The sequence below is a fragment of the Cajanus cajan genome, chromosome 4 (assembly GCF_000230855.2).
Source record: "Cajanus cajan strain Asha chromosome 4, NIPB_CcT2T_4, whole genome shotgun sequence".
NCBI classification, from domain to species: Eukaryota; Viridiplantae; Streptophyta; class Magnoliopsida; order Fabales; family Fabaceae; genus Cajanus; species Cajanus cajan.
Genome location: NC_138520.1, coordinates 13,180,147 through 13,252,235, shown reverse-complemented (window position 1 = coordinate 13,252,235; position 72,089 = coordinate 13,180,147). Strand labels below are relative to the sequence as shown.

General features: G+C 32.4%; 5 protein-coding genes, 2 long non-coding RNA genes, 1 other non-coding gene and 1 pseudogene across 11 annotated transcripts; 3 read left to right on the top strand and 6 right to left on the bottom strand.

The window, feature by feature from the left end:
• Positions 1–28,699: 28,699 nt before the first annotated feature.
• On the bottom strand, positions 28,700–36,195 carry LOC145956715 (uncharacterized). The gene is made up of 3 exons (XR_014432947.1): positions 35,401–36,195; positions 29,949–34,426; positions 28,700–28,967 (listed from the first exon to the last, which is right to left on the bottom strand). It is a non-coding gene; the product is annotated as an uncharacterized LOC145956715 (long non-coding RNA).
• Positions 36,196–41,380: 5,185 nt separating this feature from the next.
• Positions 41,381–41,970, top strand: LOC145957175 (protein DETOXIFICATION 18 pseudogene; annotated as a pseudogene).
• On the bottom strand, positions 41,462–44,030 carry LOC145956714 (uncharacterized). Of its 2 annotated transcripts, none has more exons than XM_083072272.1 (7): positions 43,897–44,030; positions 43,723–43,818; positions 43,532–43,631; positions 43,171–43,254; positions 42,985–43,076; positions 42,137–42,861; positions 41,462–41,966 (listed from the first exon to the last, which is right to left on the bottom strand). In XM_083072272.1, exons 2-6 carry the CDS (start codon positions 43,777–43,779, stop codon positions 42,730–42,732), a joined length of 465 nt encoding a protein of 154 aa, XP_082928398.1. In that variant the 5' UTR covers positions 43,780–43,818; positions 43,897–44,030; the 3' UTR covers positions 41,462–41,966; positions 42,137–42,729. The 2 variants fall into 2 exon arrangements, with proteins under 2 accessions (XP_082928398.1, XP_082928399.1); XM_083072273.1 differs by having other exon boundaries at positions 43,532–43,627; positions 43,897–43,942.
• A 1,006-nt stretch (positions 44,031–45,036) lies between these two features.
• Positions 45,037–47,935, bottom strand: LOC109818686 (putative pentatricopeptide repeat-containing protein At2g01510). Its single transcript, XM_083072271.1, has one exon. The coding sequence runs from the start codon at positions 47,573–47,575 to the stop codon at positions 45,140–45,142; it is 2,436 nt and encodes an 811-aa protein (XP_082928397.1). The 5' UTR covers positions 47,576–47,935; the 3' UTR covers positions 45,037–45,139.
• Positions 47,936–50,608: 2,673 nt separating this feature from the next.
• LOC145956713 (uncharacterized) lies at positions 50,609–52,782 on the top strand. Of its 3 annotated transcripts, none has more exons than XR_014432946.1 (2): positions 50,609–51,806; positions 52,394–52,782. It is a non-coding gene; the product is annotated as an uncharacterized LOC145956713 (long non-coding RNA). The 3 variants fall into 3 exon arrangements; XR_014432945.1 differs by having other exon boundaries at positions 50,609–51,834; XR_014432944.1 differs by having other exon boundaries at positions 50,609–51,888.
• LOC114916152 (U6 spliceosomal RNA) lies at positions 51,540–51,642 on the top strand. The gene has a single exon (XR_003804491.1). It is a non-coding gene; the product is annotated as a U6 spliceosomal RNA (small nuclear RNA).
• A 780-nt stretch (positions 52,783–53,562) lies between the features above and the next one.
• On the bottom strand, positions 53,563–54,491 carry CCL (CCR-like protein). Its single transcript, XM_020364290.3, has 3 exons — positions 54,274–54,491; positions 54,028–54,186; positions 53,563–53,844 (listed from the first exon to the last, which is right to left on the bottom strand). Exons 1-3 carry the CDS (start codon positions 54,447–54,449, stop codon positions 53,769–53,771), a joined length of 411 nt encoding a protein of 136 aa, XP_020219879.1. The 5' UTR covers positions 54,450–54,491; the 3' UTR covers positions 53,563–53,768.
• Positions 54,492–57,367: 2,876 nt separating this feature from the next.
• LOC109802595 (sialyltransferase-like protein 1) lies at positions 57,368–62,313 on the bottom strand. Its single transcript, XM_083072270.1, has 11 exons — positions 62,020–62,313; positions 61,869–61,945; positions 61,653–61,739; positions 61,112–61,189; positions 60,940–61,031; positions 60,621–60,822; positions 60,247–60,337; positions 58,824–58,881; positions 58,545–58,694; positions 58,289–58,370; positions 57,368–58,197 (listed from the first exon to the last, which is right to left on the bottom strand). The coding sequence occupies exons 1-11, from the start codon at positions 62,135–62,137 to the stop codon at positions 57,805–57,807; spliced, it is 1,428 nt and encodes a 475-aa protein (XP_082928396.1). The 5' UTR covers positions 62,138–62,313; the 3' UTR covers positions 57,368–57,804.
• A 699-nt stretch (positions 62,314–63,012) lies between these two features.
• Positions 63,013–65,298, bottom strand: LOC109802889 (uncharacterized). The gene is made up of 3 exons (XM_020364298.3): positions 65,134–65,298; positions 64,978–65,030; positions 63,013–64,071 (listed from the first exon to the last, which is right to left on the bottom strand). Exons 1-3 carry the CDS (start codon positions 65,210–65,212, stop codon positions 63,142–63,144), a joined length of 1,062 nt encoding a protein of 353 aa, XP_020219887.2. The 5' UTR covers positions 65,213–65,298; the 3' UTR covers positions 63,013–63,141.
• Between the last annotated feature and the right edge of the window lie 6,791 nt (positions 65,299–72,089).

Here is a 72,089-nt window from a genome sequence, read left to right as displayed (position 1 = left end):
TGGTAATCCCTCCTCTCAAACATTGATTGAAAATGTTTTGCTTGTTGATGGGTTGAAACATAATTTGCTGAGTATTAGTCAATTGAGTGATAAAGGCTTTAAAATTGAATTTGATGATACATGTTGCTTGATATGTGATAAAAAGAGTAAAGAAATCAGATTCATTGGTAAAAGAATTGACAATATATACATGCTTGACTTAGAACACTCTATAACAATGTCAAACACTAAGTGTCTAATAACTCAAGAAGAAAACATATGGCTTTGGCATAGGAGAGTTGCACATATTCATATGGATCATTTGAATAAGTTGTGTAGGAAAGAATTAGTGGTTGGTCTACCTAAACTCAAGTTTGGTAAGGACAAACTATGTGATGCTTGTCAAAAGGGCAAGCAAGTGAAGGCTAGCTTTAAAAGCAAAAATCAGATTTCCACATCTAGACCTTTGCAATTAATTCACATTAATTTGTTTGGTCCTTCAAGAACCATGAGCTTAGGCAGAAACTACTATGGCTTAGTAATTGTTGATGACTATTCTAGATACACATGGGTTATGTTTCTTGCAAATAAAAATGATGCTTTTAATGCCTTTAGAAAATTTGCCAAACTTGTTCAAAATGAGAAGTGCTCAAACATCACCTCTATAAGAAGTGACCATGGAGGTGAGTTTCAAAACTTGATGTTTCAAAAATTCTGTGAGGAACATGGTATAAACCATAATTTCTCAGCACCTAGGACACCTCAACAAAATGGGGTTGTTGAGAGAAATAATAGGTCCTTAGAAGAACTTGCTAGAACAATGTTGAATGAAACAAACTTGCCAAAATATTTTTGGGCTGATGCTATTAACACTGCTTGTCATGTGTTAAATAAAGTTCTGATTCGGCCTATATTAAAGAAAACACCCTATGAAATTTACAAAGGTAAGAAGCCTAACATTTCATATTTTAGAGTGTTTGGGTGTAAGTGCTATGTGTTGAACAATGGGAAAGAGCAACTTGGGAAGTTTGATGCAAAGGCTGATGAAGCAATATTTCTAGGATACTCTACAAATAGTAAGGCTTATAGAATTTATAATAAGAGAACTCTAGTTGTAGAAGAATCTGTCCATGTGGTATTTGATGAGTCAAATAAGCAAGAGACTAGGCAAACTGAAATTGAAGATTTAAATGAGTTGCTTGATCAATCCCTATTGGAGAATGAACCTAATGAAGTGCCTAAGGAGAGTGAATCACATGAGAAAGCAAAGGAAACAAGTGAACAACTGCCTAAGGAATGGAAAACCACTAGAGACTTATCAATGGACAACATAATTGGAAGCATTGATAAGGGTGTCTCAACTAGGAGTGCTATTAAAAATATTTGTAACACTATGGCATTTGTGTCACAAGTTGAACCTAAGAACATTGATGAAGCACTTAAAGATGAGCATTGGTTAATGGCCATGCAAGAGGAACTAAATCAGTTTGAAAGAAATGAAGTGTGGGATTTAGTGCCATTACCAAAAGATCATCGAATTATTGGAACCAAGTGGGTTTTCAGAAATAAGCTTGATGAATCTGGAATAATTCTAAGAAATAAGGCAAGACTAGTGGCCAAGGGGTATAATCAAGAAGAGGGAATTGACTATGATGAGACTTTTGCCCCTGTAGCAAGGATAGAAGCCATTAGATTACTTCTTGCTTATTCCTCTATAAAGAATTTCAAGCTTTATCAAATGGATGTGAAAAGTGATTTCCTCAATGGGTTTATACAAGAGAAAGTGTATGTGGAACAGCCACCTGGCTTTGTGGACTACAAGAATCCTAATCATGTGTACAAGCTTAAAAAGGCACTCTATGGCTTGAAACAAGCTCCTAGATCATGGTATGATAGGCTGAGCAAATTTCTAATTGAGAATGATTATGAAAAAGGAAAGGTGGATAATACATTGTTTTTCAAGAAGTTTGAAAATTATACAATGTATGTACAAATATATGTGGATGACATTGTGTTTGGATCTACAAATACCTCTCTATGTAAAGAATTTGCTAAAACCATGCAAGGAGAATTTGAAATGTCAATGATGGGAGAGCTTACATTCTTTTTAGGATTGCAAATTAAACAAATGCATGATGGAATATTCATAAGTCAAAGCAAGTATTGCAATGAACTTCTGAAAAAGTTTGGTATGGAAGGGTGTAAGGAGGCTGCCACACCAATATCAAACAATTGCAATCTTGACTTAGATGAGAAAGAATTGTTGTTGATAGTTCAAAGTATAGAGGCATTATAGGATCACTCTTCTACTTGACAGCAAGTAGGCCTGACATAATGTTTGTTGTGTGCCTATGTGCAAGATTCCAAGCTAATCCTAAAGAATCTCATATGAAGAGTGTGAAGAGAATTCTTAAGTATTTGAAAGGTACAACAAATGTGGGGTTGTGGTATCCAAAGGGAATCTCACTAAGTCTGATAGGCTACTCAGATTCAGACTATGCTAGGTGTAGACTAGATAGAAAGAGCACAAGTGGAACTTGTCACTTACTAGGGAGTGCACTTGTTTCATGGCATAGCAAAAAGCAAGCTTTTGTTGGTTTGAGTACAACTGAGGCTGAGTATATAGCTGCTGGAAGTTGTTGTGCTCAAATTCTTTGGATGAAACAACAATTAAGAGATTATGGAGTTGAGTTGAATAAAATTCCTTTGAGGTGTGACAATACTAGTGCAATAAATTTGACCAAGAATCCAGTGTTGCACTCTAGAACAAAACATATTGAAATAAGACACCACTTTTTGAGAGATCATGTTCAAAGGAATGATTGTGTTGTAGAGTTTGTGGAAACAAGCAAGCAATTAGCTGATATTTTTACAAAACCTCTACCAAGAGAAAGATTCAACCATTTGAGAATTGAATTGGGAATAATCAATGAATCATGTTTGAATTGATTATACTTTGAGAGTGGAAATTAGAGATGGTTGGAAGAAAGTATCAGTGACAAATAAGACTTGGTAAAATTTGACAAATGTTAAAATTTCTGAGAAGCAAAACTTCTCTGGAATAATCGATTATCTAAAGATATAATCGATTATCTTAAGTAATTCATGGAAATAATCGATTATCTTGGGTAATAATCGATTATCTAGAACATGAAGAATTCCAAAAGTCTCTGAAATATTGATTATTTGGGCAATAATCGATTATTTGGTAAGAAGGAACTCAAGAGTCACTGTAATAATCGATTATCTTGGGTAATAATCGATTATCTGGAAGCTGGAATCTGAGAAGTCACTGGAATAATCGATTATTCTGTAAATAATCGATTATCTAGGTTGTGTTAGGAGAAACTACCCTCTGTAATAATCGATTATCCTTAAAATAATCGATTATCCATATCAGATTGTAGTTTTAAGTGTTTTTACTGATGCAAATAATCGATTATTTGCATAAATAATCGATTATCTGGGCGGTGTGTTTTAAAATTTCCTGAAACGGTTATCTCCGCGCCAACTTTTAAAACCATCCATTACCCTTATACCCAGAATGTGCTAGGGCATAAAACACTTCTCCCAACTTCTCTTCTCTCATTCTCTCATTTTCTCTCAACCCTCAAAACCCTAACCCTCTCAAATCCTCTCAAAATCTCTCTTCTTCTTCATTTTCTTCAAGACCCATCCATGGCATCTTCATCCAAAAGGCCAAAGAAGCTTGAAGTGAGGGGGAGCAAACATCCTCTACCCTCTAGGCAACTTATTTCTAAATGGTTCCCTGATGAGAAGACTCAAGAGTACTATTTTGAGTGGTATGCTGGCCGGAGAATCATTCCTCCGAAGACCCTAAAGCTTGATTGGTTCAAGAACGAAGGTTTTAGTTTTCCAACCCTTTTGGAGCATCAAGGGCTGAAGAAATTTTTAGAGCTGGATGGTCCCTATTATCCTGAGTTGATTAGGCTTTTCCTCTGTTTTGCCACTAGCAACGATGGCATTATGCAATCGGTGGAAAAGGGAAAATGATTCGATTGGACGGACCGACATTGGCGGCTGTTGCAAGGCTGAGCGGCACTGGAGTAGAGAAACCCCAACCCTTTAACTTTGGGGATTTTGAAGAGCTGACCACATTCCGGGATTGTCAAAGGAACCCGGTGAACACCAATTATGAGAAATTCTTGGCGGGAGGTATGAAAAAGAACTCTCGTTTAATTTCTTTTATTATTGCTTGGATGTTAAAACCCATGTTACACAATCATGCTCAAATGTCAAGGGATGACATTTTGCTGATGCATGTCATTAAGAAGAAAATTAAAATCGATTGGGTATCGGTTGTGAATGATTGTATATGGAAAGTAAGGAGAAAGGAAGATGGTCTGATTCCATATGCTCTTTTGCTATCTAAAATTTTTGAGAATGCTAGAGTAGATTTGACAGGTGAAAGAAAAATTGTGTTGCATGCTTCGAATAAAATAGAGAAGTCTTCTTTGCATCACATGGGGATGCTCAAGCAAGAAGACAAGTGGGTGTTTAAAGGCGATGTACCCCCTACACCGGAGCCGACAACAGATGAAGACAGTGTTCCGTCCCATGATGAGGATCAGCCACCACAGGTGGAAGCTGAGCCTGGAAGGGAGTCTGAACCGGAACTGAAGTCATTCTCACCGTTTGAGCAAATAATGATCAACAAGATGGATGCAGTGATGGAAATGTCGAGAAGACATGAGTCCTTATTTTCTGGTATTCTTGACAGATTTGATGATTTGGATCGTGAAGTGAGGCTGATCAAGACCCAACTTGGGATACCGGAGGATGAGGATTGATCCGTGTTCTGTTTCTTTGATTAGTTTTAATTAGGATTTTAAATTCAGTTCTTGAACAATTAATTTCAATTTGGTTGTAAGTTTTTTTTAATTCTGGTTCTGAACAATTTACATTCTGATGAAATTTGGACTTTATTTTGCTGATTTGATGGTCTGAATGTGGTATCATGTTATGGTTTGCTTGACTGATGCAAAAGTGCTCTGTTTTGTGAGCATATGAGTTGCTATTTTGGTTTTGATTGGAATACTCTGTTTTTAATATTGTGGACATGTTTTTCTTGACTTGATTTGGTCTGAACTGTGGCTAAATGGTGCACATATGATTGATTTGGTTTGCTGAATCAAAGTTTTATTTTGGTTATTGCTGGACATACTCTAGACATGGCTTATATTTTAAAAACTTGGCTAACTTTGATTTTGATAATGCCAAAGGGGGAGAAATGGTATGGTGTGTGGTATGGTGTGTGTATAGTTGTTTTTGCAGGTATTGTGCTTCTGTGTGTGTATTGTGCAGGTTGGAATGAATTGAAGGCACAATGGCTGAAAATTTTTTAAGCACAATAGCATTGGGTTGATACAATATGAATCATGGGTTGTTATCATCAAGAAGGGGGAGATTGTTGAGCTTAGGAGAGCTTGAAGCCTAAAGAAGTTTTGAAGATCACAACACAAGTGTACAACAACAACTTACAACTTGGAAGCTCAAAAACAAAGTCAAAGAAAAGTCAAGAACATGCTATGTAATGGAGCAATGTAATAGAGTTTAGAAATTAAGTTGTTTTAAATGAGATTTTATATTGTGTGTGCTTAGTATGCTTTGTGCATAATCAAATATATATCTAAACTAAGTAGAGAGTATATGATGATGAGTTAAAACTTTGAAAAATTATTTTGAGACTTAAAATGAAGTTTTAAGTACTAACTCAAAATAATCGATTATTGTTAAATATAATCGATTATTCCAACAATAGGCAAAATGGGATGCCTTGCTGCAATAATCGATTATTTGCCAAAATAATCAATTATTCCAAGAACAACTTTCTGGAATAATCGATTATCCAGCAAAATAATCGATTATATTGTTCTTGGTTGGTTTCCAGAAAACCTGAAGAACAAAATAATTGATTATTCTTTAAAATAATCGATTATCTGCGTCTGAAACTTTTATAAATAGTTTGAACTTTGAGAAACTTCAGACAAGGAGTTAGAACTGATAATCAATTTGTGAAAAATGTTTTTGTGAGTCTTTGTGACATCTTGGAGAGTTTTCTTTGTGAAATCCAAGAGTGAAAACGTTTGTGAAAAGCTTTGTTAGAAGATCATCATCATCATATTCTTGAAAGGGGAAGATAAATATTTGTTCAAGAATTCCAGGTGAATTCGTTCCTTTTATTCTTTGTGAATCTTTGTGGAAAATCTTGAGAAGGGTTTCTTAAGTGGTAAGGTTTCTTGTAGTGGGTTTTACAAGGGGTGCTTTCTTGGGGTCAAGAAAGTGGTTATCTTTAGTGTTGAAGTATATGCATGTGTGTGTGCTTGTAAACCTTCTTGCTTAAAGATAGTGGAACAAATCTTAATCAGGTGTTGATTAAGGACTGGATGTAGGTCACATGTGGAGTGGCTGAACCAGTATAAAAGACTTGTGCAAATCTTCTTCTACCTTATCTTTTACATTGTGTAATTTCTTGGTTGAACTTTAAAGAAGATAAAACTTCATTAACAAGTGTATGTGAATCTTGATAGTTTAAATCTGTAATTGAACATTATTTTTGAACCTCATTATGTTGTAATCAAGTGAGCATATTGCATTCATATTTTCTTAACAAGTCTTTAGAAGAACTTCATTTGGAAATTCTGTCATAGAAAAGTTTTGATTGAAATTAAGATCCAAAATACTCTGATAAATTTTAAAGGTCATTGAATCCAATTCACCCCCCCCTCTCGGATTGTACCATTCTTTTCTATCACTAGTCACTTTCAACATAATCAATTCAATGCTCCTAAGGATAATCTCACACACAAAGCATAAGTCTCTAAATTCTTCAATCAAATCCAACCCTTAAATCATCATAAATGATATACCAGAGGTCATCATAATCAAGGCATCTGCCACAATATTGGTTTTACTTCTATGATCCTCTTTAAAGATTAAGCACCTAAGTGTAAGTTCACTAAGTATACATATCAGATCTCTAATTTCACCACTCCATCTACACCCAAGTCGAACTCTTATCCATCACCTTATCCTATAGCGTCATATCTTGTCACCAAAATTATGCCTCTCCAATTTCCTTCAACAATCCATTCATTACTCAAGTCATACTTAGTCTCACACTACTAAGGGTAACCTTATAAGCCAAACTTAAATCTCTAATTTGAGCCAAAAGGATTCATTTCTCTAATCATAAGGAAAGATAAATATAAAGGTTTCCTACACAAAACATCGGTCACCACAATGACTTTACTCAAATAACAACTAAGTTTGAAATATTAGTCCTCCAGAAAGTTAAACTATCTCTTTTGTCTAATAATTAACTCCTTCAGTCAACCAATAATTAAGGCTCTAATTATCAATAAATACCTCAAGCTTAGAATCATATAGACAGTATCTCTAAATATTACAACTGCTAACTTAAAAAATCATAGGTAAGGTAATTCCTCTAATGAGTTTTCAATTGCCTAGAATCACAAGCTACTACCTTTCCTTCTTGCATCAACACTCCACCCAAACCTATCTTAGAAACATCAACCCATACCACAAAAGGCTTACTAAGATTGGCCAATGCTCACACTCGCTAATTGATCCATAAGGTCATCTATCCTCATATCAATATACATGCATATCAAATCTTATTAGAATACCTATTTAAACCTTCATATATATCCTTCCCAATCATATATATGAATCTATCACTATTTTACACCATATAACATGTGCATGAACTTAACTTTACCACATAGCATCATACAACCTTTAACAACCTTACAATCCACATGACAACACCTAAGAACATCATAACAAAATCATTTTTATCCTTGCATTGCCTAGTAACTCAAAACCATCATGATAACATATACCTCCCTTCAACAATGACAAAGCAAATGACACATAAAGAGTTATACTCATCAAAATGATCTCAAACCTATTTCAAAAGAAATCTAAGGGAATAAGTTATAACTCTTATGAAGTCATAAGACTAAAAAAAATCATCTTCTTAGCTAAAAATTCAAAAATCATAACAAATATATTCAGCGCTTACAACTAGACTTTTGATCACCAAAGCAGTTATAACTGAAGTTCTAGACCTCTGTTTTATCTTTTTCTAGTTCCATTGGAAAGATAATATCCAAAGTCATATTCTTCATGAAGACCACAAAAATCTAATTCTGTCAATACGATACTTATACTGTCACAACAAAACTACAGCGAAAATATCTTCTACACCAAAAAGCAATAGTGTATCAATATATATAATACCACAAAAATACCTCAACTCTTCCAAACTCACACCTCAATTTCCATTCAAGCCTCTCATTACAATCCTAACCAAAACAACTCACATGCTACCTAAACCATAAATGGTTAACATGCCAGTACTAACACTCAAGGGAATTACCGTCATTTCAATCTCTCACCAAGGAGACAACCACCTTAGATTCAACCGCTACAACTATAGATGTCAGGAACTCCACCAATCGCAAACTCTTAGTACACTCGACAAATCAATGTATCACTCACATCTAAGGTTCTAATAGTTCTAGTTGGCTTGCAAAAGGCTTCGTCCACTATTACTGGCACATGTGCTCACAACACGAGCGATACTATTCAACCACTACTTCTTACATAAGTAAGAAATCAAAACCAATGAGTAATCATCAACTAAGCTATATCATGTCTTTCAGTCAAATTCTAAGAAAACAATACATAGGTACGACACTAACAACATAAGAGAACATTATCATCATATCATTATCCTCATCCTAAAGCAAAACATTTAGAGTACACAACAACAACAAACATAATCAATCATTATACTAACATATCAATAAGTTTCACAATTCATTTCATCATTCATCTACCAAACAAACATAGTAGACTCATAATTCACGGTCGATTGGATCGACCTGCTCTGATACCACTAAATGTGACACCCTTACTACCCCAACACATATATAATATAATTTAATTAAGAAGAATAAACTTTCAAAGGGTTCGTAAAAGGGTTCACATAAAACTTCAAAATTGTTCTTTCTTCAATATAAGAAAATGACTGAAAAATAAAACTTGAAAGGTAAAATTTAAGAGTTTACAATTTTAAAATCATTTATTACAATACCAAATCCATATAAATATTCTGTCCTAGAAATCCTCTGCCCCGATGTCACACTATCAGAGCATTCCCATAATTTAACTGTTGGCATTCTAGATGCCACTCGTAGGCGGATCTTTTTCACCTAAAATATCCACAGTTTATACGATGAGAAAAGAAAATATCTATATGCAAAGTACATACAAACACATCACAATATAATCTCATCATAATTCATTATTTAATAATATATATATATATATATATATATATATATATATATATATATATATCAATCATTCATCATCTTCACATCTCAATTCACATTTAACATATCTCATTTCACATACATATCTCAATCCATCATAATCCACACCAATTATACAATTTACAACATCATTTCCATATTCATAATTCATGTTAATCTTACAATTAACAATATCATTTCCACATCCATAATTCACACCAATCTTACAATTAACACTATGCCAAGACCTCGCCACATCTGACACAAGTGATACAGGTTAATTGCCTCCCACTCCAAACCAAGGTCACGCCCTCCTTGTAGCATCACTTACCCAGAGACCGTGCCATCCCTAGTCATTAAGGAGTACGCTCGTCCCTGAAGCATCACCTACCTAGGGTTCGTATCATCCCTGATCATCCGGGAGTACGCTCGTCCCTGAAACATCAACTACCAGGGTTCGTATCTTGATCCTTTAGTGTGAGGAACCACAATCAAATTACAATCCATACAGTCTCTTGCAATTAACCCTATGCCAGGGCTGCCATAATCGACATAAGTGGTGTGTGTTAACTGTCTTATTCATCCCACACCATGCTAAGGTCACGCCCTCCCTGTAGCACCACTTACCCAGGGGTCGTGCCATCCCTAGTCACTGATGTGAGGCACCACAATCACAATCATAATCACATCCATACAACATCTCATCTCATAATTCAAATTCACATCACGTACACAATTCCACCTCACATACACAACAGATAAGCCCAACAAAATAAGGGTTTACACACCCCTCAAGTAATTCACATCAAGATCATTCATTCTTATCAATCAATACAATAATAACATTCATAAATTAATATTATAAACAATGGAATTATCAATTTCATATAACTTTAACATAAACAATAAAACCCCCAATTCTTTCAAAACCTAACTCACAAGCACTTTTCTACAGTTTCGTTCTCTCAGATCATCATTCTTACAAATTAAATATATATTTCTAATCCTCAACACATACAAAATCTAATGGTATCATTAATTCCTCAAACAGAAATATTTCAATTTTCCAAAACCTAGCCTACAGGTACTTTTCTATAATTTCGTTCTCTCTCCCAGAGCATCATTTTTACAAATAAATCATATATTCATAACCCTAAATTCATACAGAATCAAATAATGCTAATAATTTTTCAAACAGAAATAATTATAAAATTACTCATAATCCTAAGGGATCTTCTTCTACCCAATTCCCTCATGTAACTCCACATATAAATAATCCTTTTTTCCCCCGTACCTGGATAAACAGAAGTTGAAACTACAACAAGGATCTCTTGGTCTCCTCATCTAAGTGCCCCATGGTCTTCAGAGAGAAGAAGAGGGGAAGAAAAAAGAACATAAGAGAATAGGAAGAGAGAATGAGAGATGTGAGAAAATGAGAGGTAAGGCCTCCTATTTATAGGAATCTGCCTCAGCTAATCCGGAACGTGTAACACCCAACTTTTATTTTATTATTTTATTATTATTATTATTATATTATTAAAGGTATTTTCGTAAATTTATTAAGTTATAGGGGTAATTTGGTAACTTGGAACGGGTTGTTCCAAAAATGGAACGGGCCGTTCCAAGCATTAAAAATGTGTTGTTTTTGTTGTTGCAGAACGGCCTTGGAACGGGCCGTTCTGGTATGGAGAACGGGTCGTTCTGCTTTTTGGGAACGGGCCGTTCCAGCTGAAAAATTTGCCCATGTTTGAAGGATCCGGAACGGGCCGTTCCAAAATCAGTACGGGTCGTTCCAGGTGCGTCAGATTGCCTATAAATAGGGGCAGGGGGTGAAAATTTTATACAGAGTAAGAAAGTGAAATCCTAGAGAGAGAAAGAGAAGAGAGAGAGAGAGAGAAAGAGAGAGAGAGAGAGAGAAATAAAGAAAGAGAGAGAGAGGGAATCCAGAGGAGGAAGCCCTGCACAAGTTTCAACTCCTGCTTATCCATGTAAGGGGGGGAGTGAGAAACCTCGCTCGGGGGTGTGTGGATAATTGTTGGATAGTTTGTTTGTCGGATTGGCCCTCAATCCCTTGCCGTTGTTCTGTCTTATTTTCTGTTTTCTCTACTTTATTTCTTGTTGGAAATAATAAATAATTATGTAATCTCAATCCCTTGCTGTTGTTCTGTCTGATTTTCTATTTACTCTACTTTGTTCTTTGTTGAAGGTGTCGTTATTCTGTTTGATTTTCTATTTGCTCTACTTTGCTCTTTGTTGAAGGTGTCGTTGTTCTGTTTGATTTTCTATTTACTCTACTTTGTTCTTTGTTGAAAGTAATAAATGAATATGAAGTTAATGTTAATAGTAAATAAGTTTTAATATGAACAAGAATTCTCTCTGGATCTCTGTGAATTCCTGTGCGGACCTTATGAGGAGTATTTATGACATGACCATGTGAAATATGGACAAATGACATGAGACCTAAGAATGGACTATTGAGACAAACTATGATTATGAGACTATGACAAATGAGGACATGATGTACTAAATGAAATTCTGTAATAAGTTAAATGTTGAGTTAATGAAATAATGAATGTGTGACATGCATCATATGCATATATTACTCCAGGTGTGCCGCTGAGGCCGCATACCAGTGATGTAACTTGCTAACGAGGTGTACCTTAGGGTCACCAGCGATGTAACTTGCTAACAAGGTGTACCTTGGGGTCACCAGCGATGTAACTTGTTAACAAGGTGTACCTTAGGGTCACCAGTGATGTAACCAGGTGTACCTTTGGGTCACCAGTGATGATATGTGAAACTTCCTTATGGCGCTACATGCATGCATTTATGAGTCGAGTTCATGACATTATTACATGATAAATGAATGTATATGTGATATTGATGATGTATTTGTATTGTTTACATGTGACTTATATTTGTTGTGTGTGTGGGTGCTATCTAACCTTTATTTCTGCACCTGAAACTAAGTGAGATGTTTCTCACTCCCTTGTTTTCGTATGTGTTTAAATTATGTTGCAGGTGAACAACATCATGAGGATGTTGGTGATGAGGCTTAAGGCTTCAGTTGGGCATGCTCTGATAGGATGTGACATTGGGCATAGCTAAGCTTATTTTAGATGTTGTTATTTTAAAGGTTTTGATTTTCTCTTCTTTTTAATTTTGAACATTCTTGATAAAAGACCAAAATTTACATCTTTATCATATTATTTTTATTATATGATTTGAAACTTATAAATTAATTCCTAACTAGGAGGCACTGCCACCTTTGCTGGAATTAATCTATATGTTTCTTTTCTATGATTTCTTGAATATTGATGCTTACAAGATGATTTTCCATGATTTATGAGTTACGAATGTGAATCGTCTACCTTATGATATTTGAAGCAATTATTTTATCAAACTATGAAAGATGTTATTTACTCAAAAAGAAAGAAGAAAAAAATTAATTGTTTACATTTATTGTGTATTAATGTTGGGGTAGAGGGTGTCACAGAACGGCCCGTTTCAAAAATGGAACGGCCGTTCTGGACCCTCCAGAACCAAGCAAAAATCTCAACTGGAACGGCCCGTTCCAACACCTAGTAGAACGGTCCGTTCTACTTTCAGAACGGCCTGTTCTCCAAACCAGAACGGCCCGTTCTCCAACCGGAACGACCCGTTCTCAACTACATTTTTTAGGCAAATTCTTTATTCCGGAACTGCCCGTTTCACTTTCGAAACGGCCCGTTCCAGGCAACGAATTGGGCCCACGGCCCAGTAAAAATTTGGGCTGTTACAGAATACATAATTGAATGATGAATAAAGACCTAATAAATAACTATATATAAACCAACAACTTCATAATTATCCTGAATTACTGATAATTTAGATAATAAACAAAATTATATTTGATAAGAAGATAAAACACTTTCTAATATATTTTTTTATTAAATTTGTTTTAAAAATATTATATTTTAGTTTAAAGATATATGTGATAAATAAAAAATTAATCATATTTTGAATTTATTTATTTTACAGCATGTGTAAAAATTTGGATTAATTAATTATTTTTTAAGTAACATTTGTTTTTTAATTTTAACCTTTTTTTATTTAACAAATTATGTGTAAATTTTTAAAATTTCAGCTTTCACCAAATTCATTACGATATTTTTAAATAAAAAATTTGTTATATGTCAGTTAAAAGAAATTACTAGAATATTAACGAATTTTTCAATTCCTTTTTTTATAGAACATAATTCTAATATAAAAAAACTCCAATAAACCCTAAAATTTAAATTTATAAACCGTAATTTTTTTAATTTATCAAATTATAAAAAAATTCATATTTAAAATAATATAATTAAAAAATTACCATAATAATTATAATATTCATCAAACCTGTTTTTAGTTATCAAATCATTTATAATTTTTAAATTAAATCTTTTACATTTTCTTGTTACCAAAAAATTTTATAAATCTGTTTTATCAGAACATAGTTTTAATATAAAATTTTTTTTACTAAAACTTAACTCTATAAACATTTTTCTTAATTTATTAAATTATCTTAAATATTAAAATTTGGAATGTTTCGGTTACAATTTTTTTTTACCAAAATAATTACGATATTTTAAAATAAAAAATTTGTTATATGTCAATTACAAAAACAAAATCAACAACTTTACAATTATTTTTGAATTATTGATAATTTAGATAATAAACAAAATTATATTTGATAAGAAGATAAAACAATTTCTAAATTATTTTTTGTTAAATTTGTTTTAAAAATATTAAATTTTAATTTAAAGATATATGTGATAAATAAAAAATAACCGTATTTTGAATTTCTTTATTTTACAACATGTATAAAAATTTGGATTAATTAATTATTTTTTAAGTAACATTTGTTTTTTTATTTATTTAACAAATTATTTGTAAATTTTAAATATTTCAGCTTTCACCAAATTTATTATGATATTTTTAAAAAAAAATTGTTATATGTCAGTTAAAAAAAAATTACTAGAATATCAACGAATTTTTTAATCCATTTTTTATAGAACATAATTTTAATATAAAAAACTGCAATAAACCCTAAAACTTAAATTTCTAAACCGTAAATTTTAAATGTTTTTTTTTAATTTATCAAATTATATAAAAAAAATTTAGATCTGAAATAATATAATTGAAAAAATTTCTAAACTGTAAATTTGAAATGTTTTTTTAAATTAAATCTTTTACATTTTCTTGTTACCAAAAAATATCACTAGATAAATAAAAACTTTATAAATTATTTTTATCAGAAGATAGTTCTAATATAAAAAATATATATATACTAAACTATAACTCTATAAAAATTTATTTAAAATTTATTAAATATTCTTAAAATTTAAATTTGAATTGTTTCAGTTACAAAATTTTTTTTTACCAAAATAATTATGATATTTTAAAATAAAAAATTGTTATATGTCAGTTCCAAAAACAAAATCAACAACTATACCATTATTTTGAATTATTGATAATTTAGATAATAAATAAAATTATATTGATAAGAGGATAAAAACAATTTCTAAAATATTTTTTGTTAAATTTGTTTTAAAAATATTATATTTTAATTTAAAGATATATGTGATAAATCAAAAATCAACCGTATTTTGAATTTCTTTATTTTATAGCATGTGTAAAAGTTTGGATTAATTAATTATTTTTTAAGTAACATTTGTTTTTTTTATTTAACAAATTATCTGTAAATTTTAAATATTTCAGCTTTCACCAAATTTATTACGATATTTTTAAATAAAAAATTTGTTATATGTAAGTTAAAAAAGTTACTAGAATATCAAAGAATTTTTTAATCCTTTTTTATAGAACATGATTTTAATATAAAAAAAACTGCAATAAACCCTAAAACTTAAATTTCTAAACCGTAAATTTTAAATGTTTTTTTTAATTTATCAAATTATATAAAAAATTTAGATTTGAAATAATATAGTTAAAAAAATACGATACTAATTATAATATTCATCAAACCTGTTTTTAGTAATCAAATTGTGACACCCTTCTACCCCATAATAGATAAGTAACAACAATAAGAATAATTCAATAAATATAACATCAAGAAGGGTCCACATATTTTAATAAAAACTCATAGGTTCACAAGTCTTGAAATAAATAGAAATAATAATAATAATAATAAGGTGAATATAAAACTCCTAAAAATAAGTCTCCTCAAACGACAAATAACAATTCATAACTAAAGCATCCTAAATTCATGCCCCAATGTCACATCCTATCAGAGCAGAACCCTTTCCCTTTAGAACTCAACACTATGAGTGCCTTCATCTTCACCTAAAAGAAAACCACATAAAAACAGGACGGTGAGAGATAGATAACATCATATATGAACATAGAGTTACCCAATTCCCACCCCACACCGTGCACCAAAATATCATCATTAACTATAAACAACAAATACATCTCATATAATTACCAAACATCATTTTTTTTCAATCATACAAGCTTTCATACACATGCTCACTATATGCTCATACACATCTCCTCTCCTAAGAGTCTCAACTTGGCACTCCGCACAATGGGCGTACCTCGTCAATTCCCTTAGTTGTTGCCAATGCGGGCATACCGTTCTCACACCCTCCCAGGGCCGGTATGTTGCACGGTTAAACACCCAGCGGCCCGTGCAAAGGCAATCCACCCACCGTTAAACCCTCTGTGGCCAGTGAGCTGCGCAGTTAAACACCCAACGGCCCACGCATGGAATGCCTCCCGTCATGGTCCCCCCTGTCTCAAACCCTCTCTGGGCCCAGGGTCCAATGCAATATAGCCACGTTTGGCTTCTCAAGCACCACATGCAACTCATAAGTCTCATGCAACTCATGCATCCCACGTAACTCATAATTAATGCATCTCCATTATATAACATCATCACATGTCAATAACAATCCATGCAATATCATCCTCACATGCTAGGTACCGATCATTAAGTTATCAACATCATAGACCACAAATTTCACATAATTCTTCACACACATCACAATATCTATGACATTCAGTTAATAATTTAACCATAACTCGAGATATACATATCCTTTCTAAGTGATACCAACTCCATTAGAATCCTAACATCAATATCTACAACTTTCATGAAGAACACAAATCCTAATAAAGTCGTTTAGGTTACCATTCAGGGCTCACAAAAATTGATGTTGTGGTTCGCACACAGATTGGAAGGCTCAAATTTCAACTCACATAAATTGATCAAATATTAATATTTTTACACGATTCTTGTGTCTAAATGGTAGCCCCAGATGTCTAGTTTCTAACAAAACAAACGGCACTCGATTTGGATAACTACACAGAAAGATATCGCAAAATTATAAACATATGTCGGGGTCCCGACGCCCGACGCCCAAAACTGGCGCTGAGCGTCCAAATCTCTGCTCAGACTCCCCTCTGTGAAATTAAACCTGCGTTTTACGAGTTTCAACAAGGTTTTTACCAATTTTCACTACTTGTACACCCCGTTGGTTCAGTTTAACTCCATTTATATTCTTCATACGTTCCAAATCAATCCATACACATCTCAAGCCTCAAAAATTGGTTTCCATTGGTTTTACAAAAAAAAATCTAAACTCTTCTTAACACATAAAATTCAAGTCATCAAATTTAAGAATAAAGAATTAACAAGAAAGCCCCAATGGAATTCAAATACAATTCAAGAAATAAGTTCTTCCAAATGAATTAAGAATTTAGAACATCGATTGCACAGATAATCGTTCAGAATTTTAAATAGAGTTCCTAGAGGGACTTAGGGATTGCCCTCACTACCCGAACACCCCTATATTCACATATGAAGAAACCCATCTCCCCCGTACCTGGATGAGCAGAAGATGAATGGTCTTGGTGTGATCTAAGATCGTTCCTGAGTACTCTTCCTTAGAGCTCTTTGTTTCTCCTCTTTTTTTTTCCTAACCCTTCAGAACGCAAATGAGGCAGATAGGGTTAACATCACCTGACTCCTTTCTTAAAATTAATCCATTGGACTAGGTCAACCCAACCCATTTTCCTTCTCTTCTAACCCACTTCTAATTTTCCTCAAAATAATTAAATAAAATAAATACATGTATATTATAAAATATTTTTTCTCTATAATAATAATATATTTCTGACCCTAAATATAATAATATAATTTCAATAACAAAATATCATATAAAATCAACCTTCTCTTAAAACATATAAATATTTATTTAAAAATGCTAATAAAAATACTTATTTAATACGTACAAAATAATTGTCCAAAATAATAATTATTTAAAACGTACAAAATAATATTCCTCTATAATTATTAAAATAATTATGACCAAATACCATCTAATAATAATAATAATAATAATAATAACCTTTTTAAAAATTGGGGTGTTACAATACTCCCCTCCTTTAAGAAATTTCGTCCCCGAAATTTTTGTAATGGTAGACTTCTCTCTTCTTACTTTCTAATCCTTATGCAACCTCACTACCTTATTGATGTACAACTCTATCAATTTCACCAAAGGATATCTAAAGGTAAAAAAAGTAAACTTGGCGAGTCTATCCACTAAAACACAAATAAAATCGATCTCTTAAGTATCTCAGACAAACCTACAATTAAGGTCTATCCACTCACCATTACAGTTCCAAAATGGAACGTCTAAGTGCTACAAAATTCCAAAAGACTTCTTGCATACTAAACACGAGCATACAATTTCTCTACTCCTCTCTTCACCTTAGGCCACCATGCTTCCGCTGCACCACTCTGATACATCCTCCTAAGGTCCCGATACATCTCAGCAGCTCCTAAATGAATGTCCTTCCTCTAAAATCATCTTTCTTAATTGAAGGTTACTAAGCACCCAAATTTGTTCTTGCACCTCAAAATAACATCGATTCTACTAAAAAAAAATTATCTACACTCCTACCAATCTTTTCCACTTGGTTCTCTAAGAAAGGCTCTAACTCCTAGGCTTCTCTAATCTCATCCATTAATTCACTAGTCACTTTCAACATAATCAATTCAATGCTCCTAAGGATAATCTCACACACAAAGCATAAGTCTCTAAATTCTTCAATCAAATCCAACCCTTAAATCATCATAAACGATATACCAGAGGTTATCATAATCAAGGCATCTGCTACAACATTGGTTTTACTTCTATGATCATCTCTAAAGATTAAGCACCTAAGCGTAAGTTCACTAGGTATACATATCAGATCTCTAATTTCACCACTCCATCTACACACAAGTCAAACTCTTATCCATCACCTTATCTTATAGCCTCATATCTTGTCACCAAAATTGTGCTTCTCCAATTTCCTTCAACAATCTATTCGTTACTCAAGTCATACTTAGTCTCACACTACTAAGAGTAACCTTATAAGCCAAACTTAAATCTCTAATTTGAGCCAAAAGGATTCATCTCTCTAATCATAAGGGAAGATAAATATAAAGGTTTCCTACACAAAACATCGGTCACCACAATAGCTTTACTCAATTAACAACTAAGTTTGAAATATTAGTCCTCTAGAAATTAAACTATCTCTTTAGTCACATAATTAACTACTCAGTCAACAGATAATTAAGGCTCTAACGATCAAAAAATACTTCAAGCTTAGAATCATATACATAATGTCTCCAAATCTTAGTATAAATATTAAAGCTACTAACTCAAGGTCATAGATAAGAAAATTCCTCTCATGAATTTTCAATTGCCTAAAATCATAACCTACTACTTTTCCTTCTTGTCACAATACTCCTCCCAAACATATCTTTAGAAGCATAACTATATAACACAAAAGGCTTACTAAGATCGGCCAATGCTCATACTAGCGCACTAGTCGATCTTTCCTTCAGAATTTGGAAACTACTATCACACTTACTATCTCACACAAAAATAACACTCTTCTTACTCAATATGTTCAAAGGTAATGCTATCTTAGAAAGTTACTCAATAAATATCCAACAACAATGAGCTAATCCAAGAAACTCATAACCTCGCTAATAGACTCATGTATCTCTCACTTAAGCACAACTTCTATCTTAGATAGATCTACGTTATACCTCCGCAAGAAAATTACATGGCTTAGAACACTCATCTCATACAGTCAAAAATCATACTTAGATAATCTATCCTAAATTTATTTTGGATATATCTTCACACTTAACTCTTAATATGGTGATATCACATCCTAAGATCAATCTCATTAATACACAAACATCCACTAATTGATCCATAAAGTCATCTATCCTCATATATACATACATGCATATCAAATCATATTAGAATACCTACTTTAAAATCTTCATATATACTATCCCTAAGCATATACGAATCAATCATCGTTTACACCATAAAGCATGAATCAACTTTACCACATAACATCATACAATCTTAAACAATCTCTCAATCCACCTAACATCTTAGAATCATGACAAAAATCAATTTTTATCCTTGCATTGTCTAACGATTCAAAAATATCATGACACCATACATATTCCTTCAACAATGATCAAAGAAAATGATACCTAGAGAGTTATACTCATCCAAATGATCTCAAACCTATCTCAAAAGAAAGCTAAGAGAATAATTTAAAACTCTTATGAAGACATAAAATTCTAAAAGATCCTCTTCTTAGCTAAAAATTTCAAAAACCGCAGCAGATATATTCGGCGCTTACAGCTAGACCTTTGATCACCAAAGTAGCTATAACTGGAGTTATAGACCTCTGTTTTACCTGATTCCAATTCCATTGGAAAGATAACGTCTAAGGCTACAACTTTTATGAAGATCATAAAATCTAAATCTGTCAATATGGTAGTCATAATGGCACAACAAAACTGCAGCGAAAATATCCTCTACACCAAATAGCAATAGTATATCAATATATCTAAGGCCACAAAAATACATCAACCCTTCCAAACTCACACCTCAACTTCATATTCAAGTTTCCCACTACAATCCTAAACCAAACAACTCACATATTTAGCACAACAGACTTAGAAAATAAAACTCACATGCTACCTAAACCATAAACGGTAAACATGCCAACACCAACACTCAAGGGAATTACCAACATTTCAATCTCTCATCAAGGATACCAAAACTCCAATTCTCATATACAACCTCCTTGGATTCAATCGCTACAACTATAGATTCTAGAAACTCCATTAACCGTAAACTCTCGACAAATCAATGTCTCACCCAAATCTAAGGTCCCAATAATTTCTAGATGATTAGCAAGGCTTCGTCCACTACTACTGGCACATATGCTTGCAATACGAGCGATATCACTCAACCACTACTTCTTATATAAGCAAGAAGTATCAAAACAAATAAGAAATCATGAATAGCCTCAACTAAGCTATATCATGTCTTTCAGCCAAATTCTGAGAAAACAATATAAGTGTAAGTACAACACTAACAACACAAGGGAAACATCATCATCATCATCATTATCCTCATCATAAATGTTGCCACCGGCCCGAAACGGGCTTTCGGCATTCGCGAAGGATGGTTGGACTCTTTTATTTGTTTAAAAATATGGATTGCTAGAATGACTTATTCTCAAACTGAGACCTTGTCAAACGAGCAATTTTATTAAAAGGCTCACCAATCCATGTTAATCCCAAGCGGGACCCTCCATGGACTAGCGGTTTTCATAAAAAGGAAGGGTTCATGGAGTCGCCACCAATGTTTAACTCAAAACATTGGAAAAAGAAGTTTAAGGCAATCGATTCAAAAATCGACTTCGGCCATGACAACCAGAGTCGGGTAAGGGAGTCGGTTACGCGTGGGGAAGGTGTTAGCACCCCACAGCGCCCCTTTCGGGTTCCCTATGACAGATTATTTCTAAAAATAATAGTGCGAAATTACTAAATTACCCCTATTTATTCTAAACAATTATAACTTAACTATCTACATGATGACAGTTAAATATACACACAGAAAGCAGTAAAAGGAAGGTCTTAAGAAGAAACCTTTGAAACGTGCTTTTATATTCAAGTAAAACTAGGAAGCTTTTTGGCGTTCCCTCGCTCTACAAGCCCGCTCGCTCCCTCCTAGAAAATTTTAACTATGGAAATCCGGAGGATTTCCCTTCGACTCAGTTCGAGACTCAAGCAAAAAGCTCAGAACTCGAGAACTTTGTCGGATCAACTCTCCGAGTGATTTCTAGGCAGAGCATTGCTCAAAAAAAACCCAGAATACTCAAGAAGAGGGTTAAAACTCAATGTAAAAGTCTGGAATGACGTCCAAATGACGTCTTATTTATAGGGAACAGGCGCAATACGAGCCCTGGAGTCAATACGACCCGTATTGAAGTTTTGAACTACAATACGGCCGTATTGAATTCAGTACGGCCGTATTGAAGTTCAAGAAACCTCAATACAGCCGTATTGAGTTCAGTGCGGCCGTATTGAAGTTCAAGAAACCTCAATACGGCCGTATTGAGTTCAGTGCGGCCGTATTGTAGTTCAAAATGTTCAATACAGCCGTACTGAACTTTTGGGAGGCCGTATTGGGCTTCATTCCCTCCACTTCCTTATTTTGAGCTATTATAAGACCTCTAGACCTACAGAGAATCCTCCTAGGGCCTTCCATGAGTCCTTCTGGCTGACTTTCCTTCAGTCTTCAAGAGTCTTCAAGCTTTATTTCCTACCCGGACAATTTTAGGGGTCTACAGCTGCCCCCCCTTTACTTAGTCAAACGGTCTTTTTGGTGTATCGATTGACAAGTAAAGGAGTTGACCCAATTGTCCGGAGAATAAGCCATCCTTCCGACTTGTAGTGTCTTCCGGTGGAAAATTGTTGAGTAGCCTCTCCAGGTTGAGTATTAGTCGTCGCCTCTCCAGGCTCATTGCATACCTCGGTGCTCTCGACAACTGGGTAGCTGAGTACCGCCTCTCCAGGCTTGTGCATACCTCGGTGCTCTCGACAACTGGGTAGCTGAGTACCGCCTCTCCAGGCTTGTGCATACCTCGGTGCTCTCGACAACTGGGTAGCTGAGTATTGCCTCTCCAGGCTTGTGCATACCTCGGTGCTCTCGACAACTGGGTAGCTGAGTACCGCCTCTCCAGGCTTGTGCATACCTTGGTGCTCTCGACAACTGGGTAGCTGAGTACCGCCTCTCCAGGCTTGTGCATACCTCGGTGCTCTCGACAACTGGGTAGCTGAGTACCGCCTCTCCAGGCTTGTGCATACCTCGGTGCTCTCGACAACTGGGTAGCTGAGTACCGCCTCTCTAGGCTTGTGCATACCTCGGTGCTCTCAACAACTGGGTAGCTGAGTACCCGCCTCTCCAGGCTTGTGCATACCTCGGTGCTCTCGACAACTGGGTAGCTGAGTACCGCCTCTCCAGGCTTGTGCATACCTCGGTGCTCTCGACAACTGGGTAGCTGAGTATTGCCTCTCCAGGCTTGTGCATACCTCGGTGCCTCTGACGACGCTGATGGTTGAGTACTGTCTCTCCAGACTTTGAGTACCGTCTCTCCAGACTTTGAGTACCGTCTCTCCAGACCTTGAGTACCGTCTCTCCAGACTCTGAGTACCGTCTCTCCAGACTCTGAGTACCGTCTCTCCAGACTCTGAGTACCGTCTCTCCAGACTTTGAGTACCGTCTCTCCAGACTCTGAGTACCGTCTCTCCAGACTCTGAGTACCGTCTCTCCAGACTCTGAGTACCGTCTCTCCAGACTCTGAGTACCGTCTCTCCAGACTTTGAGTACCGTCTCTCCAGACTTTGCTTTGGTTGTCTCTGACGACCAAGGCAACTGAGTTTGCCCTCTCCAGGGTCTGCGTCCGTGTCTTCTGATCACTTCGGCAATGCGAGTTTACCCTCTCCAGGGATCTGAGATGATTTTTTGTCTCCACAGTCCACTATGCTGCTTCGATGGTTTTTCTGATTTTGTGCCACTGAGGGCTGGATAACACAGGGATCCGTCTAGGGGATGTGCAGTCATTCATAGGTTCTTGTGCCCCAACCAGGCTCTGATACCACTAAATGTGACACCCTTCTACCCCATAATAGATAAGTAACAACAATAAGAATAATTCAATAAATATAACATCAAGAAGGGTCCACATATTTTAATAAAAACTCATAGGTTCACAAGTCTTGAAATAAATAGAAATAATAATAATAATAATAATAATAAAGTTTTACTCTTAAAAGAAAATTATCAAGGTCTCTAAAGAAAAATGAAAGGGATCCAGAATTTACAAATATAAGGTGAATATAAAACTCCTAAAAATAAGTCTCCTCAAACGACAAATAACAATTCATAACTAAAGCATCCTAAATTCATGCCCCAATGTCACATCCTATCAGAGCAGAACCCTTTCCCTTTAGAACTCAACACTGTGAGTGCCTTCATCTTCACCTAAAAGAAAACCACAAAAACAGGACGGTGAGAGATAGATAACACCATATATGAACATAGAGCTACCCAATTCCCACCCCACACCGTGCACCAAAATATCATCATTAACTATAAACAACAAATACATCTCATATAATTACCAAACATCATTTTTTTTCAATCATACAAGCTTTCATACACATGCTCACTATATGCTCATACACATCTCCTCTCCTAAGAGTCTCAACTTGGCACTCCGCACAATGGGCGTACCTCGTCAATTCCCTTAGTTGTTGCCAATGCGGGCATACCGTTCTCACACCCTCCCAGGGCCGGTATGTTGCACGGTTAAACACCCAGCGGCCCGTGCAAAGGCAATCCACCCACCGTTAAACCCTCTGTGGCCAGTGAGCTGCGTAGTTAAACACCCAACGTCCCACGCATGGAATGCCTCCCGTCATGGTCCCCCCCTGTCTCAACCCCTCTCTGGGCCCAGGGTCCAATGCAATATAGCCACGTCTGGCTTCTCAAGCACCACATGCAACTCATAAGTCTCATGCAACTCATGCATCCCACGTAACTCATAATTAATGCATCTCCATTATATAACATCATCACATGTCAATAACAATCCATGCAATATCATCCTCACATGCTAGGTACCTATCATTAAGTTATCAACATCATAGACCACAAATTTCACATAATTCTTCACACACATCACAATATCTATGACATTCAGTTAATAATTTAACCATAACTCGAGATATACATATCCTTTCTAAGTGATCCCAACTCCATTAGAATCCTAACATCAATATCTACAACTTTTATGAAGAACACAAATCCTAATAAAGTCGTTTAGGTTACCATTCAGGGCTCACAAAAATTGATGTTGTGGTTCGCACACAGATTGGAAGGCTCAAATTGCAACTCACATAACTTGATCAAATATTAATATTTTTACACGATTCTTGTGTCTAAATGGTATCCCCCGATGTCTAATTTCTAACAAAACAAACGGCACTCTATTTGGATAACTACACAGAAAGATATTGCAAAATTAAAAACGTATGTCGGGGTCCCGACGCCCGACGCCCAAAACTGGCGCTGAGCGCCCAAATCTCTGCCCAGACTCCCCTCTGTGAAATTAAACCTGCGTTTTACGAGTTTCAACAAGGTTTTTACCAATTTTCACTACTTCTACACCCCGTTGGTTCAGTTTAACTCCATTTATATTCTTCATACGTTCCAAATCAATCCATACACATCTCAAGCCTCAAAAATTGGTTTCCATTGGTTTTACAAAAAAAATCTAAACTCTTCTTAACACATAAAATTCAAGTCATCAAATTTAAGAATAAAGAATTAACAAGAAAGCCCCAATGGAATTCAAATACAATTCAAGAAATAAGTTCTTCCAAATGAATTAAGAATTTAGAACATCGATTGCACAGATAATCATTCAGAATTTTAAATAGAGTTCCTAGAGGGACTTAGGGATTGCCCTCACTACCCGAACACCCCTATATTCACATATGAAGAAACTCATCTCCCCCGTACCTGGATGAGCAGAAGATGAATGGTCTTGGTGTGATCTAAGATCGTTCCTGAGTACTCTTCCTTAGAGCTCTTTGTTTCTCCTCTTTTTTTTTCCTAACCCTTCAGAACGCAAATGAGGCAGATAGGGTTAACACCACTCGACTCCTTTCTTAAAAATTAATCCATTGGACTGGGTCAACCTAACCCATTTTCCTTCTCTTCTAACCCACTTCTAATTTTCTTCAAAATAATTAAATAAAATAAATACATGTATATTATAAAATATTTTTTCTCTATAATAATAATATATTTCTGACACTAAATATAATAATATAATTTCAATAACAAAATATCATATAAAATCAACCTTCTCTTAAAACATATAAATATTTATTTAAAAATGCTAATAAAAATACTTATTTAATACGTACAAAATAATTGTCCAAAATAATAATTATTTAAAACGTACAAAATAATATTCCTCTATAATTATTAAAATAATTATGACCAAATACCATCTAATAATAATAATAATAATAATAATAATAATAACCTTTTTGAAAATTGGGGTGTTACACAAATCATTTATAATTTTTAAATTAAATCTTTTACATTTTCTTGTTACCAACAAAATATCACTAGATAAATAAAAAATTTATAAATTATTTTGATCAGAAGATAGTTCTAATATAAAATATATATATATATATATATATATATATACTAAAATATAACTCTATAAACATTTCTTTAAAATTTATTAAATTATCTTAAAATTTAAATTTGAATTGTTTCAATTACAAAAAAAATTCTCCAAAATAATTATGATATTTTAAAATAAAAATTGTTATATATCAGTTCCAAAAACAAAATCAACAACTATATTTTGAACTATCGATAATTTAGATAATAAATAAAATTATATTTGATAAGGAGATAAAAATAATTTCTAAAATATTTTTTGTTAAATTTGTTTTAAAAATATTATATTTCAATTTAAAGATATATGTGATAAATAAAAAATTATCGGTATTTTGAAATTCTTTATTTTACACCATGTGTGTAACATCCCGAATTTTTCTACTAATACTACGAATAATTATTATTTATTTTTATATTTATGAAGATTATTTCCTTATAATTATTGTGATTAATTAAATGGGTTTGATTGAAGTTTTAAAGGTTTTTAATAATAATCATTTATGAAAATTATTTTGTATAATATTATTAATTATGATATTATGTTATAATTATTATTTGAAGAAAATCATGTTTTAGATTGTATTGATATTTTATTTTGATATATATATATATATATATATATACGTTATTTATTTATTTATTAATTAGTAATTTGGATTTTCATAGCTCTGGAACGGGCCGTTCCACTTTGGGAACGGGCCGTTCCAAATCAAGCATTCGTGGGTAAAATTTTAACCCAGAACAGGCCGTTCCACTTTAGGAACGGGCCGTTCCGGATGTGATTTTTAAAAGAACAAAGTTTGACTTAGAATGGGCCGTTCCACATTGAAACGGGCCGTTCCGGAAACCCCAGAACGGACCGTTCTGGTTTTGGAACGGGCCGTTTTGGGAGAGGCTTTTGTACCTATTCCGTGTGCCCAGAACGGGCCGTTCTGGCCGTGACCTGTATAAATAAAGCGTTTTGCACTCTCTAAAACTCATTTTTTCATTTTCTAATCTTCTTCCTCCTTTCTCTCTGAAGACGAAGGGGAACCTAGAGGGGGCGACCAACAAGATTCGGCTCCTGCTTATCGAGGTAAGGGGGAGTGAGAAACCTCGTTCTGGGTGTGGGATTGTATGCTGGGTAGTGGGATTGGCCCCCAATCCTGTGTTTGCTGTATTTTTATGTATGCTCATGTATGAGGGATTTCTCCCAATTGTATCTGTTTTGCTTATTATTTTTCTTATATGCAATTAATTGTATGACTTGAGATCTCTATGGGTTCCTATGGGAAACCCTATGAGAAAACAGGCAAAATATGAATGTTTTCTATTTTTCCTTCTGATTACTTTGTTGTGTTCCTTGTTGGATGTGATGCATGAGTATGTGGTTAATTTTGAAAATAAATATGTTTTAATATGATATAGAGTGCTCTGTGGGTTCCTGCGGGAAACCTTATGAGAAATAGGAAAAATATGAAATATTTTCTGTTTTGATTTCTGATTTTTCTGTTATATTCCTTGTTTGATGAGATGTAAAAATATGTATTTAATTTTATAAATAAATGAGTTTTGATATAAATTAAAGTGCTCTGTGAAGGTTTGGTGAAGTATGTACAAATTAATTTATATTACTTTTATTATTTAATTCAATCTTTTATTTCAATGATTAGCAACATCACTTAATTTTATTAATTACTATAATAAAGATGAACAAAAATTATATCTGAAGCCTTTTCATAAAATATTAGCATACACTGTAGTATTTAAAATTGTTCTAACCTGTGATCGGTGGTGAGACGATCTTCTGGCAAGATCGGTGAGCCTCTTCTGCTTTACGATCTTCGGGCAAGTTTGGTGAGTCTGTTCTGCTTGATACGTCGGCCGCTCGAAAATGGGGTTTATATGCAAAAGAGACTTTAATGCTTAAGTTAGTCTTTGTGGGTGTGTAAGTGTCATATATATAATGCACCGAAGTGATAATGGGATTAGTTACGATTTGATAAAATTATGATCTTATCAGTTTATCTTACCGGTTGGGGAGCGGTCCGACTTGATAAGCTGATGTGGTACCGATGTGGGTAGTACAAAAATAAAAGTGCAACTTAAAATTAAAAACTCATAATTAAAGTGTCTCAAGATAAAGAAATAATATTTATCACCCCAACAATCTGAAAATGACGAAGTATATATAAACTCTTTTACATATTGTATTAAGCAACCTTATATTTTATGTTATTGTCAAAATTAAGATATATAAAACTAACATCACATATTGCTAATATTACATATTAATAACTTAAACAAATCGTAAAAGCTTTCTTGTCGAAATTATTTTAAAAAATATTAAAGTATAATTTAAAGATAAATTTGATAAATCAAAATTCAATTACATGTTAAATTTTAAAAAAAACTTTAAATTTTTATCATCAAAATTATTTAAATGATAGTAAAAATTATTTAGTAGGATATATGTGATAACTAAAATTTGAGTTACATAAGAAATTAAAATAATGTACAATTATGAAATATTATTTTATAGATAACTATCTAATTTGTAGGAGATTTTTTTAAAAAAAATTTATCCAATTTGACTTTTATTTTTTATAATTATTTATTAATTAACCTTTACTTATTAAACACATATATCTGTGACACCCTCTACCCCAACATAATTACTTAATAAACAATAACTATATTAAAAAAAATATATTAGAGTGATAATAAATATCATAAGGTAGAAGATACACATTCGTAATTAACATTTATACCAAACTCAAGAAGTCATAATAAAACAAAGATTATAAATTAATCCCAGTAAAGGTGGCAGTGCCTCCTAGTTAGGAATCAATTTATAATCTTTTTTATATCATACAAATATATTTAAATTTCAAAAGAAGGAAAATAAAACATTATTATCCCAGAAAGAAGCCTAGCTAAGCCCGATGTCACATCCTATCAGAGCATGCCCACTTAAGCCTCTAGACTTCATTACCAACATCCTCATGATTAAGATTACCTGCAACATAAATTTAAACATATACAAGAATAACAAGAGGAGTGAGAAACTTCTCACTTAGTTGCAGGTATAGAAATAAAAGTTAAATAGCACACACACATACAATATAATCAATATCATACATATATATATATATATGTACATTTATAAATCATGCAATGATTTTATTGACTCGACTCACAAAATGCATGCATGTGGCGCCATACGGAAGTTTCAGAATTTATCACTGGTGACCCAAAGGTACACCTATCACTGGTGTTCATACACCTCGTTAGCATGTTACATCACTGGTGTCCCGAAGGCACACCTATCACTGGTGTTCATACACCTTGTTAGCATCACTGGTATGCGGCCTCAGCGGCACACCTGGAATAATATATGCATATGATGCATGTCATACATTCATAGACTCAACATTTAGCATATTACACATATAAGATTCATATTTCATAATTATGATTTATTTTATTAATCCAACTTTAATAGTCCAATAGTCCAACGGTCCAATGGTCCAATCAGTCCAATAGTCCTACGGTCCAATAGTTCAACAGTTCAATGGTCCATTCATGGATCATAGGTCACAAGTCATGAGTACATATTTCATACAGTCATATCCTCATAGGTCCGCACAGGTCTCATATATACTTCATATACTCAAGTCATAATAAGATCTTCATAAGTTCGTATAGGTATTTTTATTTTAAAACTTATTCATTTTTAACATCAATTACATATTTATTAATTAATAGGAGGCTTAGCCTTCCATATCTTTATTAATAAACAATTTATTTATTTTTCTTTTATAAAAATAGTATAGTTATTATTTACTACAGACAAGAAATCAAGTAATATAAAAAGCAAAGCACATTAATAACAATATTTCATACAAACAACAGACATAAGATCGGAAGCCAATCTACAAACAACTATTTAACGATTACTCCCACACCCCCAAGCGAGGTTTCCCACTCCCCCCCTTACCTGGATATACAGAAATTTGGGCAGAATCTCGCTAAACTTAGAGCAGAACTTCTTCCCCTAGGCTCCTTCAGTCTAAGCAGAACGTAGAAAGAAAAATTACAAGAGAAGAGAAATGAGAAGTGTTTTAGGGAGGTTCTGAAATGAAGAATTGAGGGGCTATTTATAGCCTTCAAAAGACATTAAAATATAAGGAAATTAGGTTTAGTGGATGAGTTAGTGGTGGTAGTGGAGGAGTTAGTGGTGATGGTGGATGGTTAGTGGAGTTTAGTGGACACGTCCTTTGGCACTCCCATTTTGACCTTCTAGACGACTGCATTTGGTCACGAGGTCTTCATGAAAGTTGTAGCTTAGGATGTCATATTTTCAATCGTTTTGGAATCACCGAAAAAGGAGATCTATAACTCCAGATATGACTGTTTTAGTGAACAGGGGTCAGGCTGCCAGCGTGAGTTAAATATGTTGCGGTTTTTAGAATATTCAACATGGTAGATGAAGGAATTTGAAAATGGTGTCTTCATAAAAGTTATAGTATTTTATCTTAGCTGTCCATTGATATAAAGTTTGTATCATTTGGACAACCACAGACCGAGTTATGCCCCAAAAACCGAGGCTTGCCAGTCAGCCCTGCGAAAACGATTTTAACAAAAAGAAAGTTTTTCAACTATTTAATTAAGTCCATTAACACACCTATCTTTCTAAAACCTACAATTAATCATAAATGGAGTGTAAATTAGCTACAATTGAAATAAAAGATAATCCTCAAATTATGACCAAATACTATGTAATAATAATAATAATAATAATTACCATTTTGAAAATTGGGATGTTACAATACTTCCCCCCTTTTAAGAAATTCGTCCTCGAATTTCCGCAACGAAGAGGTTTGACTATGACTTGTTCAAGATTTCTAAACTTCCTAGGAAAACCCACAACAAGGTCTAGACACATTATCTCATTTCCAAATAGGAACATCTAAAGGCTACAAAAGTCCTAAAGGCTTCTGATGTTTTGTCTCAGACTTATACTATACTAAATATGAGTACACACCATCCTCTATTCCTCTCTACACTTAAGGCCACCAAAATATCTTTTTAAGATTTTGGTACATCTTAGTGATTTCTGGATGGATACTAAGAATACTCTTATGTCCTTCTTCTAGGATTGCTTTATTAAACTCTAGCACACTATGAATGTACAACCTATCCTTAAATCTTAAAATTCCATCCACTCCAAATTTAAACTCACTCTCCATACCTTAATTCAACTTCTCTACTTCTATTCTCATCTTAGACCATCACGCTTCTGCTGCGCCACTCTGATACATTTTAGTAACTCCTAAATAAATGTGAAGAGTTCTTATGTCCTTTCAAGTTTACTTAGCATTCAAATTTGCTCCTTAAAACAATATTGATTCTACTCAGAAATGATTATACGTACTACTACCAATCTTCTCTATTTGATTCCCTAAGAAAGGATCTGACTCCTAGGCTTCTCTAATCTTATCCATTAATTTACTAGTCACTTTAAATATAATCAATTCAATTCTCCTAAGGATAATCTCAAACACCAATCATAAGTCTTAAATTCTTCAATCAAATCCAACCCTTAAATCATCAAAAGTGATATATCAAAGATCAACATAATTAAGGCGTCTGTCACAATATTAAGATTATTTCTAAAGATTAACCACCTAAGCGTAAGTTCACTACATGTACATATCAGATCTCTAATTTCACCACTCCATTTACACCCAAGTTAAACTCTTATTCATCACTTTATCTTATAGCCTCATATCTTATCACCAAATGAATCAACTAATTATGCTTTTCCAATTTCTTTCAAGAATTCACTTGTTACTCAAGTCATACCTAGTTTCACACTACTAGGAGTAATCTAAAAAAATCCATTTCTCTAATCATAAAGGAAGATAAATATAAAGGTTTACTACTCAAAACATCGGTTGCCATAATGGCTTGGCCGAATAATCAATAAGATCAAAATCTTATTTCTCAACGAATTCTAACTATTTCTTTTGGTTAATAGATATTTAAAGCTATTATGATCGCTAAATACCTCAAGCTTAGAATCATATACGTAGTGTTTTCAAATCTTAGTATTCATATTAAAACTGCTAACTCAAAGTTATGGGTAAAGTAATTCCTCTCATGAATTTTCAGTTGCCTAGAATCATCAGCTTCTACCTTTCTTCTTGCCACAACACTCTTCCTGATCCTATCTTTAGAAGCATAACTATATACCACAAAAGTCTTTGTTAACATCTAGTAGTATTAACACTAGCCAATTCTTCCTTAATAGTTTGAAAACTACCTTCTCCTTTGTTATGCACACAAAGGCAACTTTTTCTTAGTCAATCCAGTCAAAGGTAATACTAAGCGACCTAGAGAAGTAAGCGATAAAATGTTTTAGGTACTTAAAATAAACATAGGTCCAGAAATTCCTAATATGGGTTAGCCTTTCAAACTACTGTTGAATTCATGGGTAGGCAAACGACAACTTAGTGAACTGAAACGTCTTAGTAGCTAGAGGAAAAGAAAGCAAAAGCGATTCCTGTAGTAGAGGCGAGTGAAATGAGAGTAGCCTAAACCTCTAACTGCTACCTTAGACATTTACTTAATAAATCTCCTATAAATTATCCTAAGAAAACTCTTAATTTTACTAATTGAATTAGGTATCTCTCACTTAAGAACAACTTCTACCTTAGATAGCTCTATGTTATACCTTCGCAAGAAATTACATAGCCTAGAACACTCACCTCATACAATCAAAATCATAATCTAGCTAAGTTTATCTTAGATATATCTTCACACTTAACTCTAATATGATGGTATCACATCCTAAGGTCAAAACCTCTCATTAACACACAAATATCCACTAATTGATCCATAAGGTCACATACTTGCATATCAATTCATATTAGAATACCTCTTTCACATATATCATCCCTAAATATGTATGAATTTATCACCATGAACCAATCATATCATTTGAATCAACCTTTCAGTGACCAGACCTTAAAACATCATCAAATCTATTTTTATCCTTGTTATGCCTAAAATCTCAAAAATATCATGATAGCATATATCTACCTGACACACAGAGTTATACTCATCCAAATGATCTCAAACCTATCTCAAACGAAAGGTAAATGAATAAGCTATAATTCTTATGAAGGCATAAGATTTCAAAAAGATCACCTTCCTAACTAAAAATTCAGAAATCATTTCAAGTATATTCAGCTCTTATAACTAAACTTCTGATCACCAAAGTAGTCATAACTAAGGTTCTAGACCTCTGTTTTATCTTATTCTAGTTCCATTGGAAAAATAATATCCCAAGCCACAATTCTCATGAAGACCACAAAATCTGAGTCTGTCATATGATACTCATACTAGCACAACAGAATTTCAACGAAAATAATCCCCATATCATAAAGCAGTAGTGTACTAACATTTCACAAAATACCTCAACCATTTCAAATTCACTCCTTCCCACCTTAACTCATATTCAAGTTTTTCATTACAAATCCTAGACCAAAACAGCTCACAAAGGACTTAGAGAATAAAATTCACATACTACCTTAACCATAAAAGTTAACATGCAAGCACCAACACTCAAGGAACGTACCAATCTCTCATCAAAATATCAAAACTCCAATTCTCAAATGCAACCTCCTTGGATTCAACCACTACTACTATAGATTCCTAACTTCCATTAACCGTAAACTATTGAAAAATCATCCAAATCTAAGGTCTCAATAATTTCTAGTTGATTATCAAGGCTTTGTCCGTACTATTGGTACATAAGCTCACCATACGAGTGATACTACTCAATCACTATTTCTTACGTAAGCAAAAAGTATCAAACAAATAAGCAATTATGAAAAGATCAATCAAAAATAGCATCATCAATTTATATCATGTCTATCAGACAAATCCTGAGAATACAATACATACAAATAAATAAATAAGAACATAATTAATCATCACATTAGCACATCAATCATCTCATCACATTATTAATCTACCAAACAAGCATAGTAGACTCATAACTCACGGCCGATTGGATCGGCCTGCTCTGATACCACTAAATGTGACACCCTCTACCCCAACATAATTACTTAATAAACAATAACTATATTAAAAAAAATATATTAGAGTGATAATAAATATCATAAGGTAGAAGATACACATTCGTAATTAACATTTATACCAAACTCAAGAAGTCATAATAAAACAAAGATTATAAATTAATCCCAGTAAAGGTGGCAGTGCCTCCTAGTTAGGAATCAATTTATAATCTTTTTTATATCATACAAATATATTTAAATTTCAAAAGAAGGAAAATAAAACATTATTATCCCAGAAAGAAGCCTAGCTAAGCCCGATGTCACATCCTATCAGAGCATGCCCACTTAAGCCTCTAGACTTCATTACCAACATCCTCATGATTAAGATTACCTGCAACATAAATTTAAACATATACAAGAATAACAAGAGGAGTGAGAAACTTCTCACTTAGTTGCAGGTATAGAAATAAAAGTTAAATAGCACACACACATACAATATAATCAATATCATACATATATATATATGTACATTTATAAATCATGCAATGATTTTATTGACTCGACTCACAAAATGCATGCATGTGGCGCCATACGGAAGTTTCAGAATTTATCACTGGTGACCCAAAGGTACACCTATCACTGGTGTTCATACACCTCGTTAGCATGTTACATCACTGGTGTCCCGAAGGCACACCTATCACTGGTGTTCATACACCTTGTTAGCATCACTGGTATGCGGCCTCAGCGGCACACCTGGAATAATATATGCATATGCATGTCATACATTCATAGACTCAACATTTAGCATATTACACATATAAGATTCATATTTCATAATTATGATTTATTTTATTAATCCAACTTTAATAGTCCAATAGTCCAACGGTCCAATGGTCCAATCAGTCCAATAGTCCTACGGTCCAATAGTTCAACAGTTCAATGGTCCATTCATGGATCATAGGTCACAAGTCATGAGTACATATTTCATACAGTCATATCCTCATAGGTCCGCACAGGTCTCATATATACTTCATATACTCAAGTCATAATAAGATCTTCATAAGTTCGTATAGGTATTTTTATTTTAAAACTTATTCATTTTTAACATCAATTACATATTTATTAATTAATAGGAGGCTTAGCCTTCCATATCTTTATTAATAAACAATTTATTTATTTTTCTTTTATAAAAATAGTATAGTTATTATTTACTACAGACAAGAAATCAAGTAATATAAAAAGCAAAGCACATTAATAACAATATTTCATACAAACAACAGACATAAGATCGGGAGCCAATCTACAAACAACTATTTAACGATTACTCCCACACCCCCAAGCGAGGTTTCCCACTCCCCCCCTTACCTGGATATACAGAAATTTGGGCAGAATCTCGCTAAACTTAGAGCAGAACTTCTTCCCCTAGGCTCCTTCAGTCTAAGCAAAACGTAGAAAGAAAAATTACAAGAGAAGAGAAATGAGAAGTGTTTTAGGGAGGTTCTGAAATGAAGAATTGAGGGGCTATTTATAGCCTTCAAAAGACATTAAAATATAAGGAAATTAGGTTTAGTGGATGAGTTAGTGGTGGTAGTGGAGGAGTTAGTGGTGATGGTGGATGGTTAGTGGAGTTTAGTGGACACGTCCTTTGGCACTCCCATTTTGACCTTCTAGACGACTGAATTTGGTCACGAGGTCTTCATGAAAGTTGTAGCTTAGGATGTTATCTTTTCAATCGTTTTGGAATCACCGAAAAAGGAGATCTATAACTCCAGATATGACTGTTTTAGTGAACAGGGGTCAGGCTGCCAGCGTGAGTTAAATATGTTGCGGTTTTTAGAATATTCAACATGGTAGATGAAGGAATTTGAAAATGGTTTCTTCATAAAAGTTATAGTATTTTATCTTAGCTTTCCATTGATATAAAGTTTGTATCATTTGGACAACCACAGACCGAGTTATGCCCCAAAAACCGAGGCTTGCCAGTCAGCCCTGCGAAAACGATTTTAACAAAAAGAAAGTTTTTCAACTATTTAATTAAGTCCATTAACACACCTATCTTTCTAAAACCTACAATTAATCATAAATGGAGTGTAAATTAGCTACAATTGAAATAAAAGATAATCCTCAAATTATGACCAAATACTATGTAATAATAATAATAATAGTAATTACCATTTTGAAAATTGGGATGTTACAATATCTATCTTATCTACGAGCATCTTTAGAGACTTTTCTTCTTCGACAAAAGAATTTTTAAAAATAAATTTTAAATCAGGCCATTGTACATGCATGTTTATTATATATAATTAATAGGGAAAGAGATATACTTTGTGCTTCTATATACTTATTTTTTAAAACATTTTAAAAGAATTTTTAATAAGTATAAGGGTAATAGTGTCGAATACAAAAATAAAATTTTATTTTTAAAATAAATTTTTATTAAATATATGGATAATAGTGTCTAATATAAAAATGAAAACTAAAATGGTAGTCACCAAAATTTATTATCTTTATAATAGGTATACATTAATTGGTGTATTTTTAATGTCATATTTTTTACATAAGATCATAATTAATATTATAATTTTAATAGTTAACTAATGTGCATCTAATCATTGAACCAAAATTGTAAGTTTCACTTGATTGAAGAACTAAAATTGTGAAATCAAACATTATGGAATGAAAATTGTAGATATGATATTGACTTAGTTTGTTTGAAATTAAAAAAAAAAACAATTCTAAAAAAGTAATTTTTTAAAAAGTGATTTTTCAAATAAGATTTACTTCTTAAAAAATAGAGAACTATTTGTAAAGAAAATAAACAGTTTTTTTAAACAATTAAGACTAGCATTTTTTTAATACCAATTTAGACCAACAGGTTAAGTAAGTAGAAAATTGTTTATTTTAGTTGGAAAAAATAAATGGTAGCAAAGAATCAATTTTTTAACAAAAAAAAATTGTAGAAATTTTATTTCTAATAATTAATATGGGCTACATATATTATTTGTAGTTTTTATATTAACTATTTACATTTAGTTGGACTCAATAAAAATAATCTAATTTTAGTGAACTTTTAGACTGCGAATAGAAAAAATAATATAGGCCCAAACAAGTGAAAACTAGATTTGGCCTGTTAGGGGTTAATGGGAACCCTAACAGGTTTAAAATTCTAAAGATGATCATGGTCCCCAATATGTCAAATCAAAAATAGAAATCTCTCTGTCTCTCCATCAGAAGAAAAACATCAAGTCCCGTTAAATATTACTTATGCTTAGACAGAGAAAATAATATTGTGCATCTATCACAATTTGAATTTCAATAGATTATAACACCTATTCTCACATTATTAATATTTTATATAAAATGTTATTTTCATCAATTAAACTATTGGAAAGTAATTATATTTTAATAAATTGAACAATAATAAACTGATAATTAAACTATTTTTATTTTCATAAATTTCAATATATATATATATATATCATGTTAATTTAGAATAAATGGAATTCAAGGTAATGAGAATAAATAAGTAATTTGATTTTTAAATTATTTAGTTTGTTATGAACAACCATGTACCAAAAAAGATGATGCATTAAATTAGTAAATACGAGTATATACATGTTAATTAATAATTTAACATGCACACTTTTTAATTGAAAATTAAAATTCCAAGTAGATTATACTTAAAAATCATTTTATTATTTTATATTAAATAATTTATTATTTGTTAATATCATCCATTTATAAATATTTTTAATTAATTAATTAATTAATAGTATTAAAAATTAAAATATAGAGGTGAATTTTGTAATGTAATATTATTCTCCATTATTTGGTCTCTTAATATTTATTTTGTTGAATATATGAATTTGTCATGTCCCTTTCTTTTAATACTAAAATTAAAAAAATAATTATATCCTTTAAAACTTATCTTTAAGTATCTCAATATTATTATTCACTAATTATTATTTTTAAATTCAAACAAGGAGCCTAAATTACCACAACCAATTTCTTCCTCATATGAAAATATTCATTGTAAGTACAAATAAACAACTATCTAAGAAATCAAAAGATGGATCATTATCAAATAAAAAAGTTCATTCAAGGAGAAAGACATGTATACAAATTTTTGACAAATCCTCAGATGAAGAGCCAATTCTAATTCAAAGTTTAAAGAAAAAAAAAACAAAAAAAATACAATTCAACAACCTAACACCAAAATGAAAATGACCAAATATCCATCTGAATAATGATTTTTATGCATTTTAATATCATTTTTGTTTCATTGATGGTTTTCTATTTTATAATCAATTATTGACTTCAATAATAAATTCTTATCTTTATCTACATTCACATGAATTTCACTCTTACAAAATAATTTTACATGTTTATTTTTATACATACTTATTTTTAATAATTTTTTAACGTAAAATTATAGACACAAATTTGTAGTATAATTAATAAAAAAACTATTATATAAAAATTGTTATATATTTATTTCATATCTTTATATTCCAAAATAATAGTTATTATATTACAAAATTTTAATTTACATATATTAAAATATTATATAAAAATAAAACAATTTCAATAAATTAACCAACGCACGGATCCATATCTAATTATAAAGAAAATTCCGAAACTATAATATGACCAAAAAAGAGGCAGACTAGATACTGAGATTTGTAAAAAGGGCACATGGCCAGTGACGGATCCAAAAATTTTAGATAGTGGAGGCAATACTTATTTATATATTTGTAGTATTAAAATTTTTACATATATAACTTTTAAAAGCATAAATATATTATCATAATTAGTTTTTACAATTTTTTATATTTACGATTACAAGTAAATATGAAAATAAATTAGGTTAGACTAAATTTTATTATAACTTAATAGGTTTGAACCTAATTTTTTTAAAAAGTATATATCCTAAATATGACTTATTTATCTATCATAGACATTTTTTAAATTTTTGGTTAGAATTATAACCCTAAAGACCTACTTTATAATAATTCACTATTAAAAATATAAAATAAATATGTTAAATTTTATAAAAATCAAGTTTAATTTATTTGATATAAACATGTTTTTAATATCTAATACGTATTTTTAGATGATAATTTATTTTATTTTATAATAACAATTCTAAATAGAACATAAATCTTTCAATTTTTTTATTTTAATTTTTTTAATCAATATATGCAATAAATAGAAAACACAAAAGGTAAATATCATACTGCAAATTTTATTTTATCAAAAATTGATTTTTTTTAATATATTACATTATATATGTGAGTATTAATATATATATATATATATATATATATATATATTATAATTAAATCTTTTAAAAAAATTAATTCGTTATTAAGGAGTATTTTTTATCACATAAGAGAATTAATTTCCTTCAAAAATTTGACAGACATCAAATAAATAAATCTCTTCTACGAATATATATTTTATTCATATAATAATTTAAATATATATATTTATTTTATTAAAATATATTTTTATTTTTTAAAATATTATTTTTTAAAATAAAAATATGTATGTATGAAATAGTAGTGGGGCAAGTGCCCCACTACTCTCAACCTGGATCCGTCCCTGCACATGGCTAATATCATATTCGGGGCAAATAACGTAAGCAAATTCTTATAATGAATATTTTAATTACTCAAGACTTAGGATAAATCTATAAAATAAGATGAAGTGAGATTGCAATATTTGAAGTCAAATTATTCAGAACAAGACAAAACATGATCACAATAGTGAAAACATACATACAATACAACCGTTAGTTGGAAAACCCTCTCCTGATATTTCCCATGGTTCGGAAACTATTTTTTTTGTTGTAATAAGGAGAAATTATTTACAGTTTTTATTTATTAGTATTTTAAGTTTTGTTTTAAATTAATTTGATTTCTTCGACTGGTACATAAAATTTAATTAAAAATTATTTTATCAACGATGGGACTTGAGTAATATCTGAATAGTTCTAATTTTTTATTAAAAAAAATAATTCTTTAAAGTGAATTTCCATTTTACCATTAAAAAAACTATATATATACATACAACGGAGTGTATCCAAATTTGCACCATCAAAGCTGAAACCTTTCTCTCGTATGAACTTATTCCACGCTTGTTAAATATCTTTGAAACTTTCAGCATGTTTCAGTCATATCACTTTTTGTTCTGAAATTTCTTCATTGGTATGTCTTACTTTTGTGCTAACTCTTTTGCTATAAGTTATGACGAAATCTTGACTTATATGTATACATATTTTTGTCCTACTATTGAAGTTCCTCTTACCATTGAAAATTCACCACTGTCTCCTTAAACCATCAGGTATGTATGATCATTCCTCTCTCTAACCCTGTACTGAACAATTTTATATAATACAGTATTTTTTTGCCTATAGTTTTATATAGTAAGATTGTGGTTGTTTAACGGTTTAGATATCTTGAATGGTTGAAGTGGTTCCTCATCACATATATATATAAAGATAACGTAGAAGATGAAAGAGAAGATGGAGGCAAGTACTAGTTCAAATGGAACAGAAACACCTCTATTAAGGGAAAATGATAATGGAAGAGAAAACACATGACCCCAAGTTGTGGGGTGGTGGAATACAGTGTTGGACATGGAAGAGGCCAAGCATCAACTCTTGTTTTCACTGCCAATGATTCTTACCAACTTGTTCTATTACTTAATCACTTTGGTTTCTGTCATGCTTGTTGGTCACCTTGGTGAGCTTCAGCTTGTTGGTTCTACTCTCGCAAACTCATGGTTCAGTGTCCCTGGCGTTGCTGTTATGGTAATTCATTGATTCATCTCTCTCTACTATCATGTTGTTGTCATTGTAATTCTAAAAAATAAAAAATAAAATACTTTTCTCTTATCACTGTAAGGATGTTTTTAACCAAAGTCTTCTATTATTGTAGTCTCTTAATATGTGCCTAGTTCATTGGATAGACAAACTGTAGTATATATGACAATTAAACTTTTCAATGTCAGTAGTTGGACTGCTACCGATCTTGCAAATCGTAATAATTGTTTGAAAAACCCACATAACCAATTGTCATTAGTGCTTCACAACTCATGTAGCGGCACAAATTGTCACAGAAGACTTAGGTTGTGTTTTTTGTCTTCACTATGTCTAGAATTTGTACAATTGTACGTTTCTAAAACAGGAGAAAAGATGAGAATTTATAAATTGATTGGAATGTGGAAACAACATGAGAACATGAAAACATTATATCATAACAAGCATGCCTCATATACATAGTAAACATTATCTCATACCCTGTAGAGGAGATTAACAAAGATACAATTTTTTGGTTAAATGTCAATGATTGTTTCCAATCTTTATTTCTATACCTGAATTTATCCTTATAAACACTGGTGCAAATTTAACATCATAACATTTGTCTCAAACCTGGTTCAATTGAATGCAACAAGATAAATGTTGTTACTAGATTAAATTCCTGGTTCATACCCTTATTCTTGTCTTAGGTTGGTTTGAGTGGGGCACTGGAAACACTGTGCGGGCAAGGATTTGGTGCAAAGGATTACCAAATGCTGGCAATTTACCTACAAGTCTCTTGCATCATACCTCTTATTTTCTCCTTCATTATATCAATTATTTGGTTCTATACAGAACCCATCCTAGTGTTGCTTCATCAATCTCAAGATATTGCAAGAACAGCTGCTCTTTATATGAAGTTTTTTATCCCGGGATTGTTTGCATATAGCTTTTTGCAAAAACATCTTGAGGTTTCTTCAGACACAATCTGCAGTAATGCCATTGATTGTACTATCAGCTCTTCCATTGTTGCTTCATATTGGTATTGCATATGGCTTGGTTCAGTGGTCAGCTTCTTTGTAAAGGGCATGGTCAAAATGAGCAACATCAACACTCTCACAGGAAGCTAGGACAGATCAGAATCAATTGAAGAAAATTCAATTAAAAATGTTGCATCAAAAATTGGAAACAAACTGCAATTAAGTAAAAGAAAACAAAAAAACATGGGAGAGGAATTGACAGAAACAGATTGAAGAAGGGGATTTAGACAATGGGAAAAAAAAATTGGCTGCTTACATGACCCAAAAGACAACAACTCAGTCCCCAAAAGACAAGAACTCCCAAATCCCCTAAGACATGACCCAAAAAGAATAAAAGTTCAGTCTACATATCACAACATAGTCCAGTCCAGATTCACATTTTAGGTCAAAAGCATGTAAAATCTTCTGCAAAAAACTAAAACAAGCATATTCACCAAGTAAATAAATTATTATTGAGCCAAAAATTATCATATCTAGCAATGAAACCAAATTAGCTCTCAAAAACGGAATCCTGATAAACTCATGGAAGTAGCTTTCTACTTTGTTTGATCCCCATTTCGATGGTTTCAAAAGAAAAAAATAAACAACATATAGAGTATAGACAAACAAGACTGATCTGATAACAAATTTAGGAAAAGCTAACATGTACACATTTAAACTTATGGCTTAATTAAAAGGTGAACACTTTCTAAACTTTGTACATATCTCTAATCAATATAGGATCTCAATAATATCAATCCTATCATCATCCATTATTATTATTTTAAACACAAGTTTCTATTCTTCCTGGGTATACACTACACTTTCAGATACAGCTGCTATCAAGGGTGATTATGAAGTTGTCATCAATCATAGACATTTAATTGGCCCCACCAAAGCAAGTGCTTCCTTAAGAGCCATCAAGAGATGCTCGGGATGATCCTCAATTGAAGCAGCTCCACCATGTTGGGATTGCATGGATCTCAATACTCTACCAACAATCTGAACAAACATGTACATAGTAAGATTTGATAAATTGGCATGTCAGAGTCACATGATGTTACTACATACTAGAAGGGTGGAAAAAGAATGAAGAGTAAATAATTAGGCATAAATGTGTGTTACCTTTCGTGCGTAGCCACCATAAGCTATGCCGCTAATTAAAGCATGTGATGAATCAGATGAGTTGATTGTTGACATGTCATCATGTAAGTATTCTGGGAATAGTTAACCAAAAAGAATGTCTAAAATGCAATGGAAAGAAGAGTGAGTAGCAAGAGAATATACAAAGTAACAAAGTGGATACGTTACCAGTAATAGTTGTTTGAAAGAGTCCTTCTTTCTTCAACCCATCAATTGTGTGAGCATTAGTTCCCCCAGCCAGTTGAAGAAAACCTACCATGACATGGAGGGACTAACAAATTAACAGAATCAGGATAGATATAAAGCTTGAATTAGGTTTTCAAGGAAAAATTATTAGGCAATTAAGGACCATCAAATGTTCATGGTTCCAACCAATCTTTATCTGATACGTGTATTTAGGTATTTTAATTTATGAAGAAAAAAAATGCTTATTACATGTTATGTAGAGATTAATCACGAATCACGTGGTCCAAAACTAGCTAATAACTTCTTATTTTCAAGGACCATAAATTGAATCATAAATACAAACCAGGAGGTCTTCCTTTTGCTTTAGCCAATTGAACAGCAAAGGCAATTGATTCCTTAGTTGCTCCTCTCCCAATATCTCCACTCATTGGACGACCATCTAACTTGAGTTTATGTAAGACAAATATTGACTTGTTAATAGAAAGATGGAACAAAATTTGGCTTATGAAAATTTGGGAATGTTCAAAGGCATACCTGCCATAAGTTGAAGCTTTGAAGGTTGGGTTTCATAATAGAGAACATTTTGTTCATAGAGGATATTGTTGAATCACCAACATTAGGTAAGCTAACCTGGATCATTTCAGTAGTATTTATTGAAAAGTTGCTTATACCCCTTAAAAATTAGAATAGATTGGAGGCTCCACTTACTGCTATAAGCCTCAAATTTCGTACTGAATCTCCTAGAGAGCTTCAGAGTTCTTTGAACAAATTACTTTGTCTGTAGAAAGATCATAAGTCACAAGAGGAAATGGATTTAGAGAAATCAAACAAACATCATAGAAATAGCATATCTCAAATTATTGACATCTGCCGTTTGATTTGTCCATAAAATTTGCCGAATCATTTCAATCCCTTCCTCTGAAAAATGAAAATAAAAAGGAAAAACCCATCTATGAGGACATGATTCTAAACGCCCGAGGACCACCACGCCGGCCCCAACGCCACCTCCGCCTCCGCCGGCGACGGGCCCACAATTGAAGTGGTCAGGCGCCCCAGGGGCCGCCCTCCCGGCTCCAAAAAACAAGCTCAAACCGCCACTCACTATAACCCGGGAGCCCGAGCCCGCTATGACCCCTTTTATTTTAGAAATCCCGAGCGGAAGTGACGTGGTCGAGGCCCTGGGCCGGTTCAGCCGCAGAAAGAACACGGGCCTATGCGTCCTGTCCGGTTCAGGAACCGTCACCAACGTCACTCTCCGTCAACCCTCCGTCACCCCCGGTGCCACCGTCACTTTCCACGGCCACTTTGATGTCCTCTCCCTCTCCGCCACGCTCCTCCTCCACGACTCGCCGGCCCGCAGAGAGGGAAGAAACACGAAGCAAACATTCCGGAAAAAAAAAATTAAAAAACGTGAACTTCATATTAACTGACGTGGATGTGAATTTTAAATAATTAAAAAATTATAAATGACTTGAATTTACACGTAAGTGACACATCATCAACAGTACCAGTACCCTTTTTTTATAGGGGGTACCGTAGAAATTCTCTTAATATTATAGTCTCTGCTACAAGATCGGTTTACTACTACTAGAAGCCAAAGTTTTAAATTGCAGTTTTCATGGCGATATTTGATGCTGGGAGAAATTTTAGACAAATTTGATGCTGTAGCCGAAATTTTAAAATCCTTGCTAGAAACTTTCTTTGAGATTTTGTTTCTTCCATTAGCGCCGGATGAAACATGTGAGAAGAGGATCCAAATTTGTGCGACATTTATTGTATGGAAAGAATAAAAATAAGAATTTCTTGACCTTTAGAAGATTTTGGTATAAATAATGGTACAAATGAATATAGAAGAAAAGTGTGTGATCTAGCAATGAAAACGAACCCATAATAAAGGTTTTTCTACCTTTTCTAACAAAAACGATGATTTTGTTGAGGAAACAAAGACAATCTACCAGTAGTCCTTACAGGAACAAGATCCATCTCTGAAGTGATGGAATCTACTTGAATCTCTGACGGTGATTTCCCGGTTTACAATCTTGGAGATTACCTTGATGGCAGCATGGCAATTGTTACAGGCTCTTAGGTTCTTCAATACCAATATGGGTGACCCTTCTGGGGTGCTAATGAGAGCAAAGGCAATGGCAATGCGTTCACTATGATATTTTAGTGACTCTAACTTGACTTCCTCGTCCACATCGTGAAGGGCACAACTTGAGTCAGGTTTATACCCTTGTTTCTCCATTTGCTCTTCCAGTTCATCAAGCTTCCTCGTTATCTCTTTCATCTGTGGGTGAGACATGTCATTGGCTGAGAAAACATGTGTCTTCTGTTTGATTTCAACCCAACTGTATCCTGGCACCTTTCTAACCCCTCGCTCTCTCATTGCCTTCTTCACCTTTCCCACATTCTCCCATTCACCAACTGCTGCATAGATATTGGACATGCTAGCATATGGAGCAGCATTTCTAAGGACCTCCATATTGAATAGTTTGTCTGCTGCTTTCTTTGCCAACTCTTGATTCTTATGGATCCTGCATGAGTTGAGAACTGATGTCCACATTACCTCATCCGCTTCAAAAGGCATCAGAGCCATCAATTTCTCAGCCTCATCAAATCTTCCACTGCGACATAGCATATCAACCATTGATGCGTAATGCTCTCTTCTTGGTACAAGTTTATACACTTGAGTCATGGAGTTAAAGTACCGTAGTCCTTCTTCAACTAGACCACAGTGGCTGCAGGCACATAAAATGCTAAGGAAGCTAACGGAATTTGGTTGCAGACCTGAATTAACCATTTGCTCAAATGATCTAAGAGCATGGTCGCCGTCTCCATTTTGTGCATAAGCTGAAATCAGTGCATTCCAGGAGACAGAATTCCTCACAGGCATCTCTTGAAACATTTGAAGTGCATCTTTTATTGATCCACATTTTGCATACATGTCAACCAGTGCACTCCCGGAAAAAACATTTGAAATGCATCCGGATATGATAATATGAGACTGTATCTGTTTTCCCAGTGTCAGTGAAGCTAGATTCGCACAGGCTCTTAAGATGCTGGCATAAGTAGCCGAGTCAGCACTTATTTTGGCTCTTTGCATCTCAATGAATAGCTTTAGGCCATCTTCATGGAGTCCCTTCTGAACATAACCCGAGATCAGGGCTGTCCATGTAACTGAACTTTGATGAGCCAGATCTGCAAAAATCCTCTTTGCTTCCCCAAATTTGCCACATTTAGCATACATGTCAACCACAGCATTTCCAACCAGACTGTCTGAAATGGCATTTGTTACTAAAGTCTGGGAATGGATTTGCCTACCCATTTCCAGGCTCAAAGCATTTGCAGCGATACTTAACAAGGTAGCAAATGGGAATTGCCTCCGGTCAAATCTAGTATACTGTAACTCCCTGAAAAGTTCAAGAGATTCTTCCATTCTTCCATTCCATGCATAGCATGTGACAAGCACATTGTAAGAGATACCATCCACCTCCGGCATCTCATCAAAAAGTTTACTAGCTTCAACAACACGGTCATGCTTAGAGTAGAAATCAAGCAAAGCATTAGCCACAAACACATTCCACACAAAATTACACTTCACCAAAAAACTGTGAACTTGTTGCCCAAATTCTATATCATCCAACTGTATCCCTGCAGTTAAAACCGCAGCAAAAGTAAATTCTGTTGGCCTAAGCCCCAAATCCTGCATCTTGAAAAATAGGTTTATGGCATCATGATTGAACCCCTCTTTGGAGTACCCCGTCAACAATGCATTGAAAGTGACAGTGTCTTTTTCCAGCATTTGCTTGAAGAGGTGACAAGCCAAGCCAAGGTTACGCGTCTTACAGTAAGAATCAAGCAAAGAGTTGCAAACCATGAGGGTGGAATCATACCCTGACTTGACAACCTGGGCATGCACTTGTCCCACTTCATTGACACTTTCAAATTCAGTGAACCCAGACAAGAGAGTGGCCAAGGTGACATGATCCGGAACCGTGCCATGCCTGCACATTTCAGCGAAGAGACCAAAGGCTTCACGGAACTGGTTGTTCTGAGCATAGCCACCGATCAGCATTGTCCATGTAACAACCGTGCGGTGAAGCATGCTGTCAAACATGCTCCTAGCAGTGGAAAGATTGCCAGAGTTGATGTAACCCATGATCATGGTGTTGGTGGAGATGGTGTTCTTGTGAGGCATTTCGTCGAACAGTTTGAGTGCTGCATCCAAATCCCCACGTTGTAGAAGAGTCTTCACCTGGAAATTGGAACGGTACGTTGTGGGGTCGAAGCCTGTCTTGATGATGGAAGCATCGACCTGAAAGTGTCGTTTTGGAGATGCCAAAGTTCCGATGCCGTTTATCCTCGTACATGCTTTTACGTAATTCATGGAATGAAAACGAAAAATGGGAACTTTGTTTTTGGCGTCAAATTGTGCTACTTAGTCACAAACACATGCTCGTATCACAGCTACATCTAGTAGTTCTCACTGGTAGGCTACCGGGGAAACTAGGTGGAGCCGCTGGTGGTTCTTTGTCTTAGGAGCGAAAGTAGCCAAGAGAGAGCCCCAAGGGGAGAAGTCTGAAAGGATTTGGTGGAAGGCCAAAGCTTTGATGGATTGGTAGTGACATTGGGACGCTTTGCCAGTCTAAAAAAAATAAAGCTAGTCCTCTGCTCGGTAGAGGAGCATTCAGTAGGAATGGAGACCTTTCAATAGAGCGGAGGCGAACTGATCAACGAGAAAGAGGCCCTACTCACGACGTGGCCCAACTTTTAATTTTAGTTACAAAATCTCTTTAAAGAAACAAAAAATAAATTGTAAACATGTGATTAAATTTTATAATTTTCGATAAAAGTACAAATTTTATGGTGTTAAAAAAAAAAAGTAGAACTTTCAAAATAAACACGTAATTCAGATTAATTTAGATGTATATTTTAATTAAATTCAACTCTTTAAAATTAATTGGTTAAATAGTACATACAATTTCATAAATTTTATATTTTAATTTTCATAGTTAAAAGTATTACATTTTAACTCGTAGACATACAGTTTTTTTTTATTTCTTTTTAATCTCTCTCTTTTCAGAGATTTTTTTTTAGTTTCTATATCTTTCTAAATTTTATCTTTTAATTTCTATAATAAATTGACAATATAAATTAAAATGAAATAAAACACCGTAGAAAAAAAACTAATATCTTAAATTTTTAAACAACTAGTATTTTTAAGCTACGAAATGTTTATTATATATAATTAAAATTTATAATAAATTATATAAATAAATATTATATTTAAATATATACATGATACTTAAAATTAAATAAATACTTTTTTTAAACATATAAATTATATTTTTAAATTTATGATAAATAATTTATATATATTATAATAAAAGATTATTTTTATTTATTGATAATTTATTTTAAAATATTAAAATTTAATTTATAAATAATTATTTTTATTTGTTGATTCAGAATATGTTTCCACTTGTATAGCAGTACTCTATTATTTTTTAGATGTAGCATATTCCGTTTCATGGTCTAGTTTGCTCTACCTCTAATGTGATCTTCTGATTACAAATTCAGAATATTGTGAGTCAACTGTGCACACGGAGTGACCGTAAACAAAAATTTAGGGGGATTTTTATTTTTGACTAAATTATATTTTTAAACACCTCTATTTAATTTTAGAATTCAATTATTATTTTTAAAAACTTTAATTTGATCTTTAATTTTTAAAAATATTTAATATTATTCTTTCATTTAAATCGATACTAGCAATATTTATAAAATTAGATCAAATGACAATATTAAATATTTTTTGAAAATTAGAGGATTAAATTCAACATTTTAAATGATTCAATTTAATTATTTAATTTTTAAAAATATTCAATATTATCCTTCTATCGAATTTCATTAACATCATTAATGTTGATTTAAATGTAAGGATAACATGAAAATTTTTAAAAAACTAAATTGAATTATTTAAAATAATAAAATTAAATTAAATCTTAAAAATAAATAAATAAATAATAATTTAATCTTTATTATTTTTTTAGTGTTTCACACTAAGGAAATCTTTTATGATGTTGGCACAGGATTATTCTATATATATTTATTTAAGTATAAAATGAAGTACTTAACCGTAGAATTATCAAAGTGAATTTTGCCTCGTGGGTCAATTTGGTCTATTTTGAAAATGAATCGAGTCGGACAAAAAAAATTAAAATTCATAAATGATCATAAAATTCAACCCACCCACTTTTGATCTGACTCGCTCGGATTCAACCCATAATGATTCAAATTGTCTATCTAACCAATGACAGATCCAAAAATTTTAGATAGTGAGAGCAATACTTATTTATATATTTGTAGTATTAAAAATTTTATGTATAGCTTTTATAGACATAAATATATATCATAATTATTTTTTACAAGTTTTTATATCTAGGATTATAATTAAAGATGAAAATAAATTAGGTCAGATTAGATTTTATTATAATTTAGTAGGTTTGAACCTAACTTTCTTTAAAAATATATATCTTAAGTATGACTTATTTATCTATAAGACATTTTTTAAATGTTTGGGTACAATTCTAAAGACCTACTTTATAATAATTTAATATTATTAAAAATATAAAAATAAATATGTTAAATTTTATAAAAATCAAGTTTAATTTATTTAGTTTCTAATATTAATATATATTTTTAGATGATAATTTATTTTAAAATATCTATAACTATTAATAAAGGAAATATATTTTTAAATAATCACTTTTGTCTCCATTTTTTTATAGATTTTTTTACCCTTCGATTATGCAATAACTTCGTATAGATAAAAGATAAAATGGAGAAAATATAAATATACAAAAATTTGTAACCGTCCATGTAACTATTAGAGACACGAAGTGTCTCGGCCTCTTTAGTATTTTATAATAACATTTCTAAATGAAACATAAATCTTTCAATTTTTCTTATTTTTATTTTTTTAATCAACATATATAATTTTACTATTTTGATATTTTTAATCAACGTATACAATAAATAGAAAATACAAAAGGTAAACATGCATACTACAAAATTTATTTTATCAACTTTTTTAATATATTACATTATATATGTGAGTATTAATATATATATATACATATTATAATTAAACTTTTTTTTTTAAATTCATTATTAAAGAGTATTCTTTAATCTCCTTTAAAGTTTGACAGACATCAAATAAATAAATATTTTCTCTGAATCTGTATTTTATACATATGATAATTTAAATATATTTTTGTTTTATTAGAATATAATTTTTATTTTTTAAAATATATTATTTTTTAAAATATATTATTTTTTAAAATAAAAAATTATTTATGTGTCAAATAGTAGTAGGGGCAACGGGCAAGTACCCCCACTCTCCAAAAAGTAGATCCATTCCAACATCTAACATACTTATGCCTCTTATTAATCTAACCTACTGATGATCAACTTAACTATTTATTATTACATATGTATTATCTTATAAAGGTACCACTTTCTTTAGATAAAAATAAAATTGATGTTCAATAATATGAAATTGTTATAAATTTATCTGTTCAAACATCTAATGAAATTCAATATTGATGGAGGATTACTCCAATAATAATAAATTTTTATTTTTTTTGTTTTAATTATTTAAAATTGTACATTTTTTATTAAATTTAATGTTGTATACACAATTGTTTAGTTTAACAATTTTTATTTTATCTAAAAGTTATTTCAGATTGAAATTTATTTTAAATTAAAATTTTTTAAATTAGGTATTTTTATTAAAAAAATTAGATGGACTAATCGGTGCAGCCCACAAATCTATAACGGAGCAGGTGGAGCTAAAAATATTTGAACACTTAAGAAGGCAAATTTAGTTAGATAAATCTATTGTGTTGAAATGGGTTGAGCTAAAGGACCGAACAAGCCCATTAAACAACCCTACTTAACATAAGTATTTTAGTTTTCTTGTTAAAAATGAGAGAAATGTAGGGAATAAAATATACTAATTTATACTAATGTCAAATCGATCTAGGGTGCAGTATGTGCAGAGCAGCATCATGATAGAGCTATGGCTAATAAGTAATAAATCCCACTGGTTTGTGTGGAAAAATATATATTATATTATATTATATTAATTAAAATCTTCTAGATCCTTCTTTCATTAGCTTTGGAATCAATCGGGAGAGAGAGATGCTTCATGTTTCTTAACGTCGTTTGCTTCAGCTGGTTCATCTTTGGACTGCGTATTGTTTCGTTTCCTTTCTCACACAAGTCCCACACCGCCTGAACTTAACATAATATCAGAGTTTATAAGTAGATGCCACAGCAGTACCGTTGTCCCTTCGGGGACATCCGATAAAATTGGAACGATACAGAGAAGATTAGCATGGCCCCTGCGCAAGGATGACACGCACAAATCGAGAAATGGTCCAAATTTTTTTTAATTTCTCCGTTTTGAATGTTCTCCCTTTTCTTCTTAGAAGTTTCGTCTTCCTGTTTCTTGTGTGGGTTATGGTTCAGTAGGGGGCATGTTTGAGACCAGATTTTAGGGATTTTCATGCTTGGTTGTGATGTCAGCATACTGCGCTCCTTTTCCACAATGGGTAACAATTTTTATCCATTGCAAAATGAGTATGTTTTCGTCATTCAAATCTTTTTTCAGATTCTGTTCGTTTATTTCAATGGGTATGCACTCTCATTTGACCATTTTCATCACTCTGTTTCTTTTGAATATGTTATTTTGATTTTAAAATTATACATTATGAGGGCATCATAATCCTTTTTTCTACTTTTCATGTTTCTCCATTTTAGTCTCAGTTTGATCTGTGAAATGATATATGTAATAATATATGTATTTATTGGTTATGCAAAAGTGAATTATCTGTCTGGTTTATCTCTGTTTTTGGGGATCAAAAAGTATGGTCTTTTGTGATCTAAAGTGTCTTTTTAGTCTTTTACATTACCAAGATAGTTTCTACTTTGAAATGAGGAAGTAAGGTTTTATCATATTCAAAAGTTTATGTAATGATATGTTATGAGATAATTGAAGTATTGAACTAGTTAGCTATGTTTTGTCTCTTTTATACCCTAAACTATTTTACTGTTGGCACTCATTAAATGATTTGGTATACAGTGAAGAACATGTTCTGTAAATTTAAATAGAACAAACTGAACTGATTTAATTTTTCAGGTGAGAGGTTACTTGGTATGAACTAATTCAAGGCGAAGAAAAAAGATGATATGGCTTTACAGCAAAATATAAAATATTATTAAAGATATAACAGAGCTTCAAATTTCTTTGTTGGAGATGCCCTTAAATGAAATTTATAGTCGAGGTTGAAAGATTACAATTTATGAGATCGTGAATGGATAAGGCAAAGATTTCCTTGGTGCTATGCCTATGCACTTGATGTCAATTATTTTGAATATGAACAATACTAAATTGTCTCGAGCTATGCCTATGCACTTGTTGCTGTAATAGATTACTCTGTTTGGTGCCATCTTAATTGTCTCGAGCTGTTTTATTTTTAACCTCTGTCAAGTTCCACATATTTAATCAAATTAATTATTTCACTCTAACTGACGTGGCACATCTCCATCCATTCTTGTTCAATGCATGTAGATTTGTTCATATGGGATGAAATTAAAGAAAAGTTGTCTTTTTTACTTTCCACGAAGAATAGAATGATTCATCATTTCTGTTTTTGTAAATTATATTCCTTTCTCGTGTTTAAATTACATTACTCTTTTATTTAATTTGATTTTTTTTTCTTAAGAATCAAGTACATTGCATCTTAATTTACTTTATATACATGAACATGTAAAATGATGAAAATTACAACCAAAAACATTTTCCCCATTCTTACAATTTTCGGTGTCACAGCTAATTAATTTTTCATATGTTAAATACAGATCGTAATTTTTCATATATTTAAAATTTGAGTTAGGGATAATTTCAGTTGAAAAAAGTCTTCAAGTGTCAATGGATACTTATATAAAAAAAGTTACATTTACCTAGACCAATCTTTTCGGATTGTTTTAATTTTAGAACTTTACTTATAATTTTCTAAAGTCTCAAAACTGAATACTGAATAGTAATATTATTTATGTTAAAAATGAATTGAAAGTAATATATTATATATATTGATAATTTTATAATTAAGAGATATACATTACTTTTGGTAATTTTATAATTAAGATATTTAAAGCCAATTTATTTAGTAGGTAAATGATGTCACTAGTTGTAAGTTTATGTACGAGGAAAGAATTGAGCCTCAATCTTTAATTAAAAAACTATAAAATTCAAATTACTTGTACTAGCATTAGAAAATTTAGAATTCGACAATGATACCCCCAAAATAGAGTAATACTCATTTATTTTATATTCAAATTAGTAAAGAAGAAAGGGTGAAAGGTGCCAAATATAGTGTATGATTACTGTAAAATTTATAGCGAAAAGGAAACTCAATATAAAGTGAGATCCATGATCTTAACCTATGTACAGTGAATACTAGTAGATATGGAAAATGTTTTAGGCATGGCGATAAGAGGGTTTTCTCTTTCCTCTAGTACACACTCTTCTGATACTCGTGCTCACAGAAAATTCCTCCAAGATCGTCACAAGCCTCTGCACGAAATACCCTGCAAACACGTACGCAAAGCTTATCCACAATGTTTGGATTCTCATCCACAAATCTTAAACATGTATCATAATTATTTATTGTTTTTGGTATGTTTTGATATGAAAAATCGTTAAAATGTGTAGAATACAAAGACTCACTAAAATTTATAAAATTGATTAAATAGAGAAGATGTAGATGTTACGTTTTGGGATCGTTGTATTCAAGATACTCTCTCTCAACGTTCTCTGTAGCAGCTCGTGGTGCCTCGTTCTTGGCCTGAGGCTGCAGCCTGGCTTCGGGGTACATCTCTGCCAAGCACGCTTCCCCTCCTACAGTTTCGCATGCTTCTGCCGGAAACACCCTGAAACACAAACAACCTTACCTCGTTATCTCATCTTACATGAACAAACACGAAGCGAGAATGTAGCAGGGAACACAAAATGCTCACGAGAACGCAGTGTTGTAGTCCACTGTGGAAGTGTCATACTCCACGGTCGCAACCTTCATTGGAGAGAGGCGATGTGGGACTTTCAACTTGGTGGGGAAGGTGGTGAGATGGGAGACACTCTTTGTGGGTGCCAAAGGCACAACGTTGGGGGCTGCCAAGGTTAGGGCTGTCTGCATTTTGGAGTTTGAGGTTTGGTTTATCTTTCCAGGAGCAGTGTTTTCAATTTATAGAGTGGAATGGGTGGAATGGAGGGAGATATTTGAGGTTTAGTTTAGGATAAGGTTGTTGTCTTCTGTATAGGGTTCCATCATCTCGAGATATTTATGTAGCTCTTGGACTTTTTTGATCATTGTAATATAAAAATATCTGCTCCACCTAGATTTTTATTCAGACCATTTTGTACACTTCTACACACATATTTCCAGCTGTTATTACTCTGACTAGGGTGATAGGGAGAGTGACTTGGTTAAGGTTGTAAGTGTTAATATAATTTACTCTAAATAATTGTTGGAAGGGTTTTGTCCATAAGTATATCTACTGGTTGAGCTAGTTTTATGTCGTCCTTTCATTATCTTACATTGTTTAGTATTTTTTTTCTTCATTATCTTACATTGTTTAGTATTTTTTTTTAATTAGTAAGGAAGCTAAGAATTAAAGAAATAAAAAACAACAATTATCTGTCTCTTGGAAAGGTGTTCAAAGAATCGACCTGAATAAGTAATGACAAAGTAGAGGAGTATGCGGACCAAATTAATAAGTAATCAACAAGAAAGACAATTTTTTTTCTTTCCAATTAGTAGGACTATCCAATTGTAGGAAGTAAAATTGATGATCTTATAAATTATTGTTGCATGAGAATGAGAATGAAAAATTTCAATTACTCATAGATAAGAAAAATAATAGTCACTAATCACAGTTCCAAGTTATATAAACTTCATGATAAATTATCATTCTAACGGTCTCAAGCTATATAAATTTCATGATAAATTACCATTCTAAAAGTGTGAAGATTGTGGTCCAATTCTAGGATGTAAAACGCTTAATCTTATAAATCATCGTTGCATGAGAATGAGAATAGAAAATCTTAATCACTCACAAATAATAGAATGATAGTTTAAAATATATGTCATTTTGACAATGTGAGTGAGGACTATGGTCTAATTGTAGGAAATAAAATTTTTGATTTTATGAATCATCACTATATGAAAATGAGAAATGAAAAATCTCAATTATTCACAAATAGCAAAATGACCTGGTAGTTATTGTCTCAAGTTATATAAATTTCATGATAAATCGTCATTCTGGAAGTGATTGAAGATAATGGTCCAATTGTTGGAAGTAAAACTCCTAATCTTATGAATCATTATTTCATGAGAATAAAGAATCTCAATCACTCACAAATAACATAATAATACTAATAACTACAGTCTCAAGCTATATAAATTCCACGATAAATCGTCATTTTGAAAGAGAGTCAGGATTATGGTCCAATTGTTGAAAGTAAAACTCCTGATTTTATGACTTATTTTTGCATTAGAATGAGAATTTAGAATCTCACTCATAGATATCAAAATGATAGTCCAAGCTATATAAATTCCATGATAAATGTTATTCTAAAAATGTGAGTGAGGACTATAATTCAATTGCAAGAAGTAAAATCCATGATCTTATAAATCATTGCTACATGAGAATGAGAATAGGGAATTTCAATCACTCACAAATAATAAAATGATAATCAACAACTACGGTCTCAAACTATATAAATTTCATAATATATCTTCATTATGGAAGTGTGACAGAAGACTATGATCCATCATAAAAAGTAAAATTCTTGATTTTATGAACTATGGTTACATGAAAATAAAAAATCTCAATTACTCGTAAAAATCTGAATTACTCATAAATAATAGAATAATAATAAGTAGACACAACCTCAAACTATATAAATTTTATAATAAATCGTTATTAGCTCCGCTTGGAGAATCGTAGAAAACCCACAAAAATCCGTGAAACTTGTTAGCCACCGACCTGCACTATCTCGGATTACCATGCCTGACAAATCTGAGTTTCGTTGACAGCTTCCATTTGTATTGCTGTTAAAGAAACTCGGAATTGTCAACCTTTAGTAGTAATATCCGTGTTTAGCATGTGTTTAATAAAATTAAAGTTGGGATATATCTTGTTCCTTTCTTCAAGTAGGCTTTCCATCTTGATTCTTACCTGATTTCTTCCTCCGTGGAGTAGGGCAGGGGAATACTGCATGCATTAAAAGTGATAGGCTAATGTGTTACGTGTAAGATCATTTTTAAGGATGAATACAGCGGAATAAAATGCCAAATTTGTGTTTGCTGATGGATAACTTAATTAAGGTATTCATTTCATACGAAATTGTTTTCTCGTTTGCAAAAAATATGGAAATAGATTGTGCCTTCCACATTGTACGTTTGGTTGTAAAACCAACTTAGATAAATAGGTGGACAGATAAACAATACTGTTTGGTCTCGCGTATTCATGTTTTTGAACTGCTAAAGGAATGCATTTAGAGCATCTCCTGTATTATTTATCTACAAAACTTTATAATTGACAATGTTTAATCAGATAAATTCATACTTGTTTAAAAGGATTTTAATAAAACTTGCATTCGGATGGAAACAATAATATATGAACGTTAATACAGCTGCATAGAGACATTATTCTTCCCTCAAACCAAGTCCGTCCAAATTACTTAATCCAAGTTATCTGCAAAAATTCACTAAAACAGTTCTCTAAATAATCACGCAAATTCCACTTTTAAAGATGTGCTTGAATAGTCATCCAGTTCAGTGAATGCGACTTACCATAGAGACCAAGATTCACATTGGAAGAGTATTAGAAAGTAGGAACAGACTGAAACGGGTAAACAAAAACACACTAAACGTTCAAGTAGAACGATAACAACTATTAACCGAGCATTAGAGCAAACAAGTGAAAAGGCAAAGTCAAGCAATAAGTTTATGCAAAGAAGCCCAAAGAGGACGCAATAGCAAGATGAACAAAAGAGAAAAACATGAATAAAGGGGAAAAAAATTAGCGACAAAATAAACACTCCTGAAAATCATTTGAAAACCACTTCACAGAGCAGCTGACTATCACCTTTCATATATAATCTTGTGATTAAAAATGTTTTCTGCCAACATTTCTTTGGCCAATTAATACATTATAAAAGACAGACATCTATCATACTAAGGACTAAGCACTGTCCATTCCAAACCTGAATAAATGTTACAACAAACTTCTGAGGTCAAAATTCATGTGTTGTGATTTCTAGACCCCTACCATCTGGATCGGTGAAATTATGCATATTGACTTCCTCATTTTCACTTGGTGTTGATATTCTGCTCTGATAACTGCAATAAGTGAAGAAGCAGAACGACTGTTGAATTTGATGAGCTATGTCAGCAGCTGCCAGAAAGTAGCTTCATCCCAGGTTCCATTTAGAAGACAGTTGGGTGTGATCCGAGAATAACAATAAACAACAAAGACACCATTTATTTACACCTCAGATTTTAAGGAATGTCTCACACAGACTAAATCATCCAACCTATTGCCATCCATTTTATATATAGAGACCCCATGCATCTGGTTATAATGATCCTGTGCTTCTTTCCTCAAACTCTCAAAAGGCATGACTTCCCATTTACTATAATTTGAATATTTCCTGACATCACTCATGTCTGGTGATCTTGAGACAGGTCCACTTTTGTCTGGATCCACATTGCCCCACACCTTACAATTGCCAAACTGCCCCAAATCACCACCTTGACCGGTTTGACTCTTTCTCAAGTGCAAAGCTGCTGCATGTGCTTGACTTATCATGTCTTTACTAGGTATATCTGCCCAGTCTTCCCTCCTCTTAGATCTCATGGGGGAGTGAATCCTGATTACCTGACAACAAAACCCAAAGCCAAAAACATTATAAAATGCACACTATATATATATTCGATGTTATGTGGAAATTTATAATTAATATAAATACCCCAAGGCATTCTAGAAGTTGGTAGTATGCTCTTCCTTGAAGTGGATTGTGTCCCTTCCTAGGCTTAGAGAAGTATCTTGTCCTATAAGAAATAAATGAAAAAAAGGAAGATAAAATGTCTGAAAGTATAGCATCACAACCTTACATGAACAAAATAAATAAACAAATAATTTAAAAGTGAAGATTTGGAGTATCAGTGACAGAAACACCAGGAATATAATATAATAAATGATCAATATCAAAATAGAGAATCCACCATTCGGTATATCCTGGATCAAAAGTGAAACCATATATATCAATAATATCACACATGGAGAGCGCTAACTCAATAGATTTCATTCCAGTTCCTTTCGCACCTCGACGTAGTACAATTCCTTGGAAGAGATAGACTGGATTTGGTATAGTCGGTCATAAAAGGTAGTTCAAAAGATGTGAATAAATCTATCCTAGTAAGTATCCAGTTGCTCCCATCTGTATTGAGTACATATACTAAAAAGCATCCAATGAAATAGTTATCAAAGAATGTGTTCACACCTTTATAACTGCATTGATTTCTCTGTGCGTCAGACTTTTGATTATGAGTACCTCAGTGTCTGCAAAGAACAAAAATTTTAATCCTCTCATTATATACATATCATGAACTAGCAGATACTAATAGAATTTGGTTTTAGGGCCTAACTCAATCCCACAAAACTGATTATAAGGTAAGGACCATCCAAATTTTATAAGTTTTATTTAAGTCACATCTCTAATTGATGTGGGACTAAACCACAACTCTTGAAGTTGCCATTAAGGCAGCTCCCAAAGAGTCTGCATCTAAGGCGGGCAAGGGGTAACTGCAATTACGGCAGCTTTCTAACTAATACAAGGGAAAAAATAGGATTAAAATCTCATAATGTCTAGTGAACTTCTACTTCCCAAGTCTTGAGCAATTACCAACCAGTTGATCCCCACAAATCTGAGCTACTAGATGCCAGATACCCAGCCAATATATTAATATATTTGTTAACAAAGTTACAAGAATCTAACATATTACAGGTTTATCATTATAGCAATTTTTATAATTATTTATTTAATTTTATTTGCTAACATATTACTAATTGCTGTTTACTTGTTAATAGATTAATTTTAAATTTTTTTTAGGTTTATAGGTCAGTCTTCCAAATTCAGTTTGGTCAATTATGAAGAGCAAGAAAAAATACCTGTAATAAAAATCTAAATTCTGAAATATGAATTCAAGTAGATAGGGTTAGTTGTGTTTGGCTACACTGTTTTATTGGTTAAAATTGAATAGCATCTTCCACCATCCAATTTTCAAAATTATGTATTTTTTTGTAAATGAGAACGAGTTTTGGCACTACAGTTAGGTAGCTTGTGACTTGAAGCTCACAGGTTCAAATCTGGGAAATAGCCTATCTGTTTGCAGGGATAAGGCTGCATACATTTACTTTCTCTAGATCCCATTAGGTGGGAGCATATAGCACCGTGCAAGTATTTTTTTTGCAATTGATTTAACAAGATCATTTGTAATGTTAAAATAATTGGACATACAATAACATTAAGATTGTATACATTTTAAAAAATGTATATATGTTAATTGTATGATGATGCTGAATAACAAAAGAATAACATTTTACAACACTGCTGGAGGACATGAAAACCATGAATGCAAAAGTATAATTCACATAGAATACGAATTAGAAAGGTTAGTAAAAAACCAAACATATTGCAAGAAAATTACAGAAGTTGAGTTATCAATAAATTATCAGGTAACAAAAGATGGGTATAAATTAAAGCTATATTTCATAGTGTATATCCACTTCACCACTTGTAAATGATAGATATAGTGAATAGATTCTCAATACAACTAATGTGACATTGTGATCCAAAATTTCAAAAGTTAGTTTTCAATGAAGTTTGATATTTTTGTTTAAATAGCATATATAATAATAACTTACCAGACCCATTTAGAATAGGGACCATGTTACGAGCAGCACCTCGTACAACTAGTCGGAAATCCCTCTTAAGACCAACATATTTGGCATATTTCTACACAATCCATAAAGAGACAAGATAAGTATCGCAATTTTTCTTTAAATAGTATATCAGATAAAATGCACCATATGCTTTAATACTCTATATCACTATGACATCTTGTACAGAAGAAAAAAAATAATGGTTGGAGATTACACAGCAACAGGTGGTCAGTTTCATCTATGCTTGGATAAACTAACAGGATATCAAGACAACAGAAATTGTAAGAAGAAATTATAAAAAATTTAATGACTGAGAAAATTTGCTCCATTATGTATGCATGGGTTAACAGTTTCACCTCATTAACAGGGGCCTCATTGTCTCGAAAAACAGCATCATGACTATCAATTTCTTCGCCAAATTCTGTCTTTAGAAGGTCCCCAGAATTCCCAACAACAGCACAAGTACGAAACTGCCGTGGATGAAATGGGGGCTTTGCAGGTAACAATATATTGAGGTTCTCTTCACAAAGAGTCTTGTTAGTGCACTTCTTTGTCCCCCAACAAGAAGCAAAACCATCACCACATTGTCACTCGCTAACCAATAACACATGCAATGTAACTACATCAGCATTGACAATAAAAAACAGGAAACAAGTAAGGTTTCAAGATCCATACAATTGCGCTATCCTTAGTGGAGCATAATCCATCCAACCACCAGGGCGAGCATCAAGATACTCTCTGGTCAACACCGTAGTCATGTTCCGATACTGCAAAATCTCAACACTTGTAAATATTCATCCGGAAAATACAACTTAACCAGGACAAAAGGGATGACGTGACAATGCACCTGTTCCCACAATAGGATTGTCTCACACACATCATAATGGTACTCCAAATCCTCAAATTTGTTAAACTGCGTATTGTACTGCAATCATTGAAACATGGAAAACAAAAAAATCAGCATTTGACTATTCTTATAATTTGGGTTTTGGACCTAACTAAACTCTAAAAACTAGCTTAAAATATGAGAAATACCACCACTTATAAACGCTATTTTATCCATATCAAAGGTCAGCATAGAATTTCCAACACACACCCTTTACACCAAAGTTAGGACATTTGAAGGTCGCCAAATAACCAATTGATAGTGAGTGACTTGATAGGCCAACAACAACAACTAGAATAGACTAATTAAACTCTAATATCATCTTATAATTTAAATTTTAAGTCCAATGCAACCCCAAAAGCTAGCATAAGAGGTAAGTGCTACCCCTCACTTATACACATTATTTTAGCAACATCAGTAGCCAATGTGTGATCTCTAACATCTTCCGATGAAAACTGAATCAAATAAGAGAACTGAGTACTCCAGAGACAGAACGACATACCCAAGTGCTGTTGGTATCTTTGGGGTATTTAAGGATCAATTTGCAATGATCAACAACATGTGCAGTGAGTCCAAGCCCCCTGTTATCCTGTTTCAATTCCCAACCTCAACCTCAGCAACATCTTCCGACATCTAAATTTTTTTTTATAATAATTATTAAATAAAAGACAAAGCAGTTAATTGAGAAATGATTAGACACATCAGATCCAAGAGTTACAACACAGTGCTGAACAGTGGACTGGAAGTTAGACAAGACGCGGATTGTTTCGGAGTTGCGATCCGAATAGAGAGAGCCTGAAAACGCGAATTGGGGTGAAAATAAAGAAAACGCGAAGGGGAATTGGAATTGGAATGGTTAGGGCGAATACCTGCGAAGAAAGAGGATTGGAGGTAGAAGAGGAACAGGGAGAAGAATGCAGCCGCACACACCAGATACAGAACGGTGGGTCTCCGGTTAACGGAGGGTACTTGCTTGTGCGGCCTCATTGGAGAGAGAGAGAGAGAGAGAGAATGTGACTTAGTTATCGGAAACGACGACGTTTTCTGCTCTGATGAACATTGCCGACATTCTTTGCCTCAGATTTGAGATGTTCTGATTTCTGAACGGACCTGATGCCAAAATTTTTAATAAAGTCCGGTGGAGCTGTGATTCAAGTTATCTTTCTCCATTTTTTAGAATATAAAGTGAAGGTTAGAATTGTTGGTAGAATTTCATACAACAACATTTTCTAAGTAATATTTTTACAAAAATATCAAGTTATTTTTTATGACATTTGTAAATCTATTTTTTTTTTTGTTTAAATCATTTTAAAATTTAGAAAATACTCTTAATAATATTAAAATAAATCAAATACTTTCTTTTTATATTTCTTGAAATAATATGTTTTTAATATATTATTTATGTGAATATGATTCCTAAAAGTACATTATTCTAAGAAATAAACACTTTTAAGTATGTTAAGAGTTTGATTATCTAATTTTGAACAATTTATTTGGTCTGATCTTTTTTCAACTTTTTTTTTCCTTAAAAGGAAAAGTTTGGTCAAACACTTTTTTTTTTATATTAAAAGCTTTAAAAAAATTAAGCTAAATTTTGAAAGCAAATAGCTTTTGATTAAGATAATAGGAGCAACTTTTCTATGTCTCAAGTAGAGTTTGTTTATATAGTCTTTTCTTTGAATCCTAATGAAACCAAAATTATCATATTTTAAAATTCTCGCTAATTTTTATATTTTTGTTGTAACCTCATCTTACTTTTTGCTTGGATTTGTACACTAGAAGTCCAAATACTTGTCAATTCAATTAAATCATATTTAATTTAGATAGATATATATGAATAAAGAAATAGCAAGAAAGAAAGATATCGGAATACACCTTAATATCATTCATGGCAACCAAAATGACATTTATTTAGTTTGACTACATAGTAATAAGACTCATAATTAGGGCCTAAATTATTAACTATATTGGATTAAAAAAACCTATGGTTTTCAAAGGGATTTTGGGGTAACGGGAGAACTTGGTCTAATTGGGGGGTAATCTTTAAAACCCATCATCCTTTTTCCTTCTGATTTAGAGGTTGCAGGATGACTTGGTCCTGTTGGGGGATAATCTTCAATGTTCATTACCATTCTTCCTTCTAATTTAGAGGAAATAGGATGACTTGGTCCTGTTGGGGGGTAATCTTCAATATTCATCATCATTCTTCCTTCAGATTTTGAGGTAATGGGATGATTTGGTCCTGTTGGGGGGTAATATTCGATATTTATCATTGTTCTTCCTTCTGATTTTGAGGCAATAGGATGACTTGGTCCTGTTGGAGGGTAATCTTCGATATTCATCATTGTTCTTCCTTTTGATTTTGAGGCAATAGGATAACTTGGTCCTGTTGGGGGATAATCTTCAATATTCATCATCATTCTTCCTTCTGATTTTGAAGTAACAGGATGACTTGGTCCAGTTGGAGGGTAATCTTCGATATTCATCATTGTTCTTCCTTCTGATTTTGAGGCAATAGGATGACTTGGTCCTGTTGGGGGATAATCTTCGATATTCATCATTGTTCTTCCTTCTGATTTTGAGGCAACAGGATGACTTGGTCCTGTTGGGGGGTAATCTTCGATATTCATCATTGTTCTTCCTTCTGATTTTGAGGTAATAGGATGACTTGGTCCTGTTGGGGGATAATCTTCAATATTCATCATCATTCTTCCTTCTGATTTCGAAGTAACAGGATGACTTGGTCCAGTTGGAGGGTAATCTTCAATATTCATCATCATTCTTCCTTCCAATTTTGAGGCAATAGGATGACTTGGTCCTGTCGGGGGGTAATCTTCAATATTCACCATCTTTCTTCCTTTAAGTCCTTCCTTCATGTCAACCAACTCTTCCTTATTCCTAAAGTTCATGCTCAAATCTTTCTGCAAATTAAAAAAGATCACAATTGTATTAGACTTAGATAATAATGCACATAACCAAATAATGTATACATTGCTACACTATTACCTCATATGAATAAGGAAAAATAACAACCTCTATATATATATATATATATATATATATATATATATATATATATATATATATATATATATATAACATTGAAATCTTAATGGATGAAAAGTTTATAACTATGAATATACATACATTTTTTTTAATCTTTCATATGAACTTTATATAAAATGTAGCATTAAATATATTTTTAATTTCTAAACTTTTGTCATTTTTTTGTTTTTAGTCCTTGAATAAATTTTATTTGATTTTAGTTTATGGAAGTTTTCTCCATGAGAATTTTTTTTATGTCAAGGACCAAAATGTTAATAGAGAAAAAACTTAAGAATTAAAAGTGAAAATCAATAAAAGTTTGAAGACTAAAGTTAATAAAAAAAATTATTCAATAAAAAATTTGATAAAAATCAATAACTAAAAACGTATATAACCCTAAAATATATTATAAGATATAATAACTTATTTTTGTACTTGTTTATAATAAATTCATGAGAATATATATATATATATATATATATATATATATATTTATTTATTTTGAAATCTTTAAAGATATGTTTTAGTCCCTTAAAAAAATTTAATCAACAAGGAGAAAATTGATTCTACCATTTCTAAAACAGCATAAACATGTGCTTTGGAAGTTATTTTTCCTTTTGTTTTCTTATTTAACACAAATAAGATAAGTGTTAAAAAGTTAAGAATAAAATCTATAACCAAGATAACAACAATAAGAAAGCCTCTTCTATATGGATCACAAGACCAAGGTAAGAAAAGGGGAAAATGGGATGGGACAACACAAATAGAAAGAAAAATATTACCTTAACATGACCATCTACCATTGATGGATCCACTTTCCAAGTCATAGGGATTCCTACATTATTCACAAGATATATCCTTAAGTTCTATATGTAAATTACAAACAAACCAAAAAGGTTACATCAAAGCTCTAAAATATCAAGATCCATGAATCTTACTGTTGCATGAGTAACAATCAAATAAACAGCATGAAAGACATAGAACAATTAGAAGTTTGTGGATGGCTATATTTCCCATGATTTCAAGATGGGTTGATACAAAGAGAAATATGATATGGTAGTAAAAGATTAAAGCAGAGCAAATTTGTTGACTAAGGATAGCAAAAAGGCCCTTTATATAGAATATTAATGGTAGCTATAAATTAAAGACTAGCTGTTACATATTGAAAAAAGAATAAAGTAGTGTGAACGATATGTTAAAAATAAACTTTTTTTTATAGATAAGATTAAAAATGTAAAAAAATTAATATTCATTCATAAATAAAATGTATTATTTATTTTGTAGTCAACAATAACTTTATTGAAAATCATCAGAAAAATTAGTAATTAACTCTATCACTGCAATATAAATTTTATATTACAAAAAAAAATAGTATACAAAATGCGTTATCATTCAACTTTTATCTTTATCATTTTTTAATAACTCTAAAATTTAATATTCTAATTTAAAAATAGAAATGATTTTAATTTGAACCGACAAATTTAGTGTGTGTTTGGTTTAGATTTTCAACGTGATTTATCATGTTAGAATGAAAGCTATCAGTTCTAGCTTTTACGTTTTAAACGTGATTTTTGTTTTGATTCAGGTTTTGAACGTGTAACCATACACACACTTAAATAATCCCAAGCGTGTGGTTCAGCGGTAGGAGTTAATCCACGCTTAAACAAGGTCAGGGATTCGAATCTTGTCTTGTGTATGCAGCTGCGTTAAATCTTGGGGCCAACTATCTCATCCTTTGAGGTGCCTCCAACGTAGCGAGGAGATTAGTCACTGCTATCGGCGGTGGATACTCCAGGAACGACAAAAAAAAACACACACTTAAATGATAACTTTTATTCTTACACTACAACGAAATTAGTTTATAGTGACACATTTTATAATAACATAATATTTTGTCATTAAAAATTACTTTTATCTATAATTATATTTTTATAATTGTTAAAAAGTGAATTTATAAATTATATATACATAATATATATGTTGAATTTTATTCAAAATTAATAATAAAATTGTATATAAATATATATTAAATAAATATATACTTACAAGAATTTATAATGACATTTTTTATATGTCATTATAATAATATTTATTGCAGTATTATATTTTTTTATAACTTTAAAATTTAATATTTTAATTTAAAACTAGCAATAATTTCGGTTTGAACTGACAAATTTAAATAGTAACCTTTAACTTTATCATTTTTTATAACTCTAAAATTTAATATTTTAATTTAAAACTAACAATAACTTTAGTTCAGACCGACAAGTTTAGTTGATAAGTTTAGATGATAAATTTTATTTATATAATTTTTTTATAACTCTAAAATTTAATATTTTAATTGAAAACTTGTAATAATTTTAGTTCGGATTGAGAAGTTGCATTAAACATCAACTAATTTTAAAGGATAAATTATACTTCTAGTCAATTATTTTATTTTTAAAATTCATTTGTCATTTATATTTTAATAAATTTATTTTGGTTTTTTTATCTCTTAAATTTGGATCAATTTGGTCATTCTAAAATAATTAATATTTTCAATTTTTTAACACAATTTTGAGATTTAAACCTTAATTTGAAATTTAAGAGACTAAAACATATTTGTTTTAAATTTGAGAGAATAAAGACATATTTAAACCTTAAAATAATATATAAAGTTGTTACATTAAATGAGCTTGAATAAAATAATGTATACCATTAAATAGCCATAAGTATAATAGTTAATAAAAATTATAATATGAACATGTTTGACCAAACGATATACCAAAGGCGATACAATGTACCGTAATTTTTATCTTTGTCATTTCTTTTGAAACTTTATGATATAATATTTTAATTTAGAACAAACACAAATAATATAGGATTTGATTCGAATTTGCATTTTTGATGATGCAAGTTTGACATCGTTGACTATAAAATCCTATTTTGGTGAGCATATTTATTTAAGGGGATTCCTTTACGCTAAAGATGAAATTCTTTTAATAGATATCTATTGACCCTTAGTTTAGCAAGTAAAGTCTTGGATCAAATTAAATATTGCTAAACCTCGATTAATCACTAAGTGGATAGTGTTTTAGTTTGATGATTCCTAGCATGTCATTGACCCCCTACTCAAAAGTTATGGGGTATCATCTCTTATCTACCGGTAGCAATAATCTCACATAATGGTATATTTTACTATATGACAATTTTTTTAGTGACCATTTTTAAGCATAATAAAAGAGCTAGTAATAATCTCAATTTGAACAGACAAGTTGGTTTAATAATCATGTGTATTAAAGACTAAATTATATTTTTGGTCATTTATATTATTTTTAATATTTATTTTAATTTATCATTAATAAATGTATTTTATTCATTATAGTTAAATTTGGTCAATTTGGTTCTTCTAAAAAAAATATTTTAAATATTGTGAAATAATTTTAAATATTTTTATTTATTTATTTAAGACATTAAACATATCTCATTATGTTTACTTCCATGAAAACTATTTAAGACAATTAATGTTCAGACAAATTTTTTTTATAAATTTAGTGAAAATTCACATGAAAATATATCTCATGAGCATCAGTGAAACACTAAGATAATGAATTTTTTTTTATTTTAATTTTCTTATTACCGATGAAACTCATTTTCACGTGGATTCCATTATATTTATCATTTTTTTTTCAAACATCAAATGTGTTTAATAATTTTAATATAAGTGAATTTAATTAAATAATTTTCACATATTGAATCAATCAAAATAAAATATTAAATTGTATCACAAAATTATAAATGATCACATTTTAAAAGGATCACAGTGACCCATTTAAAAGATAAAGGATTAAAATATTTTTTAAAAAACAAAAAAAACTAAAATAAATCTTAAAAATATGATAAAATCAAAAGTATAATTTAATCATTGTCAATAAAATCAAAAATCTTAAATACATCAATTATCATTCTTAATTAACTTAAATTAATCCTGTAACGTAGTAAGTATTTTAGAAGGCCATGGGTGATTTAGTAGTTTGGAACGAGCCGTTCTCAAACTGGAACAGGTTGTTCCAAACTACTAAATAGACATATGAATCTTGGATTGGAACGGGTCGTTCCAAAATGGTAATTGTGAGTTAAATTCAACTCCAGAACGGGCCGTTCTAGACATGCCAGAACGGGCCGTTCTAGTTTCAGAATGAGTCGTTCTGCATGTGAATTTTACACATGATGAAGGAGGCCAAAATGGGTCGTTCCAGATTTGAAACGGGCCGTTTTGGCTACTTCAGACTTCTATAAATAGAGGTTGTGCAGTTGAGGAGAAGGAGAGGTTTTTAGAGAGAAGTTTTAGAGAGAAGGACTCTGAACTAGGAAGCATGCTTTGGGTGGATTGAAGTTCCGGGTTGAGCTTCGGAAAGGAAATTCTACTTCTTCTCAAGTTCTTGGCTATTCTGAGCCAATCTTCAGGTAAGGGAAGCTAGTTTGCATGTTGTTTGGTTGTATGTGAGTTTAGGAACTCATATGGAGTTGTATAATTACATTGAGATGTATGATTAGTAGAAAGTGAAATGAAGAGATGCATGTTGAGTATAGTGAAGTTGTTTACAAGTTGTGTGTTGATCTATGATATTGTTGAAGCATGTTGAAATTAGGTTGATAAAGTTGTTATATGTTATGTGTGGACATGTTTATGTTGTGAAATATGATGAGATGATATAGTTGAAAGTTGTGAAGTGCATGATGATAATATTGTGAGTTGTGAGAAGCATGATGTGAAGCGTGTAGATGTGTGTGATTTATATAGATGTTATTAGTAGACTATGTTGTTAAGTTGTTAGAGAAGAGTTGTATGTTGCTATAAAGTTGTATGTTGTGCCATGTGTTCAAAAGATATTATTTTATGATGATTGAGTTGTAAATTATGAGTTGAGCTAATAAGCTGTTGAGTTGATTGTTTTGTTTAAAGTTGAAGTGAGATGTTGTGTTGTTAAAATGTGTTGTTAAACAGCGTTGACGAGTTTTTGTGCTGATAAACCATGTTGTTTAAGTTGAAAGTTGATTGAGATGATGAGTTGAAAAGTTGTACGTTGTTTAAGTTGTTGAGTTGAGCTGTGCTGTTGAGTTGTAAGCTGATTAAGATGTGATGATGAGTTGTTGATCACTAGGACTAGGGGAGATATTTTCGAAGTTGCTCATTCCATTGTGTGGATTGAGATAGTTGTGGTGCTCTGAGAGCCCAATTTGTTGAAAAACCCTCCTTGGGGAAGTTGTCCCTTGGAGTGGACGTTGTGTTGTTCTCCTCTAGGACTTAGTTGATCCCGTGTGTGGGCAAGGTCGAGGCACACGAGTACAAAGCCACCACGGTATAGGGGCCAGGCCGAGCTATACGGATTACAAGCGGCCAGATGTTTAATGTTGTAAAGTTGTTATGGTGTCTATTGTTGTAAAGTTGAACAGTTAGGGACATATGGTAAAGATATATGTCCTATGTTGAGATACATAGTACTAAGGTGATAAGTTGAAAGTTATTTTAAAGTTGGATCCCTTAGTACTGTGGGCGGCATGGAAGTAGTCGATCCATGTCATGGTTGAATGACCAATTTGAGTAAGGTATCTAGTTAGAGATGTAGTCTTTGACTAGGTACTGGAGGGTGCGTGGTACTTGGAGGACAGTGGGTGGGCTAACTCCATATGTGGATTGGTGATGCTAGCCAAGGCCATGGTAGGCTCATACCCAAACCCTTCTGTCTTGACAGTAGTACTGGACCTCCGAGTCTAAGTGGCACACCTGAGTAATTGCCTATTGTTATCTATACCTGGTTCTCTTCAGAGTTCCTAACGATGTCCTATACCTGACCTGGTTGAGATAGGTCAAACGCTAGATTCGGTAGGGTTTATACCACCTAGACTGATCAACCTCAGTTGTTGGAGATCTCCGAGTTGAAATGCGTGACGACACATAAGTTGTTGATGAGTTGATTTGTTGTTGATATGAGTTGTACATATGTTGTTGTGTTGTTAAGTTGTGATTGTGCTATATGTTGATCCTGTTGAGGATGATGATAGTGTTGTTATGTTGTAAGTTTCTTTTAAACATGTGTTGTTGAGAGATGTGTAATACATGTGTTGGTTGTTGTTATGATGAATATGATAACAATTCCAATGGTTTGTACAGTAGTTGCGTTGAAGTGTTGATACATCGTTGATATAATATATATGTTGTTTGTCTTATGTGTCGGATGGGAAGATGATTATATAGTTGTTGTATTGCATATTAAATTATTATGAGTTGTTTATTGTCTCTAGCTTACCCTTGCATGTTTCCATGTGGTTTGGACTGCGATGATCATACGTTGTATGGGAGCAGGGCATGGATAGGTTGGGAGATAGCTGCTAGAGGCCACAAGAGGTGCCTGAAGATGAATATTTTTTTGTAGGCTACCTTATAGTAGCATATTTTGGTTATATACAACTAGTTGTTGTTGGTTGCTTGATTAGCAACTTGTGTTGTAAATATTTTATTATACTATTTTAGTATATATATTTCAATAGTGTGTAGTGTTGTTTCGTAGTGTGACGGTCACAGCGGGTCGTTACAAATCCTGTAAAAAATTAACTTAAATCAATTATTTTTTAGTCATCAATATACTAAAATAATATGAACCAGTTCTCATTTGAATTAGCATTAAATCACCAAGACGGCAAGACTACAATAAAATGTAATGCTATTTCATTAAATAAGCTTGAACAGGAAAATATATTTTGTATTTGACCAAGATTTAGTTAATATATAAAAATTGTTGTATTAAATGGGCTTGAATGAAATATTATATATATATATATATATATATATATATATATATATACTATTAAATAGACATGAGAAAAATAATAAATGAAAGTTATAGTATGAAAATATTCAGCTAAGCAGTATATCTAGTTGTACTGCCCATACCAAATACCGAGTTCCACGTCGGCCCATATTGCGCTAACACGCATGCAGGCCCATGGTCGACAAGGCCTGTGGCCAATGTTGGGCCGACTTCAAACCTACTCTCGTCTAAACGGAGAAAAACCCTAAAATCACCAAGGTACGCCTGCTATAAATACAAGACATCTACACTATCAAGCACTAACTTAAGCATTGGAGTCTCTTTTGCAGGTACTAACCTCATCTTGGAGCATCCGATGCACCAAGCAAAAGAGGCTCACCGATCTTGCCAAGCAGATTGTTCCCCTCAACCAATCTCAGGTAAGAACATCTGGCGCCCATCGTGGGGCCGATCAAGAATTCTCTCATCGGATAATCTTATGGTTTTCACCCAAAGCCATAACAGAAGAACGACAGACGAAGCAGGATAGAACGCCTCAAGAATGGACGGAGAAGCAACACTACGACGACTGATCAAGCAGGTCGACCAATTGCGGCAACAACATACCACCGACTTGGAAAACATGCGTACCCGACATGATTTTGATTTGGCAGTGGTGCGGGCAAAAAATGAGCGCATTCGCGCCCAACTTGTAACACCCCAAATTTTTTTAATAAATACAATGTTGTTTTTTTATATATATTTATTATAGTTTATTAAAAGGGGTTTTTATAAAAGATTGTAAGGGTTTTTAATAATTTAAATTAATTGTGAAAATTTTTGTAAAATTCTATTTTTACGCCGGAACGGGTTGTTCCAAAAGTGGAACGGGCCGTTCCAAACGAAGAAAAGATACTATTTTTGAAGCAGCAGAACGGGCCGTTCCAAAAGTGGAACGGGCCGTTCCAATGTAGTAAATAGGCCCATTTTGATTTCTCCAGAACGGGCCGTTCCCAAAGGGAAACGGGCCGTTTCGGAATTCTAAAATTGTCTAGAAAGTTAAGTTAGAAACGGGCCGTTCTGCTTATGGTCAATCAGTGTTA

What these genes read in the sequence shown, in the direction of transcription:
- LOC145956714 (XM_083072272.1), bottom strand. Translation starts at nt 43,779, where the DNA reads ATGAACAAAATGTTCTCTATTATGAAACCCAACCTTCAAAGCTTCAAC. An exon ending in AAAGCTTCAACTTATGGCAG is followed by an intron (nt 43,632 to 43,722) that starts GTATGCCTTTGA and finishes CATAAACTCAAG; the next exon opens with TTAGATGGTCGTCCAATGAG. An exon ending in ATGGTGGCTACGCACGAAAG is followed by an intron (nt 42,862 to 42,984) that starts GTAACACACATT and finishes ATGTTTGTTCAG; the next exon opens with ATTGTTGGTAGAGTATTGAG.
- LOC109818686 (XM_083072271.1), bottom strand. Translation starts at nt 47,575, where the DNA reads ATGAATTACGTAAAAGCATGTACGAGGATAAACGGCATCGGAACTTTG.
- CCL (XM_020364290.3), bottom strand. Translation starts at nt 54,449, where the DNA reads ATGCAGACAGCCCTAACCTTGGCAGCCCCCAACGTTGTGCCTTTGGCA. An exon ending in GACTACAACACTGCGTTCTC is followed by an intron (nt 54,187 to 54,273) that starts GTGAGCATTTTG and finishes TTTGTGTTTCAG; the next exon opens with GGTGTTTCCGGCAGAAGCAT. An exon ending in GAATACAACGATCCCAAAAC is followed by an intron (nt 53,845 to 54,027) that starts GTAACATCTACA and finishes ACGTGTTTGCAG; the next exon opens with GGTATTTCGTGCAGAGGCTT.
- LOC109802595 (XM_083072270.1), bottom strand. Translation starts at nt 62,137, where the DNA reads ATGAGGCCGCACAAGCAAGTACCCTCCGTTAACCGGAGACCCACCGTT. An exon ending in CCAATCCTCTTTCTTCGCAG is followed by an intron (nt 61,946 to 62,019) that starts GTATTCGCCCTA and finishes TCGCGTTTTCAG; the next exon opens with GCTCTCTCTATTCGGATCGC. An exon ending in CCACTGTTCAGCACTGTGTT is followed by an intron (nt 61,740 to 61,868) that starts GTAACTCTTGGA and finishes GAATTGAAACAG; the next exon opens with GATAACAGGGGGCTTGGACT.
- LOC109802889 (XM_020364298.3), bottom strand. Translation starts at nt 65,212, where the DNA reads ATGGGAAATATAGCCATCCACAAACTTCTAATTGTTCTATGTCTTTCA. An exon ending in TGATTGTTACTCATGCAACA is followed by an intron (nt 65,031 to 65,133) that starts GTAAGATTCATG and finishes TGAATAATGTAG; the next exon opens with GAATCCCTATGACTTGGAAA. An exon ending in TGGTAGATGGTCATGTTAAG is followed by an intron (nt 64,072 to 64,977) that starts GTAATATTTTTC and finishes TTTAATTTGCAG; the next exon opens with AAAGATTTGAGCATGAACTT.